The 72,089-nt window shown below is 35.9% G+C and overlaps 1 pseudogene; it reads left to right on the forward strand.

Moving 5' to 3' along the window:
• Nucleotides 1–24,888: 24,888 nt before the first annotated feature.
• Nucleotides 24,889–26,615, forward strand: LOC150063307 (elongation factor 1-alpha 1 pseudogene; annotated as a pseudogene).
• Nucleotides 26,616–72,089: the final 45,474 nt, after the last annotated feature.

Genomic DNA, 72,089 nt, shown 5'->3' on the forward strand with positions numbered 1-72,089 from the left:
CTTTTACAGTAGATCTGACTGATAATAAAACATACTATTTTAATTCTAGGTCTAATCTGAAAATTAAAGAAAATACCAGGATATTTGGAAATCCAGAGCTCTGTGGAATGAGTCCAGTTCCTGATGGAAGTCAACAAGGAGCCCTGCTCTTCACCAGGTACGAATGTGGAGCCACCAGCTTGAAACTGCTGAGCAACCCTACTTAATGATTGACTTACACAGTAGAAGAAATTCACGGTTGTGCCCCGTGTGACTTCCTGACTCATAAATGTGATGAGAAGCAGCTGCTTAGCTACTACATACTAAGGTAGATTTTGCACAGTAAAAGATCACTGGCTAGATCGGGAGGTAGGCAGATAGAAAGATGCGTGGATATTGAATGATATACTTGAATTATATCCTTTCCAGAGCTATATCTTTTAATTAATAAGGTTAAGGATTTATCACAATTTGTTGCATATGCTATATATATATTGCTTTAATCTCCAGGTCAAAGAATATAGAATGGAATATGTGCCTAAATCCTGGCTGCAAATTAACTACAGTAAAGAGACTTGGAAAGTTTCCTTTTAGCTTAAACTAAATTAACTGTGACAGTGTCCACCATGATTTTAGAGAGGCTTTCATCATGGTTCATTGTCTGTCATTTAAGGGTAGAACATCTGACTGCTGAGATTTTTAAAAAATAATCCTGGTGAAGCAGAGAAGAAGCTGCTGGACCATGTTAATTGACCTGTACTAGTGAGTAAGGAGCACAAGAGCTGAGATTTACTTGGGATATGAAAAACTCAAGAGCATTATTATATAGATGAGATAGATTATTATCAGGTAGATGAGCATTATTAGATAATGAGGTCTCAGAGAATATGAGTATTATTAACTGGCTGAAAGTGCTAATCACAATAGCAAATTATCTAACAGAAATGTTTTTGATAATGCAATTTCTGCCCATTCTTTTCCCCTGAGAATTTCTATTATCAAGTATCTCTTTTCTACATATATTTCTCTATGATCTAGAGGGAACGTGTTAGGCCTGGGACTTATTAGTTCTCTGATGATTTAAAAGAGGTTCATGGATGCCTCCCACAGCTTACTTCATGTCTTAGGGCAGTGATTGTTGGTGTTCATGATTTTCCATAAAATTCTGAGAATTATGTTAGGCTAGAAAAATAATTTAACTCATGAATTACACTTGTACTATCGTTTTTTTACTGCTTTAATGAATAGTAAATGGGTCAAAGACACTTGAAAATCATGAAGTCGATACAAAAATGATATCAAACAGATAAGAATAGGAGATGTCTATAGGAACTTGAGTTTGTAGTCTCCAAGACCAAACATATTCACAGATTATTTGACATAGGAAAGGGAAGGGGGGGAAGCAAGATGACTGGGAGGGGATGCAGGGAGGAAAATATGAGAAGGTGTATCAGTGTGTGAGAAGTAATGCATCTACTACCTGGTGAATGTAACTTGTAACCTCTCTATACATTACCTGGACAATTAAAACAACAACAACAACAACAAAAATGGTGCTTTCATAGAAGCACCATTATAAGATTAGAAAGGCCTCTGCAGTTTTCGATAAAAAATACCTGAATTTACTTCTCTGCTGTGATGTAAGCACCCAGTGTCATCAGGAAGCTGCTATAGTTATTCAGATGTCATTTTTTATGTTGACAGATGTTTTGACCTCCTTCAGAGTGAAATATCATGTTTACATGGCTGATGTACTTTTTTTTTTTGCCAGGCCTGGGCTTGAGCTCAGGGCCTGAGCATTGTCCTTGGACTTTCTCAAGGCTAGTGCTCTACCACTTGAGCCTCAGTGCCACTTCTGGCTTCTTTTCTATGTATGTGGTACTGAGGAATTGAACCGGGTCTTCATGCACGCTAGGTGAGCACTCTACCACTAGGCCAAACTCCCAGCCCATGGCTGATGTACTTTTTAAACTTCATTAGGCACTGTGAAACCATGTTCTAACAGGTTCAGCAGGTAAGAGTCTCACGGACTTTATTGCCCAGGCTGGCTTTGAACCTTGATCCTCAGATCTCAGCCTCCTGAGTAACTAGGATTATAAGCATGAGCCAGCATGACCAGCAAGTATGACTCTGTTTGTTTGCCAGGAGTACTTGGGCTATTTGTGGTATTTTTTTGCTTTCAAATAAATTTTAGAATGGGCTTTTCTTTTTTCAGCAAAGAATAGCAATGATACGTATATGGGAACCGCATTGAATTTGTAGATTTCTTTTAGTAGTACAGGTCTGTTTTTGTTAATTTTACTCCTTAAATGTGGAAAATTTTCCATCTTCTATCATCTTCCCCAGCTTTTTTTTTTTTTTTTTGCCAGTCCTGGGCTTGAGCTCAGAGCCTGAGCACTGTCCTTGGACTTTCTCAAGGCTAGAGCTCTACCACTTGAGCCTCAGCACCACTTCCAGCTTTTTTTTTCTATATGTGGTACCGAGGAATCAAACCCGGGTCTTCATGCATGCTAGGCAAGCACTTTAATCACTAGGCCAAATTTCCGGCCCCTTCCCCAGCTTTTTATCTTACATGTTTTTTAGTGTTTGTTATAGATGTCTTTTAGCTTCTCAGTGAAGGTCATCCCTAGCCAACAAAGAAACTTTTGTGAACACAGTGATTCTTGAAAGGTTGTGCCAAATTGAGATTTCATAGGCATTACTTTCTAAGATCTTTTTTGATGTTCTTTCTTTGATTATCAGGTGATCATGCAAAAGTTACTGTGGTTATGTCCGTGATCTCAGACACTCATGAGGCAGAAATATGGAGGATCACAATTCAAAAACAGCTTGTGTAAAAAAGTTAGCCAGGTATGGTGGCTCATGCCTGTAAATCCTGGAACTAGGAACCCAGATAACATGGAGATGTGGCTATCTCTCACTAGCACATATTTTGATGTGATAGTAAATGTTATACTTAAGTTTAATTTTCATTATTGATGCATAAAAATACAATCTTTGGATACAATTGCTTTGAAGATTTGACCTCCTGAAAAGCATGCCTTCTCCTTCCTTATAATTCATTTCATTTGTGATTCTGTTATTTGTGAACTTAGTGGGTTTTTTTAATTTTTATGATTTCTTTTCACTTTTGTACTTACATAGACCCTTCATCACTAAGATGAGTAGAAATTGTGGGAAATAAGGTTCTTGTGTTATTTCTGGAGTTGTAGGCAGTATTTAAATATTGATAATAATGCCAAGAGTTTGGCCTTGTAGTAGAGTGGTTGCCTAGCATACACTAAAATCAGAATTCATCAGTACTACATACATAGAAAAAGATGGATATATTTTGTTCAAGGCTCATACTTTGCCAATTGAGCCACAGCTCTACTTCCAGCTTTTATTTTCTAGTAGTTTATTGGAGATAAGAGTCTCATGGATGTTCCTGGATGGGCTGGCTTTGAACAATGATCCTCAAATCTCAGTCTCCTGAATAACTAGGATTACAGGTGTGATCCAGTGGCACTTGGCTTAAAATATTATTTGTAACATCTTCATATTTTTCTTCTGCTCTTTCTTTAATTCCATTATTATAGGCTTTGCTAAATACCAGATATTCAACTTGATCTTCTTTTGTTAAACTACTAAATATCCTTAAGAAGCTACAAGTTTGGCTTATACATATACAACTTTCTGATTTCTTAGGATTCTTGAAAACTGTATTGTTGCCATCTCCTCATACCAAAAAAGCAGCATATGGCTGATGGAAAATCTAGATTCTCTGGTGATAGGTCTCACAAGCCACTTCATTACAAGATGGTGGGGGGGGGGGTCACTAGAGGAGGTTTTCTCAAGATCACAGTGAGCATGTGAGCAGATTCCTAGCTGCTCTCACATTTTGCAGCAGGTATTTTGTATGCTAACCCAAATGTAGTAGTAGATGCTCTTCAGTTATCCATTTATCCAAATACTAAATAAGCACTTAGCATTTTTGGCATTTATTGCATGCCAGGTAGTATTTTCAGTGCAAAGAACAGAAATAAAACAAGCAAATAGAAAAAAAAACCACCTGTATTTGTAAGTTTCTGTTTACAAGGTTTTAAAGATCATCCAGTACAACTATAATAAATTATAAAATAAACAATATAAGATGCCAAAGGAGACCTGTGATTTGAGGAAGAGATAATTAGCTGTAGAATTCCTGAAGTTATTTACATAAGATGGAGTTTTGAGAAAGACTTGAAGGAAATAAGACATTGAACCAAGTGACTAAGGAAGAGAAATAAAGGGAAAGAAATCTGTGAAAGTCAAGGCTCCATGTGCAGACACACACCCTTCCCTGTGTCTTTGTACTACATCCTCTGCTCTTTTCCTGAAGACTGAGGCTCTGCCATCATTCCTGGCCTGATTGCTCTGTTGCACTCTAGAAAAGCTACACACACACACACACACACACACACACACACACACACACACACACACACATATGCACATATTAGCTGACTCAGCATCACAGAATTCCTCTCCTCTGAAATGAGCATTGGTGAAGCTGTATGATAATAAGTACTAGGATATCTAGGCTCGCTTGACACTTTACAATATTTAAAAATGAGGCACAGAAAAACCCAATTAGTCTGTCACTGAGAGAGATTGTTGTATATCACTGTGTGGTAGGGGAGTCTTGAAAAATAGTAAAATTGAAGCAAAATGATTAGTATTTGATTTGTTGCTGAAAACACCTAGACAGAATTGTTCTTGCTTCCTCTTCTTCTTTTACAATAATTTAAAACAGCCAAATGGAATATCTTATCTAAATGCAAAAATGCATTATTTATGATTGTCTTTCATCTATATAAGGGTTTCAAAATTTAGCTTTCTGCAGTATTCTTGTACTATAAAGAACATTAGAAAGTAAGATAAACTTGAAGACAGTATCAGTTGTAAAAGAAATATATATATGTGTTGGGGTTTTTAGTCCTCAGTCCCTCCCGATCCGCAGGAGGGGTAGGGAGAACATGCCCGGACCAGGACCAGCCGAGGAGAGGGCTGACTGACCACCTGCACCCGGCCCTCCCTTGCCAGAGGACAATCAGATGTGTCAGGAAGACCCGTCAAGGCAGGAACTGGTTTATTGAGGAAGTCCATTCAGCTAATATAGAGTGCAGGAGCCTATCAGCACAAAGGTTGGGCAGGGCCAGGGAGGTACTCTCATTGAGGAAGTAGGATGCATGTGCTGTCCGAGAGGGAAATTGATCCCAAAGGTGGCCTTACAAGCCACAGCCATGCCTTCAAACCAAATGGCAGTCGCCATCTCAGCCAGGTTCGGTCCCAAGACCAGGGTATGAGCACTGGGCCACGAGTTTAGGCCTCCTTTTACAGCATAGGTTTCCATTTCCCTGGTATGACATGCCCTTCATATATATATACATATGGCATTGAATTTTAAATAATTTATATAGAGTTTTATTTATATGTAAATAAACACAATGCACAAAAACATCACTGTGTAAAGCATCAGGGTGTATAATTATTGTCTGTCAGTTAAAAATGAAAATGAAAAAATTATTAAAAGGTACTTTCTTCTACATTTTCTTCTCAGCACTTGAGTAATACTACAATCTAGTACTTGTAGGTTCACTTTTCTTTTTTGTAACAAATAATTTTTATATCTTTTAAATCTGTATTCTGGAGCAGGAACTGTTCATCTTCTACTTAAAAGTTTAACCAGTACAAGAGAGAGGACTCAATATTTGCATACCCAATGATATGGACATGGTATTAGAAATATAAACATAACTACATAGACTTAAAAACCTATGACTCTATGGACAAAATGCTTTATTTCCTAAATTAATATGTATCTATGATATACAAACCCTTAGCCTAAGTTTGATGTTCTAAAAACTAAGTGCCAGTGATTGTATATAGAGATTCCCTTCTTGATCACTCATTTTTTTAAACATGTCATTTGAAATATGATGTAAAAATCAATGTTAATAAATTCTTCAATAAAAAAGTTTAACCAGTAGTTTTCAATTCCCATATCTCTACACATTAAAAATAATTTTCTGTTTTGAATTATGAATATAAATATGAAACAAAAATATGTATATATTCATGACTGATCTGTATAGTATACATGTACTTTCTTCATCTTTGGTTCTCAGTTATGATGATAAACTTTTAAGAAGGCCCTGAGTTTAATCCCCAGTGATATTGAAAAGTCTATGTTCCTTTCTGCAATCATTTAGAATGAAGTTTTTCCCCCCTTGGATTTTAAACAGGTACCTGATATAAGTTTTCTTAAATTCCAGATATAGTCCTAGTGAAGACTTGAATTTAGCCAGGACATCTAGTATTTATCCTACTTTTTCCCATTACTTACCATGACATTGACAAAACTAGTATAACTGCATCGTAGCTGAAGTAGCAATAAGGCCTATCTTTATTTAAGAAGAATTTCTTGGGAAAACAAACACTGGGGAGAAGGTGGAACATGAGAGAAATTAACTTGGCATCTTGAATTGTCAACAGTAAACACAGCCTAACCCTTATCCAGATACTGTAACTCCTCACAGAAAAGGCCCATTTAGTTTTAGTTCATGTCACACAACATATCATGTCTAGCTTTCAACATGAAGCTAGACAGCATGACAAAAGTAAAGAAAAAAAACTCAGTCTGAAAAGGTTAGGCAAATCATCAGAACCAAACTCAGATGCCAGTCAGGAAAGTTAAAATAATCATGGTATACATTTGGCTATAAGGGAGTGTGGGGTGAGTGGGGAGAAACATGTAAGAATAGACGAGGAATTTAAGCATAGAAATATACAATCTACGAATCAAAATAGATGCTAGGAATAGCACTAAAATGTAATTTAAATATATTTTATGTGTCCAAGGGTAGATTCATATAACCAAAGAAAGAATAACTTAGTTATGATTATTTTTCAGCTGTATATCAAATATTACATACTCAAAAACACATTTTCTGACTCATCAGTGCTTTCATAGCTCATTGATTACACCTTCAACAGCAACATTCTAAATATACTTTTCAGATTCCAATCTTCTCTAATAACCTGTGACCAACTATTATCAGTTCATAGGAACCAATGGCAAGTCAAAATAATGCTAAAAATGATGGAGAATTGTCAGTAAATTGGATGTTTTGTTTGAATATTTTCCCCCAATTCTGTCTGTACTCTAATAGCCCAAAGCTGGAATACTTACTTTTACATCATTATTTAATAATTAGATTCATAATTAGGGAAACATCTAAAACTACTCAAGTAGTATGAGATGAGAGATATAAGTTAAAAGAATATATCTCATTACATGATTCAGTGAGGGAATACACATCTAGTTATTTCCTCTTAAGAAATCAGTTCTCCTACATGTTATTTGTTATAAAAAAAGTCACTTAAAATAATGAACATTTATTTTCTTCTGGTTGTGGTCTCAGCAAACTTTTAGAAACAAAATTCCAATAATCACCATGTTTCTGCACATCTTCTTTTTAAAGATTTTATTAACATTGATTTTTACATCATACTTCAAATATCATGCTTAACAAACAAGTATTCAAGAAGGGAATCTCTATACATAATCACTGGCACATAGATTTTTAGAACATGATTTAAATTAAGCTGAGGGTTTGTATGTCATAGATACATATTAATCTATGTAATAAAACATTATATCCATAGAATATATAGCCCATCATAGATTTTTATGTCTATGTAGTTATGTTTATATCTCCAAGACCATGTCTATAACCTTGGGTATCCAAATATTGAGTCATCGCTCTTGTACTGTTTGAGTCTAATATCCGCATATTAAGGATACCGTGCTCTTTCTGCATACTTTCTAAACAGAAACATTATCACCATGTGGGACTCTATGTTCATGGATATTCATTCACTGAACCACAGAAAGTATAATATATACCTTCCTGCGAAAAATGCATATTTTCTTACTTCCCCACTGTATGTACAAGGGGTATCCACTCCCCTTTTCATATTGCCATGAGAGAAGTGGGACTAGGACCTCAGGGAAGTGATGGGAATCTGGTTGCTGCTTTGACCAGAAGAAACACATTGTTCTTTGTCTCTGACAGGATCCACAAGTCTTCCTTCAGTAGTCATTATCTTCAGTGTAGGATAAAATACAATGCCTTCCACAGTGCTTCACAAATATGACAATGCAATGCTTTAAGTAGGAGAATATGGGTTGATTTTTAACCATGATTTAATCAGGACATGAATGGGTTCTTCTGAAGATATGAGTGTTGATTTCACTCAGGAAAAAAGTTAAGTCTACAATAACTGCAGAAGAGTCCTAGCTGGAAATTCTGTGAATTCTTTAATACAAAATCATTAATTTGGATAAGAATGACCTTTCCTTTCCCACAATTCAGAACCTAAGGATAAAGTGAAACAGCACACTTTGATGCATTTCTGGGATTCCTTTCTAGAATCTTAAGCCAAGGAATGAAACATTATTTATATTCCTAACATCATATTGTAGTAGATTAATGACTGAGATTGAATGAAAGAACCCAAACACCTTGGCAGAATACCTACATGCAGAAAAAACATGAAAATAAACTTGAAAGTAAAAAGAAGGCTGGAAGACTGAAATTGAAATCAAGAAGAGAGAGAGAGGAAAAGGAGTGAGGATGGGAAGAAGACAGAGAGAAAGGATTTGAAAGAAAAATGTCAAGCACATAGAACATAGTACATAGTTTAAAACTATTCCACTTTCCCTTATTTAACTGATTGTTTCATGCTCAAATTTATATTGTAACTTTGTAAAGAAGATGAAGCTTTCATTTATAATTTACCTTTCTTGTTGGTTTTATTGATCTAATTTGGAAAGTTACCATTCCAGCAAATTTGACTGTGAAATTATAATGAATATACTTAAGAACACTGACACAATTTAAAATGCTAATTCTTAGTTCAGTGGAACAACAAATATCTCTTTTCCAGAGTCCAGAGAAAAAATAAGACAGCTTTAAAAAAACTAATGGAAGCAAATAGGGCTAGAGGTATGCTATGGCTCAAGTGGAATAGCACTGGCCTGGTAAGTTCAAGGCCCTGAATAAGTTCCATTATCTTTAAAAGAAAATAGATGCAAACATTTCTTGACAAATCAAACATCCTTTCAGGATGAAAACAATTGAACAGATGATAGAATATGCCTTATGTTAGCATATGTTAGAATATACCTTAGTAAAATAAGGGCTATTCATGGCAAGTCCACAGCTGATAGCATGTTAAATGGAGGAAAGCTGAAAGCTTTTCCTCTGAAATTAGGAATGAAACAGTAATGCTTGCTTTGTATTGCCACTTGTATTTCACATTGTACTGGAAGTCTTTGCCTAATAAAGGGGGCAAGAGAAAGAAGTAGGCATTCAAATCTGTAAAGCAACAACAACAACAACAAAACAAACAATGTTGTGGGAATGCTTGCTGTTCATATACAAAATAATAATCTTGGATCTTTATTTTACATATTGGTAAAAATCAACTCCAAATTAATTACTGACTTAACTCTAAAATCTGAAGTTGTTAGAAAACTTAGAAGTTAGGACTGAGCAATGAAGTTTTGTAGTTGACATCAAGAACTTAGATTTACAAGAATGATATAAAGAAGGAAGGAAGGAAAGAGAGGAAGAGAGAAAGGGAGAGGGAGAGGGAGAGGGAGAGGGAGAGGGAGAGAGAGAGAGGGAGAGAGAGAGAGAGAGAGAGAGAGAGAGAGAGAGAGAGAGAGAGAGAGAGAGAGAGAATAAGTAGAATTACATAAAATGAGAATATTTGTGCATAGCAAAATAAGTGAATGCAAAAGGTAATTTACTGAACAGAACAAAATATCTGCAAATTACATAGCTGATAATTCCTCAAAATTTGTAAGAAATTCATGCAAATCAATTCAATTAAAAATTGGCAAAATATCAGTCAGTTCACAATGTTTTTTACAAATTTTTCAAATAACCAAAAAACCTAGTATAAAAATACTCAACTTCGGGAGGGAAGTGTGGCCTAGTGGTAGAGTACTCATATAGCATGCATGAAGCCCTGAATTCGATTCCTTGTACCACATACACAGAAAGTGGAAGTGGTGTGTGGCTGAAGTGGTAGACTACTAGCCTTGAGTGCTCAGGACAGTACTCAGACACTGAGTTCAAACCCCAGGACTGGCACCACTGGAGAAATTCAAGGCAAAATCCAAAAGGTCATCACTTCATTCCTGTCAAATTGCTAGATTTCAGTGACTCTTGCATGCAACAAGTTTTAGCTACTTAGGAGGCGGAGATCTAAGCATCTTGATTTGGAGCCAGACCAGGTAGAATAGTCTGTGAAATTCTCATCTCAAATTATCTACCAGAAAGCTGGAAGCAGAGCTATGGCTCAAGTGGTGGAGCATAAACCTTGAGCAAAAATCAGGAACACTGCTCAGGCCCTGAGTTCAAGCCCCAGGACCAATGCATGCATGCATGTTGATTAAAAGACAATGAAAGTTCTTGAGGATAGGGGCAGAGAGATCTTTTGTACACTACTGAGCAGAATGTAAATTAACACAACCAGCATGTTAAACAATGCACAGTTTCCTCAAAAACTTAGAAGTACATCTACTATATAGTGATAGATAGTTTACAAAAATATTTAAAAGTACATCTACCATGTTACTCAGCAGTTCAGTGTATAAGCACATATGCAAAGGCAATTAAATAGCAATTGTGAAGAAATTTTTCCATTCACATACTCATTGTGGCATTATTTACTACAGGATAAAGGATAAAAAATAGGCTCAGTGTCGGAGAACTGATATAGGAAATGCAGTGAGTTTTTCTCAACAATAAAATGAGGAAATCTTAACATGTACAAAACATGATTGAGGGACATTTTGCAAAATGAAAATCTCCAGGCACAAAAAGACAAAATTTCTGGTATCACTTATATGAGTACTATAGCCTTAAAAATGTCAACCTAAGAGATCGGCGGAAGATGGTGGCAGTTCAGTGTGAGTCTTTCTGAGCTCTCGCCAAGATACCAGTTCTGGCATTGTAGGGGAAAGTTCATACCCAAAGATCCATCCTAGGTAAGCTTTACCACCTCAGAGATCTCAGTCAGAGAGGAGAAAGGCAGAAAACCACTGCAAAAAGACAGCCGCCATGGAAACAAAGCCTCCCTCCTGAACCTGAGCAGAAAGCGCTTCTCGGCAATGCAGACCTGCCAACTCCAGACAGAGCCACACAGGGCCTGTGCGAGCCCAGAGCTGTCATCCTGCCGTGGCGCAGACCTGCCAGCTTCAAGGAATCAGAGAATCCAGCAATTTGTGAGTAACTCTGTGGAGGAGTTTCCACTTCTGCTTGCAGAACAGCATTGGGAAGGAGTCCCCTCCCCCACCAGCCCAGAGTAGCACCATCTTGACTGCTGGCAAAGACCCGGCCAAACCAACTGGAGCCTGAGAAGTGGTGCTGGCAGCACCATCATTCAAAAGGGCAAAGAATTTCCCAGAGGCAGCTTAGGCGGACTTCCAACCCTGGCACTAGCAGAAGTTCCTCCCCCTGGGCAGGGATGCACTCTTGGTAAAGCCAAATCACAAGAGAAAAAGACTTTTTGAAGGGTTTGGACCCCGAATTTATTGGGGACACAATATTCTTATTCCGTCCCCACTGCTCACCCCCCAAAAAAACCTGAAGAGTACCCTTTCTTCCTCCCTTTCTTTCTTTCTTTCTTTCTTTCTTTCTTTCTTTCTTTCTTTCTTTCTTTCTTTCTTTCTTTCTTTTTCTCTTTTTCCCTTTTATTCTACCTTTTTCATTTGGATTTTTCTGTGTTCTTATTTTTTTTGTTTGCCGTTTTACCTCCACTTTTTCTTAGTATTATGATTCTTTCCTTTTTCTTTTCTCCCCAGCTTTCCTTCTGTTATTGTGGTCATTTCTAGAATGTTACAGCACTGGGTACAGACTGGATACAAATGATATTTATATTGATACAGGCACCTTCTTTTTAATCTATTGGTTCTTAAGCCTAATATTTCTTGTCTAAGAATTCACAATTGTGTGGGATCTCCCCCACCTTTTTTCTTGTTTTTTTTTTGTTTATTTTTACTTTTTAAAATTTTTATCATTGAGCTCTCCTATATATACCTTCCTCTTTTCCCTATATATGCTTCTTATTACTCTTCTTATTTTCATAAATCTTATTTATTTTCTCTAAATTTTGTACTCAACTATTTTACCTTTCTACCCCCTTAGGTCAGTTATCCTTATGCTATACCTTTTTCTTCATTACTATATTAATCCTACACTCCTACTCTTTTCTTACCTCCCCTCTTGTGTTTCATACTATTTTTCTAACTCTGGTCCTCTGTTCATCCTTCAACTTTTATAATGCATGGATCTACAATGGATGGTTGTTGAGCAATGCTGTATATCTAGGTATTCAATTATACTGTAGGTCCAGAGGGACTTAAATACAATAGAGACTGGATTGAGGGGTTTATTTTTTTGGTCATAAAATGGTGATCGGTGGTGGTATTAGATGTGTCTGTAAGTGCACAAAAAGAAAGAGAGAGTGATAATACCAATCTAAAATTGTGAACATCTATTGTCTGGCCAGCTAAAGAGCTCTAGGTTGTTTATATGTTAAAAATTATAATCTTGTGCAGTATTAGTCTTTCTCCCATTTTTAAATGGGCAGAACAGAAACTCAATAAAAATGGCAAATCAAGGAATAGCATTTCCCACCCAATATAAACAGGCAATGGAACAGTCAATGGCAAAACTAAAGGAGAGTCCTCTAAATGCTACACAAGTGCATTTGATAAACATGAATAATGACAAGTTTGAAAACATACAGAAAGATGTATGTGAGGAAGCTATATCTAAACGAGATGAAACCATAAACAAGGTGATACATGAACAAGAAGAAGCCATAAAGGAGGTCACAACAAAGGATGTACGAAGGAAAATGGACGAATTCATAGAATCCACAAACAAAAAGCTGACTGAATTCCAACAAATGTTCAATGAGAATAAGCTGCTGAGCTAACCACTCAAATGGAAATCAAGGAGCAATTAGAAGGGTGGGAGATAAAGGACAAAGTAGGAAATATTGACAATGCAGAAGAAAGAATCTACAAGATTGAAGATAACCTAGTTGTTATAGAGAAAGAACAGAAAATGAGTCAAACCAAATCTAGGAAATATGAGGGAATGCTTCAGGAGGTCCAAGATACAATTAGGAAGCCTGATTTAAGGCTAATTGGTATGGAGGAAGGCCTGGAGAAAGAGGTCAATGGTATTGGAAATATACTACAGGGAATCATCTCAGAGAACTTCCCAAATATCCAGAAGGGCAGACCCATCCAGATACAAGAAGCTCTTATAACCCCAAACAGACCTGACCAGAAAAGGACAGCCTGCTGCCACATTACAATCCATACAGGATCAATAGAGACCAAACACAGGATACTAAAACCAGTCAGGGAGAAGAGAACAATCACTTACAAGGGAAACCAATCACAATAACCACAGTTTTCTGAGCAGAGACTATGCAAGCAAGAAGAGGTTGGAAGGATATATGCCATGCCCTTAAGACAAATAACTACCAACCAAGAATACTGTATCCAGCTAAGATCTCATTCATAACTGAGGGAACAATAAAAACTTTCCATTCCAAGGAAAAGTTGCAACATTACATAGCAACCAGACCAGTATTACAGAAAATTCTCAAAGATGTTCTACAAATTGAAAACCATCACAAACCGGATGCTGACAAGCCACAGGCCCTAATGAAGGCTTTTAAGAATGGCAAGAACTAGTAAATATTTTTCAATCTTAACCCTCAATATCAATGGACTTAACTCTCCAATGAAATGGCATAGACTCTCCAGTTGGATCAAAAAACAAGATCCATCATTCTGCTGTCTTCAAGAGACACATCTTGCCCCTCAAAACAAACACTTTTTGAAACTGAGAGGTTGGAATAAAGTTTATCAAAGTAATGGCCCCCATAAACAGGCTGAAGTTGCCATCCTCATATCAGATAAAATAGACTTCAAACTAAAATTAGCGAGAAAACACAAAGAAGGTTATTACATACTAATAAAGGGATCTCTCCTCTAGGAGGACATAACCATCCTAAATATCCACACACTTAATATCAGAGCACCAAACTTCATCAAGCAAACTTTACTTTCACTATAACCACACATAGATCAAAACACAGTGATTGTTGGTGACATTAATACACCACTCTCACCTATAGACAGATCAAGCAGAAAAAAACTCAACAGAGAAAACTCAGAATTGAACAGCTCTATAGACCAAGAAGATCTAACAGACATCAGCAGATTATTTCACCCAGCAATGTCATAAAATATGTTTTTTTCAGCAGCACATGGAACATTTTCCAAAATAGACCACATTTTAGGGCATAAAACAAACCTGTGCAGATTCAGAAACACTGAAATCATTCCCTGCACTCTCTCAGACCACAGGACATCAAATAGGAACTGAACACCAATCTCCACCAATGAAAACCCTGTAACTCATGGAGATTGAACAACACATTGTTGCATCACCAATGGGTCTTCGAGGAGATCAGAATAGAAATTCAACAGTTTATGAAATTTAACAAAAGGAGCCCACAAAATACCAGCTTCTTTGGGACACAGCCAAGGCAGTACTCAGAGGAAATTTTATAGCTCTTAGTGGCTACATTAACAAATTGGAAAAAAAAAATCACAAACCAACAATTTAATGTCACACCTTAAGATCTTGGAAAAAGAGCAACAAACCAGCCCTAATCTCAGTAGAAGGAAGCAAATTATTAAAATTAAAGCAGAATTAAATGGAGTCCAAAAAAATGATAGAAAGAATCAACAAAACAAGGAGTTGGTTCTCTGAAAAAATTAAAAAAATTGACAGACCCTTAGCAAATCTTACCAAAAGAAAGAAGGGAACACACCCAAAGAAATAAAATCACAGATGAGGATGGTAAGTAATATCAAGACAGAAATTACCAAGATCCAGAGCATCATGAGAGAATACTTTTCAAACCTTTATGCCAAAAAATTTGAGAATCTAGAAGAAATGGATGAATTTCTAGCCAATATTAACAAATCTACACTGAACCAAGAAGATCTAATCCAATAAACAGACCTTTTCAAGCACTGAAATAGAAATGGCAATTAGAGACCTTCCATCCATGAAAAGCCCAGGGCCAGATGGACTCATAGCTGAATTCTATAAGGTCTTCAAAGCAGAGCTCACACCAATACCCCTCAAGCTATTCAACGAAATTGAAAACGAAGGCTTTTTGCCAAACTCATTCTACAAAGCCACTATAACCCTCATCCCAAAACCAGACAGAGATTCATCAAAGAAAGAGAACCATAGATCCATTTCTCTGATGAATATTGATGTAAGATTCTCAAAAAACTTTCTTAATAAGGACTAAGAAATACAACAAATCCAGAGAAAGTCTGGATAAGTGGGACTGCATTAAACTGCAGATCTTCTGTATGGCAAAGGTAATAGCAAGCAAATTAACTAGAAAGACTACAGAGTGGGAGAAGATCTTCACTAAACATAAAATGGACAAATGCCTCACATCTAAAATATATCAACAGCTCAAAAAATTGAATCACTCCAAAACTAATCTCCAAAGAAACAACCATCCTGTTAAAAGATGGGCCAAAGACTTAAAGAGAGTCTTCTTTGAAGAAGAAAGAAGAATGGCCTATAGACATATGAAGAAATGCTCCACATCTCTGGCCATAAAAGAAATGCAAATCTGAACAATCTAAACAATCTAAACTCTGAGATTCCACCTCACTCCAGTTAGAATGGCCAGGATCAAGAAATCTAATAACAATAGATGCTGGAGGGGATGTGGCCAGGAGGGATCACTACTACACTGTTGGTGGGAGTGCAAACTCATTCAACCACTATGGAAAGCAGTATGGCAGTTCCTCAAAAGACTAAACATAGAGCTCCCCTATGACCCAGCAATTCCACTACTTGGCATTTACCCAATCTTCCAGAAACAAGGACATACTAAATCCACTAGAACCAGTATGTTCATTGCAGCACTATTTACCATAGCAAAGACATGGAACCAACCCAGATGCCCCTCAGTTGATGACTGGATCAACAAGATGTGGTATTTATACACAATGGAATTCTATGCTGCTGTCAGAAAGAATGATATCACCCCATTTGTTAAGAAATGGAAAGACTTAGAAAAGATCATATTAAGTGAAGTAAGCCAGACTCAAAGAAACATAAGTTCAATGGTTTCCGTCATTTGTCATAATCAGCAGAAACTTTGGATTTTCCTAGCAGAGAACAAAACCTAGAAACATAAGGCCATATAGAATGACACTAAATGAAAGGACCTCTAGGATTTAGAAACAAAAGCCATATAATGAGTGATTGTTGTCCTTAATGTACTATGTTATCTCTCATTTCTTTTGCTGTCCCTTAGTTATCTCATATTGTTACAGTATTTCACCTGGTTTTCTGATATATTGTACATATGCATATTTGGTTATCTGAAGTTGGATAGGGAAGGGAGGAAAACAACATGAGGGGAGGGGGTGGGGGGAGGAAATGGGGACCAAGACTTGAGAAAGTGTATCAATGTATGTGAAGTAATGCACTTTCTATCTGGTAAATATAATGTAACCCTTCTATTAATTACAATTAAAAATATATGATAAAATATCAACCTAGAAGTAATGAAGTTAACATAATGATTGCTAGTGATTGTTGAGGGAAAGAAAAGGTAGCCTCCTGGTCAAAGGGTACAGATTTTCAGTTATTAGATCAGTGACTCCTGGGAGCATAATGAGCAGCAACAAGACTTCAGCTAATAACAATGTTTGGCTCCTTAATAATTGTTGAGAATTGTTCTCAAGTTCATAATCCAAGTAACTTTGAGAGAGGATTGACAATTTGCTTGACTGTGGTATCACTTTATGGTGTGTATGTATAGCAAAGCATCACAGTTTCAAACTTACATAGTTTTTTTTTATTTGTTAATCATACTGTGGATTTATTAAGCAGCTGGGAGATCAGAAACAATGGTAGAACTGACACATCCATCCCTTCTGGTGAATTATTTAGTAAGAACATTTTAAGAAAAGATTTTAGAGCATACTTTTTAATGAAATTTTATCTGTAATGGGAGTTACAATAGGTATGTTTCAGTGTTCTTGGTTGGATAGCTTTAATGTATTTAAAATGTAAATTGAGTTGGTTGTGGATGCCAGTATACTGATACACTAATGAAGATTAGCAAATAGCTCCAAAGGAATTGAACAACTGGAAACAAGAATGATTGAAGCAGTCATGGTATTAGAAGATAAACTGAGAAAATCATCTTCCAACATTCTTAAATACGGTGTGAAAGTCTAAAAGAGATCTGCTTCTGTTAAAATAGTAGATTTGCTGTGGATTGGAGGGATAATCAAACTGTGTTATTTTAGGAGATAGAACGGTAATTCTGTAACTATTTACTAATTTTACTACTTACCTCCACTGTTAAGGATTTTGAGAGCTTTCCTTTATTGCTCATCATTGTACTGCTGTAAGATAGATATCCATATCGCATCAATCAGAAGACTCAAGGCAAACCAGGTGTTCGTGTTTTAGGATAAATTCATGCTAAATTCTGCCATTTCCTATAACAAGAGAAAATACTCCTTGTCATTCAATCTCCTACTTTCAAATGTGAGAAAGGTGAAGGTCAGTGTCTCCATAAGAGATATCTATTGCTTCCTCCCCAACTTAACCATATAAACTGCAAAGTTTTGTGTCTTAAAGCCCCTAGGTTCCTGTGGCAATAGATTCAGGGGTTCTATTTCTTTGACTGCAATCATCAGAAGGCACTTTTGTGACCAACAAGGTCCCAAGCATTCCTCCTTTCTTCATGTCTCTTCCTCCTTCACATCAGCAGTGATAGATTGAATCCTACTCTTGTTTTGAAACTCTCTTTTTCTTCTGCTATCAGAGGTCTCCTACTTTAAAATGTTCATGTGTTTCTTATAACCTAATGACTTGGGATCGTAATTAAATTTACAAAATCTTTTACAGCACTATTTAGATTAATGCTTGATTGAATTACCAGAGGAGAAAAATATTATAGGTAGACAAACCTCAGGCATTGTCCTTACTACAATCTCTATAACAATTTTTGAAATCTGTACTATAGGTTTTATATTGACTGATAATTTATGTCTACTTTCATGGTGTATCCTGTCACACCATCTTTGAAGAGTCTAAAAGTTATTGGTAGGTCTTGTCAGTCATTATAGGAGCTTTTCGAGCTTTTCTTTAGTAAATTAACTATCAGTTTTATCCACTGCAATTGATGTATTACCTCATCATACTATAATACTGAATCTTAGCCTTTCTCTAGAGAAAGCCTGTTTCAGTCTGGAAGTCTGAAGTTAGAGATGGCATAAGTTCAGCATAGTTTCTTTTGCTAGCTCCTCTATAATTATCTATTGCCAACTGGGTAGTTGCTGATTCTGAGCCCTCTCCCATCAACATTAGGGATAGGAAGAATTAAGAGGAAAAAATGGGTATGTTTACATGGTGTGGTATTAATGTCATGATGACCTGAGCATTATTCAAAGTTGCCATTTCCTCTTGTGGTGGAGTTTTGGAGAATGCTCAGAGATTCATCTGGTTAATTCTGCTCTCTTATTTTGTCTCTGCACTCATGAGAAAAAACAAAGGTCCAAACCTAGAGACTTGACTTTGAGTTCACAATGGCTGTTCTGCTGTGGACCCTTCTATTGACAGGCATCACTTAGTATGTCTGTGTGCTCCACTAGATAATGTGTTCACATTTAAACTTTATTCTTTGGACCTGTCAACTTTCCTTCCATTTTCATTCAGAGAGCATCATTTCTCATGTGTATTTGACAGAAAGGAAACAGGAGCTATGAGAATGGAATTTCTATAGCTACAGAACCACTTATGTAGTGCCTCCCCTGGCCATCACTGAAGAGGACTTGTCCACAATTCTCCAAGTTGTTCAAGGACACATTGGCTCTCCAGAGGTCAAGGCTCACACTTCCTCAGAGTTTTCTGCCATTTCTCTCCTTCCTACACTACCAGCATTGTGTGTGTGTGTGTGTGTGTGTGTGTGTGTGTGTGTGTGTGTGTGTGTGTGTGTGGTGAGGGATGATCATGAGGCTTTAACTCGGGACCTGGGCGTTGTCTCTGAGCACTCTGAGTTCTCTGAGCTACCCATGAGCCACAGCCCCCCTTCCCATTTTCTAGTGGTTAATTGGAGATAAGAGTCTCACATTCTTTTTTTTTTTACATTGGTCAGGAATTTTTATTTTATTTTATTTTTTCATATATTTTTAATTGTAATTAATAGAAGAGTTACATGATATTTGCCAGATAGATGGTTAGATGGTGCATTAAATCCCATACATTGATACCCTTTCACGTGTCTTGGTCCCCATTCCCCCCCATCTTGTTTTCCCCCCTTCCCTATCCAATTTCAAATAACCAAATACAAATATATCCGATATATCAGGTAACAAAGTGAGATACTGTAACAATATGAGATAACCAAGGGACAGCAAAAGACATGAGAGATAACATAGTACATTAAGGACAACAATCATTCATTGTATGGCTTTTGTTTCTATATCCTAGAGATCCTTTCATTCAGCGTCCTACTATATGGCCTTATGTATCAAGGTTTTGCTCTATTGCAAATCTCTGCTAGGAGAGCCCAAGGTTTCTACTGATTATGACAAATGAGGGAAACCATTGAGCCTAAGTTCCTTTAAGTCTGGCTTACTTCACTTAATATGATCTTTTCTAAGTCTTTCCATTTCCCACCAAATGGGGCAATGTCATCTTGTTGATCCACTCATCAACTGAGGGACATCTATGTTGGTTCCATATGTTTCCTATGGTAAATAGTGCTGCAATGAACATCGTTGTGCTGGTGGATTTAGTATGTCCGTGTTTCTGGATGACTGGGTAAATGCCAAGTAGTGGAATTGCTGGGTCATAGGGGAGCTCCATGTTTAGTGAAGCGGCTTGCTTTGAATTGCAATTCTCAGATCTCAGGCTCCTGAGTAGCTAGGAGTACAGGCCTGAGCCACCTGGCCTGGCTACTAACAGCATTTTATTCTTTATTCAGAATGGCTTTTATTAGCATACATATGTATTTTTTCTGTTATCATAACAAATGAAGATTTCTCTTTTGTTGCCATGTATATTATTATGTTCCAAGAGGGACAAAATTGATAGAATATATACATAGGGTGAGGTTTATTTGGGAACTTCTGCATATGATCAGGGATACCCAGAATCCTTATACACCATGTTTAGCTGGAGCGCTATGCAATCTGGTTCTATCTGATCTGAATCTAAAGACCTGAGAACCAGGGGGCCTGGTGATATAATTCTCAATCTAAAGACAAAATCTGGAGAATCTGGGGACTATGGGTAGAAATTCTGCAGTGCCAGGGCTCATAAAATTGGAGTTTTAATGTAGGTGGGGGTAGCATTGTCCAGAAGAAGTAGTAAATGTACCTTCCCTCTACCTTTTGCTTCGTTGGTTGGATCCTCAACAGACTGATTGTTTATCTACTAGTGAGGACAAGGTCATTTTTTCTAAATCTAGTAACTCAAATGATAATTTTTCTTACAATTAGTTGTACAGGCATATTCAGAAAGAGTGTTTCACCATCTATCCTTCAATCCAGTCAAGTACACTGATAATTACCAGTCACACTTGCATTTTGGCTACCTGATTATCTTGCTTAACAATCACATACTCTTCTAAGGATTATAGAGAGTTTCTGCAAATCAGCATCCTCTCACACTGTGCATTGATTCCCTCAGTAAGCTACATGTTTCCCACCATCATCTTAGGTCCAGTATCGAAGTCACTTCTCTCCATTTCTGTAACTATCTCTTTTGTTCAGTGTCTCATCATCTCTGACTGGAATTGATGAAGCCCTTTTATCCTGGATCCACAGTTGGCCAACCACAGTGTACCCTCAGCAAAAGTTAGTCCCATGAATGCAGGTTTATAGCATACCACTTCAATTAAAGCCTCTAATGTAGGTTTATATCATATCTCCGTACTTACTGCCTTGACAATTAAAGCTCACGGTGGTACATCTCATACCTCTCTCCCCTTCATTTCTTTTGTGCTGACTGACAGACATCAGAACTTTTTATAGTCTTGAACACCTTGAAGCCATTTCTACCTCATGGTCTTGACTTTATCCTCCCCTGGAGCTTCCATATACGACCCTTCATGAACTCCTTTAGATCTTCTCAAGGTGACCTTGCTTGAAAGCTTGCTTAAATCATAAACAGAGATATCCTCCCAAACCTGTTTGTACCACTTCTGCTTTCTTTTCCTTATGGCATTAATTATGTTCTAATTTGTATCCATTATTCTTGCCCTCTGGTTTTCATCTATCTATTTTATGAATACCTGTTAGATATTGCAGCAAAATGTTTTTGCTCTGCTTCAGGATTCAAGTTTTTCAAAGAATTTAAAAATATTTAAATATACATACATCAAATATGCATTAAATATATTAAATATACATTACATTTACCATTTTAGATGTGATTGTATATGTTCTAACTGGTATTATTGCTTTTAAATGTAAGGAGTTGTTCTCAAATTCTCTCAACTTATTCATGTGAAATTCTCTTTGTTTTATTTTATAATTTTCTTGTGTAATTTTAGTGAATATCATTTTGACAATTGTTTTTTCCTTTAAAGATTTGTTTGACTAGCTTAGACCTTGAGTCATTCCTTGTGAAAGGGTCATGTTTGTTCTCCTTCATTTTATGCTTTTGTTTTCATGCTGTATCAATTTTCATCCTTTTCTTCTTTCTTTCTCCCCTTCCCCCTTCCTTCCTTCTCTCTCTTCTTCACCTTCATTCCTTCTTTCACCATTTTCTTTTCTCGTGTCCTGTTTCTTGACATGGTATCACTATGTATCTCAAGCTGGCCTTTGAATTTATGACACTTTGGCTTCAGCCTTGTGAATTCTGAGATTACAAGCAAGTAAATCAGGCCTGGTTTTTCTTTTTACATAATTTTAAATATGCATTTATTATTAATTTTCTTAGATTTGTGAATGTACATTGTTAATCAAGTATAGAAAATGGTTCATAAATTTCTGCTTATGGCAGAAAAAAACATAAAAATTTCTGGCATTTGGGGTGGTTCAAAAAGTGAGAGAAACTGCAATTTCCTAGTAAAGAAAGGATTTGTGAAGCTCTTCTTTCTGCCATCCAAAAATGGATGATTAAAGCATTGAAATAAGTGTGTTGGGTTCTTTGTAATTTATATACCCTTTCAGTAGGTGATTTCTGTAAAGGTAGGTTAATTAGCTTGGTTTTTTTATAATTCCCCTTTTCTCTCTCATTTTTATAGTGTATTCTTACTTGGAGAAGGAGCTTATCTGCTGTAATCAGTCCACTGTCTTTGTGGTTGGCTCTGGAGGCTTTGGTGGTAAACAGACATTAGAAAAAGTCAAGGTAAGCATTGGCTTTTAAAATACCTACATTTGTACATCTTTAAAATGATTTAATACTATGTATGCAACATATAAGAAATAATAATATTAAGGATAATAATATTAAAATCTATTTAAACATTTATCTTTTTTGTGTGTGTGTGCCAGTCCTGGGCCTTGAACTCAGGATCTGGGCACTCTGTCCTTGGACACATTTTGCTCAAGGCTAATGCTCTGTCACTTGAGCCATCACACCACTTCCAGCTTTTTCTGTGTATGTAGTACTGAGGAATTGAACCCAAGGCTTTGTGCATGCTAGGCAAGCACTCTACCACTAAGCAACACTCCTGGCCCCCAACATTGATCATTTCAAAGTGTGGATATTGTGTTGCTCTTCTACTTGTTCATTATTATTGTAAATGGCTTTTATCTGTTGTTATTATACATTAAAAACCAGAAATCCTCAAAAAAAAGAAAATGGTTCATAAAATTTTAAGAAAAAATTGATATCCATAGTCTATTTAAAAGGACTAGGAATTATATTTATAATTCTATATTTATAATGCTTTATCTGAATGAGTTTTCAAATAGGAAGGAGGTTAAGATATTTAAAATCTTTTGTTTGAGGCAAATATAGAGATAGTATGAATCAACTTAAGTGTGAAATTGTGGGAATTATTTACATGAAATATTAAGTAAAAGCATCAATAAGTCAATATAAACTTCCAGGAACATGGATCTGAAACATATATTATTAGCAGATTTTGCATACAGTTATGAGAAGGAAGTCCATAGAGAACCACATGTAATAAATATGGAGACATTTTTTAATACTGAAAGAGCTGGTGAATTTTAAAATAAATGATGTTATCAAGTTAAATTGATTAACATGATATAAATTACTCAGACAGAATTTATATACAAGTATACCATATATACAATTATTTGTTTATTTGAAATAGGGAAGGGAAGGTGGAAAACTAGATGACTGGGAGGGATTGAGGGGAGGGAAAGGAGGAATAAAAACATGAGAAGGGATATCAAGGTTGGAGAAGCCATGTACTCACTACCTGAGAAATGTAATTCCTCTATACATTATCCCCCAAATAAAATACAATAAAAATATTTAGAAAAATAATATATTACTCAGACAGCCATTGTGATCTTCTGAAGATCTCAAGACTGGCTTTCCAAGCTTGGATATTTTACTATGTAACTTATAATGCTATTTTTTTTAAAAGGAAGTTTAGGCTTTAAATGAGAGTTTGTGAAGAAAACCTATAATGAAATAGAAATGTAAGATTATTTATCCTTATTAATATTTTACTAATAGAATTAACAGATATTCTGTAATTTTTTAAGTTTTGATTTTTTTAAAACAAAGCACTTGTTAAATCCATTAGAAAGACTTGATATGTAGATTTAAAGTTTATTTAGAGGATGACTTGAAGTTAATTTTAGCTTATTAGACGAAGTAAACCATTGGTTTCTTCATGAGATATTTAATGAAAGAAGAAAAACTAAAGTCCTGGATAGTCTAAAGTAGAATGAGGTTACTACTAATATCTTAGTGCTTATCCTGTGCTTCAGGCAAATAAATTTAATTAAACAAACTGAGCACTTTCATAAGGAGAGCTGCATTATCTATGCCTTCAGAGTGAGCCTTTGAATCTGTAGGAAATATGTAAATAGTGGCAGCATATCCAACCAGACAAGAACATAGATTTAATATTATGATCAAAATACCTTTTTCACACATATAGATATTTAACTGGAATCACCAGTAAATTTACAAGATAAAACCAGTTGCTTTATTGGGTGCTAGTGGCACACACCTGTAATCCTAGCTATATAGGAGACTCAGATCTGGGCAGTGAAGCCCAAGAGTCTCATGTCCAATTAACTACCAAAAAGCTGAAAATGAAACTGTGGCTTAGTGGTGGAGCACCAACCTTGAAGAGGAAAGTCAAATAAGAGTGCATGGCTTGAATTCAAACTTCAGTACCAGCACAAAAACAAACAGTTGTTTCCCTTTTCTTTGGTTTCAATCACTAAAAATTGAAAATCTGGTCATTTCAGATAGAAATCCTCACTGCTGCCTGAAAGAGAAGTTTAAAATGTTAACTTTCTTTGTATAGTTACAAAGTGTCATATAGTTCTTCATACATTTCCAAAAAATGTCTTTCAGCTATCCTCAAAGGATGCCTTTTTAAAATTTCTGCTTTTCAATGAAGAGAGATTTACAATGAAGTGAGAAAAATAAGCAAGTTGCAGTATTTGGCTTTCTTGATTTTAGTCTATTATTCTCACACTTTTAAATTATATTCCATTTGGACCACAACAGTGATTTGGCCTTAGTGAAAAAAAAAAAAAACCTCCAGCTTTTTCGCAACGGGTTTGGCGTCAGGACGCAGGTGCTGTGAAAAACACCACTAATTCGAAGCCAAAATGGGAAAGGAAAAGACCCATATCAACATTGTCGTCATTGGACACGTCGATTCTGGCAAGTTCACCACCACCGGACACCTCATCTACAAATGTGGTGGCATAGACAAGAGAACCATTGAGAAGTTCGAGAGGGAGGCTGCTGAGATGGGAAAGGGCTCCTTCAAGTATGCCTGGGTCTTGGATAAACTGAAGGCTGAACGTGAGCGTGGTATCACCATTGACATCTCCCTGTGGAAATTTGAGACCAGCAAGTATTACCTGACCATCATTGACGCCCCAGGACACAGAGACCTCATCAAGAACATGATCACAGGCACATCCCAGGCTGATTGTGCTGTCCTAATTGTTGCTGCTGGCGTTGGTGAATTTGAAGCTGGTATCTCCAAGAATGGGCAGACCCGTGAGCATGCCCTTCTGGCTTACACACTCGGTGTGAAACAGCTCATTGTTGGTGTTAACAAAATGGATTCCACTGAGCCACCCTACAGCCAGAAGAGATACGAGGAAATCGTTAAGGAAGTCAGCACCTACATTAAGAAAATTGGCTACAACCCTGACGCAGTAGCATTTGTGCCAATTTCTGGTTGGAATGGTGACAACATGCTGGAGCCAAGTGCTAATATGCCTTGGTTCAAGGGATGGAAAGTCACCCGTAAAGATGGCAGTGCCAGTGGAACCACCTTGCTCGAGGCTTTGGATTGCATTCTGCCACCAACTCGTCCCACTGACAAGCCTTTGCGCCTGCCTCTTCAGTCTACAAAATTGGAGGTATTGGCACTGTTCCTGTGGGCCAAGTGGAGACCGGTGTTCTCAAGCCTGGCGTGGTGGTCACCTTTGCTCCTGTCAATGTCACAACTGAAGTGAAGTCTGTTGAGATGCATCACGAGGCTTTGAGTGACGCTCTTCCTGGGGACAATGTGGGATTCAGCATCAAGAATGTGTCAGTCAAAGATGTTCGCCGTGGCAATGTTGCTGGTGATAGCAAGAATGACCCGCCCATGGAAGCAGCTGGCTTCACTGCTCATCATCCTGAACCATCCAGGCCAGATCAGTGCTGGCTATGCCCCTCTGCTGGATTGCCACACTGCTCACATCGCTCGCAAGTTTGCTGAGCTGAAGGAGAAGTTTGACCGCCGTTCTGGTAAGAAGCTGGAAGACGGCCCTAAATTCCTCAAGTCTGGTGATGCTGCCATCGTAGACATGGTTCCAGGCAAGCCCATGTGTGTGGAGAGCTTCTCTGACTGTCCTCCTCTGGGTCATTTTGCTGTTCGTGATATGAGACAGACTTGCTGTGGGTGTTATCAAAGCTGTGGACAAGAAGGCTGCTGGAGCTGGCAAGGTCACCAAGTCTGCCCAGAAAGCTCAGAAGGCTAAATGAATATTACCCCTAACACCTGCCACTTCAGTCTTAGCCAGTGGTGGAAGAACGGTCTCAGAACTGTTCATCTCAATTGGCCATTTAAGTTTAATAGTAAGAAACTGGTTAATGATAACAATGCATCGTAAAACCTTCAGAAGGAAAGGAAAATGTTTTGTGGATCATTTTTTTGTGTGGCAGTTTTAAGTTATTAGTTTTTAAAAATCAGTACTTTTTAATGGAAACAACATGACCAAAAATCTGTCACAGAATTTTGAGACCCATTAAAACAAAGTTTAATGAAAAAAACCCTCCATATTAGAAGCCTTATTCTATGAATAGACAATCTAGCCAAGGTAGGTATTAAGTAAACATTAATTTAACAGTTTAGAACTAGCATAAATGGAAGGACATAAATGTAAGTTCTCTTGCACAAAGGGAAAACCAAATCTTCTAAACAGAACTTATCCCAGCAAGTTACAATGTCAAGGATTTGGTGAAATTTTTCTTGATTAATTAGCAAACTTTCCACAAAGCTCCATTAATTTTCTCCAGTTAGAACTCTCAGGGCTAAAAGTGAGCTATTTTTATATCTCACTAGTTAGTAATTTTTTTCTATGAAGGGAGAGTTATTAAATATTTTGTGGGACAAATGGTCTGTCAAAACTACTCAAATCTTCAAAAACAGACATAGACAATACATAAATGAAAGTACATGGCTGTTTTCCAGTATAATTTTATTTATAAAACAGGCACTGGCTGTAGGTTCATAGACAGATGACCATTGATCTAGAACAGTGACAACTTTTGATGTATTTCATAGACCTTCATTCTGAGTATATACTGTCCATTTGCTAAGCTTTGTTGCAAATATTTTCCTCTATTTCATTTACAGAGGCCTCAGCTTTTTAGGGTAAGAATTTTACTCCATTTATTTTAAACAAACAGGCATATTGGTATAGTGAGTTGTATCCAGTAAATGTTAGGTTACAAAACCCATTAGAAATAGTATTGTGAGTGGGAACAATTTTAAAAGCATGTTAGTGAGTTCTGGGTTCAAGAGATCTTTAGAGTATAATAAGTTTATTATAAATTCAGCTTTGAGAATACTGCATGATTTATAAAATACATTTGAGGGTCACAAGGTATGTTAGTGTAGCAAAAACAATGATATTTACCTGCCAAAAATTTTTCCCGGGCTTGAGATAATTTGAAGAAAAAGCTTTTAAATGAATACCTATTTTCATCTTAAATAGCATGCCTCTTTATTTCCTTTATTGCTTTTCAGTGATAGTCATAAATGTCAATGCTTGGCACTATGATAACACTGAATATACCAGCTGAAAAGCTGTAAAAGATATTCAGTGAAATGTCTCTTTCATATGTAGAAATTGAACTGTGAATTTGGCTCATACTGGTTATCCTAGCTATTCTGGAGGCTGAGATCTGAGGATACTGATTTGAAGCCAACCCAGGCAGGAAAAAAAAATGGAGACTCTTATCTCCAATTAACTACCAAAAGCTAGAAGTGGGGATATGGCTCAAATGGTAGAGCACTAGCCTTAAAAAAGGTTAAAGATAGTACCCAGGCCCTGAGTTCACAACTATTCACAACAACAACATTGAATAAAATAAACTTAAAGAATAGAATTTGACTTTTGTAGATCCATTTTAGGTTCTTGGCCAATTTGTGTAATGAAGCAGATTTTGTGTAAGGTGTCTACTGTCCCCACTCCCTTGACCTGATGAAAATGATGCTTTTGTTATAATCAGTGTATTTTTACAGGGGCACATGATTCTCACTCAAAGACCACAGTTTATATTAGAAATTTTTTTAACTATACTACTCTTTGAACTCAGAACTACGGGCTTAGTAGTCCATTTTATGCTCTACCACTTGAGTCATGCCTCAAGACATGCTTTTTGCTGGCTATTTTGGAGTCTCACAATAATTTCAAACTGTGACACTCTGGATATCAGCCTTTTGAGTAGCTAGAATTACAGACATGAATCACAGGGTCCCAGTTTGAGTTTTTCTCTTGGTGTGGTTTTTGGAAAATATATAGAGATAGATCCAATAATACAATGACATCCCAAAGAATTTCATTGTCATAAGTTCTTCTGCCATCTGTTTAATCACCCATCTCTCCTTCTCATCCTTAGCTAACTATGATATGTTCTGTCTGTATAATTTTGTCTTTTCTACAATATCATGCATTTGAATTACACAGTATTTAGTGGCCTCTTTCACTTACATGCATCTAAGTTTTGTATGATTATTTTTTATGGCTTAGTAGCTCACTTAGTTTTAATTGTGAATAATAATAGTATTCCATGGTGTGTATGTGGCATAGTTTACCCTTTGACCTATGGAAGGACATCTCGATTGCTTCCATGTTTGAATATAATATGAACCAAACAACTATAAATATTCATGTACAGGGTTTTGTGTAAATATACACTTTCAGATTTTTTTTGGTAAGTATCAGGGAACACAATTGCTGTATCATGTAGCAAGAGAAATTTGTGAGAAATTGCTAGAGACTAGAGAATTGGTTTCTCTAGGAATTGTCTTGCTTCCTCTAGATTCTTCCTTAATTATCAGTGAGTTAGATACTTAGATCTACAATGGGGATGAAATGAGGCTGGTGAATAACAGCTGTGTTTAGGGTGTATGCATCTTGGTCTTTAAGTTGATAGATAGAACACATACTGGTGTTACATTGACCCTTTGTGACCTAACTACTGAGAGATTATGGTTACTTATCTTAGAACAGATGCTTAGAGCTTACTTGATGAAATTACTAGAAAATTGTTCCCAAAAGAAAAAAATTGAATTAAAGAATTAATAAGTAATAATAAAAATGAGACAGAAGCAAGGGGCGATGGTTCACACCTATAATCCTAGCTACTCTGAAGGCTGAGATCTGAGGATCGCAGTTCAAAGCCAGCCTGGGCACTAAAGTCTGTGAGATTCTTATCTCCAATTAAACATTAGAAAACAAGAAGTGGCACTGTATCTCAAGGGGTAGGGCAAAAGCCTTGAGGTGAAGAGCTCAGGGACTGGGCTCAGGTCCAGAGAGTTCAAGCCCCATGACCCACCCAACAAGGAAAAAAAGCTGTGGCTTGTGCCTGTAATCCTAGCTGAGATCTGAGGATCAAGGTTCAAAGCCAGCCAGGGCACAAAAGTATCTGAGATGCTTATCTCTAACCTCTAGAAAATGGGAAGTGAGGCTTGGCTCCAGGGTAGGGTGGTAGACTTGAGTTGGAAGAGCTCAGGGACACTGCCCAGGCTCAGGTGTAGGGCAGTAGCCTTGAGCTGAAGAACTTAGGGACAGCGCCAGGCCAAGTTCAAGCCCCATGACCCACACACAAAAAAAAGTTGTCAAATATGTACTGTGAATCATGACAGATATTTAAAATCATGTAAGTACAAGGTTTGATTTGATATGGAAGATATACCAATTATGAAAATAAAGTAAGTCTTATGAAGACAATGTTAGACATATATCTCACAGCAGATTTATCTTTTTTTTTTTTTTCCAGTTGTGTGGCTTCAACTCTAGGCCTGGGAGCTCTCCTGAGCTCTTCAGCTCAAGGCCCGGGTAAGGTTTAGCTTCTTATCTAGACTATGTGAACTTGTTAGTTGTCAAACTTAACTTTCATACTTAATTTTTGTTTGATTTTAATTTAATAGTGAATCTTCCTGTTTAGTTGGGATATGTATTTTTCGGTGATGTAGAAAAATTGAAATGTAATGGAAACATCTTTGGAAAAAGAAAGACTAGATAGGAAATGTGGCTTCTTTAGGGAAAGATAAAAATTCTAATTGGAAAGAACTATATTTTTGCATCTCTTGTGCCAAGAGGTTGCTAAAAATTCTTAGCAATAAATGAACAAACACTAATGTTCATACTTTTTGGATGTGATGAGACAAGAATTAAAAAATGTCAGCAGTTCAGTGTCTGCCAAGAAATTAACACCAATTCCATCACTCTCAGGAGACTTAAGCATACTTACAAGGTTTGCCAATAACAATGGGTCTTTCCATTTCTTCTTTGGTTCATTGACTATTTTGATGATCTAAACTTATTACTATGTTTCTGAGAACATGTACAGTAGGTAGACATACCAAAGCCTGTCATAAACCTTTTGAATTCCTTATCCTCCCCTGAACCTTATCTACAGGGCTCAACGTAATTAAATGGCTTTCTCTGAAGCAGATCAGAATGAGCCGCTTGTGAGACATGTAGAGGCAAACACACAGTATGGCTGCTGACAACACTGTAGGTTCTGAGACTGGATCCCTCCCTGTCTTTTACTTCTGTGTGCCACTTCTCCTAGTCTCCCTGCACTGTCAAATCTGAATGCTGAGGTTCCAGATGCTGGAACCATTTCACCCACTCCTATCAGGGAGATGAGGAAACTGGGAGCACTTTTGCCAAAGATGAGGTTAGAGGATTGTGAGAATCCAACTCCTTAGCCCCAGGTTGGGAAAAACTCTGAGGCTGAATGTTGTCCATTGTAAGTGTCTTCATTTTCATGCTCTGCTCACCAATTTGCCTGGCAGTACTTCCTTAATAATTCACTTAGCACACAAACATCCTCTGAGGGTTTGCCTAATACTAACAATATAATTTAATTGTCTAAATCAGGAGAAAAGAGTATTTGGCAGTAAATGAGGATGCTCTTCTTTATTATGCTGATACATAAGCTATCCACAGCAATGATCCAGGACAAATGGGGCTTCCTGGCTATCTTTGGGCTCCTACAAGGGCAGCTCTTGGGAAACACTTTATTCAAAGTCCTTGTAAGTTGTAAAACACCACGGTGTTACTCTGATGAACCCTACTTAGCATTCTGATGATTCTAATGTGTCTCTAAAATAACGGTCCATTAGCTCTGTCTTTTCTATCAGTGTGTTGCTTAAAAGTTCTTGCCTTGGCCTGGTGTCTTAACAATGGTTAAGGCAATGAGGAACTGTTTTGGGTTAAAGAAGGAATTTTGAAATGTAAGATCTTTGTCTTAAACTGGTTTCTTTTCAATATAGAATTAAGACACACGTCAGATGGTTCAAGAAAGAGCAGAGGGCTGTGGATATATTTTGAGATGACTTCTGGGCCGTTAATCTTATTTCATAGTCACTTTATGCCAATGAATTTTAGACTATTCAAAGTAGCCAATCACCGGCAGATATGTGAACCTGAGCACAACCAGCAAAGGGGCAGAACATGATGTGTTAGGAATGAGTAAGGGAGCAGCCTGCCTACTCGCTATGGTTGCTGTCAGATATTTTTGCTGGTATTGCATCCTTCTGCAGAAGTAAATTAGACAATTCTTTAATTTCATTTCTATTGTGACTCCGGTGGTTCTCAGAGAGCATATTTATAACAGCTCATGAATAACTAATGTGCTTCTTTTCAGACTATCTCTCCAATAGTTTCGGTCTCCTCTCTTCTGCCATATTAGGTTATAGTGCAAAGACTGACTTGACTTTGAAAGATCCTTAAATCAGTATTTTCTTTTTGTTCTTAACATCTTCAAGAAGTTATACAAAGCAGTTACCATTCCACAGAGCAGTTTATCAATACAACACCTCTTGATCAATGCCACCTCTTTCATCATCCTCCCCCTTCTTCACAAACCTACCTTCCTAATTTTATAGGATATATATTGGATTTATGACTTCCTTCTCCCCATCTTTCTTTCCTCATCCTTCTATCCTCTTTCTTTGATCTCACACCTCCTTTCAAGTACATTTCCTGGTGATTATTTTGTTGGACTGTGAGTTAGCCTTTCCGCAGAATTTAAGTTCTTCCTGCAATCTACCATTACTCAGTCAAGGCACTTATCTATACTGGCATACTACCTAAAGTGACCTTTAGAAACTTAACATTCCTGATTCACCTTCGAGTTTTGTCCCAGAGCTCAAATCACAGATATAAATAGAGTTATAATATTAGACCAGAATTCCAACATTTTCCAAGAGAATCTAGGCAAATTGGCTTTTGTAAGGGGCCATTATTTACACATTTTTTAATGTATTCTCAATAATTTTGAATATATTTTTAACTTGTCAGCTGAACTTAAAGAACACATAATTACTGATGAGATTCAATCAAGAATGTGATGTTTTTGTCAGATTGGAGGAGAAGTTCTGTGGAGTCACTGAAACCATGAAGGGAAATTTTTGAAACAAATGCAATAAGTATTATCTGCTTATGAAATCAAACAAATATAGTGATATTTGGTAATTTTAAAGTTATTTATGTAATGAGTTACTAATATGCTATCCTTCTGGAGAAGAGAAACTTTTTTGGTTTTAAGTTCTAAGAATGTAATTTGTGAGGTCTCTCTGTGACTGATGAGAAAACAAATCCTTTCATTGAAAAGAATATCATCTTCTGGGCAATTTGATTTTTTTAGATTAAAGTTTATTCTCAAACTTTGTCTGTTTTATAATTCTCAAGATATATTTGACACATTTTAAAAATAGAACTTTTATAGCATCTTTTTGTAGAGCTAAATGATCCTAAACCTGCTTTGTATCTGATTATAATGAAACAAAATGTAACTGAATTCATCGTAGATGTAAAGATACTTAACCTAATCAATATAAGTCATGTAAAGAAATTAAAATGGATTAAGATATGCCTTCTGTCATTACTAGGTTAAAAATCACCTCCATATCACATGGTATCCTTAATATGTGGCTATTAGATCCAAACAGTACAAGAGGGAGGACTCAATATTTGCATACCCAATGCTATGGACATGGTATCGGAAATATAAACAAACTACATAGACATAAAAATCTATTACTCTATAGACAATGTTTTTTTAACTTTTTTATTGTAATTAATAGAAGGGTTACATTATATTCGCCAGATAGAAGGTGCATTTCTTCACAAACATCGATACCCCTTCTCATGTTTTGGTCTCCATTCCCTCCCCCCACCCCTGCCCCTCATCTTGTTTTCCCCCCTTCCCTACCCTATTTCAAATAACCAAATACGCATATATTCAGTATATCAGATAACAAGGTAAAATACTGTAACAATGTGAGTTAACCAAGGGACAGCAAAAGAGATGAGAGATAACATAGTACATTAAGAACAACAATCACACATTATATCGCTCTTGTTTCTATATCCTGAAGATCCTTTCATTTAGCCTCATCCTATATGGCCTTATGTACCTAGGTTTTGCCCTATTGTAAACCTCTGCTAGGAGAGGTTTATACTAATTGTGACAAATGAGGGAAACCAATGAGCCTATGTTCCTTTGACACTGGCTTACTTCACTTAATATGATTTCTTTCTTTTTTCTTTCTCCCTTTTTCTTCCTTCCTTCCTTCCTTCCTTCCTTCCTTCCTTCCTTCCTTCCTTCCTTCCTTCCTTCCTTCCTTCCTTCCTGTGTTGGCACTGGAGCTTGAACTGATGGCCCAGGTCTTAGCTGCTGCTTCCACTTCTGATTCCTCTCCTCCTCCTCCTCCTCCTCCCCCTCCTCCCCCTCCCTCTTCTTCTTCTTCTTCTTCTTATTATTATTATTAATAATAATAATAATTATTATTATTATTATTATTCTGGCTGGCATTCAAGCACTTAAACCACAGCTTCACTTCTAATATTTTGTGGTTAATTTAAAATAAGAGTCTCATGGACTTCTTTGACTGGGTTGGCTTTGAATGCAATCCTAAGATCTCAGCCTTCTGCGTTGCTAGGATTACAAGTATGAGTCACTGGTGGCTGGCCAACAAACTTCTTCATGGAGCTTCCACGCCACCCTGTTCCTAATGTTTTATTACGTAGATTAATATGTGTCTATGACATACAAACCCTCAGCCTAATTTAATTATGTTCTAAAATCTAAGTGCCAGTGATTGTATATAGAGATTCCCTTCTTGAATATTTATTTGCTAAATACGTCATTTAAACTATGATGTAAAAAATCAATGTTAATAAATTCTTTAATGAAAAAATCACCTCCATATCAAATAGAATACTACTTCTTCTAATTGTAATCATTATGGGGAATTAAAATGGACCTACTTAAATAATATCAAGATTTTTGTTGGTATAGTGATAAGATGCTGTATGATTTCAATGGAATACATTGTAAGTGCAGACTGCTGTAGCATAAACTGAATCTCATAATTGGATCTGAAAATCTCTTTTTTCCGTCCCAAAGTAAATCTCATTTTGATTTAGTACATTAGGGAAAATGTTTTTTAAAAAATTCAATGAATTAAATGTCTCACTGAAACTGACATAATTAAAACTTAGGAGATAAAGAATATAAAATAATATAAATCAAATTTGTGAAAAGGTTTACTCTTGTCTAAGAGCCAATTGGGCATAGAATATTGGAAATTCTTATAATTAAAATGTGCTGTTATAATTTGGCATGATAAAGCTATTACTGAACTATAAAAATAAATAACAACAATGTAAGTATATATTTTTGAATTACTCATTATGCTTTAAATTTTTTTTCTTCAGACGTCACAGAATTAATGTTGAGATATCACTGTATGATCTTGTTGCCAAAGAAATTGTATAGCTATGTAAAAACAAAATGGAGGTTTCCCTCATTTGTCATAATCAGTAGAAACCTTGGGCTCTCCTAACAGAGATTTACAATAGAACAAAACCTAGATACATAAGGGCATATAGAATGATGCTAAATGAAAAGACCCCCAGGATATGGAAACCAAAGCCATATAATCAGTGATTGTTTTCCTTAATGTACCATGTTATCTCTCATCTCTTTTGCTGTCCCTTGGTTATCTCATATTGTTACAGTATTTTACCTTGTTATCTGATATATTGTATGTATGCTTATTTGGTTATTTGAAATCAGATAGGGAAAGGGGAAAACAAGATGAGGGGTGGGGATGGGGGGAGGGAAGTGAGGACCAAGACTTGAGAAAGGGTATCAATGTTTGTGAAATAATGTACCTTTTATCTGGTGAATATAATGTAATCCTTCTATTAATTATAATAAAAATATATTTTAAAAAGCAAAATGGAATATCTTACTTTTTGAGAATTACTATCATGTCAAATTGGTCAGAATCTCATTATCTTAACCACTGGGATTGGTTCATAGAATTATTCATGTAGAGACCATGTTTTTTTAAGTTGTTTGTGTGCAATGGCAAATCTAATAGTCCATAAAACATATGGCCAATACATAAACACATGACGCATTTTAAACTATTAAATTTTGTGTCACAGGACCAGAATTGAGAAAAGATGAACAGCAGAAATGAAAATATTATTAATTTACCTATTTTACTAGATCATCATGTAATACATAAAAATAAAACTTTTTTCCATATGTAGGAAAAGTATGAGGAATATGGTGGCAAAATTAAGAGAAAGCATATAAATTTGCTAATTTATTTGGAATCAGTCCTTATTTTAAAACAGCTATGCTAATAATTAGAACTTCATCTTTGGTCATCACGAAGACTCTTTTGGCAAATCCTCTACTACCCTATTGTTTCCAACATAGATCAGCCATGTGGCCAGTTTCTTAAGAAGCAAATTTGCAGGCCTAAAACTATATAACAAATTAAGAAGATGAAGCTTTTAAATAATCGTGTCAGCCATTTTGGCCCTCAATCAGTTGGCTTTACTTCCTGGTAATTTGCTTTGCTATCATTCTGTTAATATGGAAAGAGTTAATCTGCTAATAATAAGTTTATTTCTATTACTTAGTATGCCTAACATTTTAACAAGTGATGACATTACATGAAAGGTGAGATTTTAGTAGTATCATCAAGAAGGCATATCTCAAACTCACTTGTACAGTTCATTTAGTCATTAAAAAAGTTTGTGTTTGTATCAGATTGGTGGGTTCTCACTAATATCAGATATGAACTTTGAAAACATCCTGCTTTATTTTATTTTAGTTTTTTTTAACATTTAAGCATCATAGGTGGAAATTCTGCTTTAGATTTAAAATATTGCAAATCTCCAAAATATTTATATTCAACTTGCTGAAAAAGGACAGTAATGCAACTTTCACCTGGCTTATTTTGGATCTGGTTATTTTTAAATTGAATACAATTTAGTAACACAAAGTATCCTATTAATACTTATTTGGCATTACAATTTTTTGCCATTGTTACTTTCTGTGTCTGGAACATTTTATGTCATGATTTACCATATTTACCATAGCAAAGATATGGAACCAACCCAGATGTCTCTCAGTTGATGAGTGGATCAACAAGATGGGGTATTTGTACACAATGGAATTCTATGTGTCTGTCAGAAAGAATGACATCGCCCCATTTGTTAGGAAATGAAAGACTTAGAAAAAAAATCATATTAAGTGAACTAAGCCAGACTCAAAGGGGTATAGGCTTAATGGTTTCCCTCATTTGTCATAACAAGTAGAAACCTTGGGCTCTCCTAGCAGAGATTTGCAATAGAGCAAAACCTAGATACATAAGGCCATATAGTATGACGCTAAATGAAAGGACCTCTAGGATATAGAAACAAAAGCCATATAATGAATTATTGTTGTCCTTAATGTACTATGTTATCACATATTGTTACAGTATCTCACTTTGTTATCTGATACATTGGATATATTTGTATTTGATTATTTGAAATTGGATAGGGAAGGGGGGAAAACAAGATGAGGGGTGGGGGTGAGGGGAGGGAAATGGGGACCAAGACATGAGAAAGGGTATCAATGCATGTGAATTAATGCACCTCCTAACTGGCAAATATAATGTAACCCTTCTATTAATTACAATAAAAATATATGAAAAAACTGGTCATTACAGTAACAGCATTTTAATGGGCATCATAAAACACACCTGTGATATTTTTATGCTTTACCATAGATTTGAAACAATTCCCAGTAGATTGGAATGACTGCACGTTGGCGGGGCAATAAGTGCTTTGAGAAATTATCAATTGCCTTAATGAAAGAGCAGAGTTCAGTGCACATTGATGTAAGGAGTACCAATAGCCAAAAGTGGGATGTGACATTGGTAAAAAGGGAAGATTAGCTAAAACTTTCAAGAACTTAAATGACAAGATTATGAGTTCTTCCTTATTTCTTTGTTTAGAGAACATGAGCTGGTATTTCAAGAGATAAATTATTATTACTCAGAAAGCATTTATAGCATGGACATTTATAACTCAGTTAGCTCTTTGGAGTTCATTGTTCATGGCACTTCCTTGCCATTCTTTCAAATTTACAAGCCTCCTTATCTTAGGTAGTCAGTCTGTTCCAATATAAAGACCATGCCAATTATGAATTTTTTCCCTACAAATATTACCTGAGGGCTATTTTCTATTATTTATAATAATTAAAGATAAGAGTCTCACGAACTTTCCTGCCTAGCCTGGCTTTGAACTTTTATACTCAGGTCTCAGCCTCCTGGTAGCTAGGATTACAGACATGAGCCATCAGCTCCAAGCTGATTTTATTTATTAATTGTTTTTAATCTGTGGCTTTATTAATTTTTCAAAATTCATGGATTCATATGAAGTAGTAGTTTAATTAATGTGTGTGATAAATTAATTAAAGTGTTAAGGGACTATAATATGTTATTGATATTTGTAGCAACATACTGATAGAAGTTTTATGAGCATGAACTTAAACTTCTAAAACGTTCTCAGAAGATCTGTAAAATTTTATATCCTTTGGGTGCAACCAACAAAATACACTTTGCACAAATTAGTCTGATCAATTAGAGAATATACTGCAATCTCTTGAGCCAAAAAATACATAGAGTGAATTGATTGTGAATTTAACAAAATGTATCTATTTAGTTCCATAAAGAAAACTGAAAACAATAATTATGAATTGCATATTTTAATAAGATTTTTAACCACACATAATAATAGTGGATATGAATTGTAATGTCTTTTGTGTGTGTTTGTTGTCAGGCTTAAACTTAAAGCTTGTTTTTTTGGCTAAAGGCTGGTTAATTGGACATAAGAGTATCACGTAATTTTCTGCCCAAGGTGGTATCAGACCATAGTCCTCAAATCTTAAGCCTCCTGAATAGCTAGGATTATAGATGTGAGCCATTGGTGCCTGGCCTGGTGTTTATTTTGAACCAGGCTTTTCCTGCAAAACCTGGAGAGGGCTGAAAGAATGCAGGGAACAGAGGCTTTATTTAGCTTATTGACTCTAGTCTGACTTACTCTGATCCATAAGCCATGCTTTGGTAGCTTCTTACTGTTTTCTAGATGCTGTTGTAAGTGCTGCACAGTCCTCAGAAATCCAAGAGGTAAATATGTTCTTTTGTTCCTCTAACAGCATATGAAATGGATCACATAACTAGAAAATAGGGAAGTTTAATTATGGAGGTTTGGAGGTTCTCTGTGTGGATTAAGTACAATTACTTCATATTGCTTTCAAAATATGAGCTTCTCAGTTCTTGAAATATGGGTTTCCCCTTTTGGAAAACTGCAAATTTAAAACCAGTATTCTGGGGCTATTGATTTCAATAGTCATTCATAGCAATCTTTTAAATAAAATATTTATTTTCATATATCACATTGAAGTGATAGAAAAAATTAATCTCCATGTATTTTAAAACTTATTTAAAGCTCACTCAATTTTTTTACTTCCTCTCCTTCTGGAACAAGCTAAACATTTATTTTTGCTTTTGCCTCCAAATATAGGCCTTAAATTCCTGTGAGCATGATGCTAATAAGAAACTAATCTTGTATACCCGGAGAATAACATGTTCACACAGCAGGTACAACAGAATTTTGAAAGATATTCTGTTAATCAGAGCTGAGGAAAAATGAACTTGCATATAGTTTAAGATTTCATTCATTTATCTTATTGTGATATTTTAGTTATCTGTTAGATTAAGATGCCAGATGTGATAAAATTCTAATGCCAAGTGACTTGTTTACTTAATCATTCTTGACCATGTTACCATTTATCACAAAAGCCTTATACTCTTCCTAATACTCATTCCTAATAGTCATCCTATATCTTTAATTTCCATGTAAATCTTTACAGAAAGAAAAAAATAACTGTAAGGAATGGTGAACACACCATGGATCAAAATGATCATTTATATGAAAAAAAGGTTAAGTAAGTTGTTAACTTCTCTTTCTGATGCATTGATGTAAGAAAAAAACAACAAATAACACTAGATATTTATTAAAAAGTAATAAATGGATCAGAATATATGTGTCCTGTTTTCTTTTCTTTTCTTACGTATTTCTTTCTTTTACCTAGTTTTATCCCAACCTTCTTCAGCAGATATTTATTGAGCAACAACTATGTGCCAGGCATTTTACTATTTACTTGAAAAAAAACAAACTAATATTCCTGAATTTACATTTGTGAACTCGCATTGGCAATGCTCTCAGCTGGGCATCAGGCAGAAGGAATCCTGAATGATAACAGACTTCAACAAGGAAGAGAAGCATACTGAGAATTAAAAAAAAAGCACAAATCTTGCAATTAGTATGTTTTTTAATTGTGTTTTTTTAAATTTTTCATTTTTTTATTGTCGGGGTAATGTATAGAGGGGTTCCAGTTACATTTGCCAGATAGTAGGTGTATTGCTACCCTTTCTCATTTCCCCACCCTCTCCCAATCATCACAATTAGTTGTTTTATCAGGAGGCCTCTAACCTTTCCATTAGCATTAGTGTGTTGTCATAGATGATAGATATGAAAGTTGAATGCAATATGAAATTCAATTGATCCAGGTCTGAAAAAAATATTTTAATTCAGAGAACTCATCTACAATATAAAGCTCACCAAAATAAGGAGTGACATCTCTAATAGACTAAAAGACATCTTTTCTCCCATTTCTCCAGTGACTCATGTCTACAATCCCAACTACTCAAAGAAATAGTGACAGAGACCAGTAAGATAATAGTTTCAAGACCAGCCAGAGAAAAATAGTTGTGTCCCATCTCAATCAATAAACCTGGCATGGTGTCCTTCTTCTGTGATCTCAGATAGTCAAGAAGCCGTAGGTAGGAGAATTGTAGTATGAGGCCTGCTTCAGACAAAAAGATGAGGCCCTATCTGAAAAGTAAGCAAAACAAAAATGGATGAGCTATCAATCAAGTGATAGAGGACCTGCCACAAAGAACTGTGACCCTAAGTTCCAACCATAGTACTGCCAAAAAAAATCCATGAGAGCAATAGTTGTCTCTCTGATATAAATTTATGTTATGTGCAATTGTTTCATTTGTGCTAAGTAGAAACACTTTTGCTTCCAAATAGTTTTAAGACAGGAGTGAAGGGAAAACCAAATCTATTTTGTGTCAGTGCTAGGGCTTGAACGCAGAGATCTGAATAGTGTCCTTTAACTGTTTTGCTCAAGGCTAGCATGCTAAGACTTGAGACACAGATCCACTTCAAGATTTTTGCTAGTTAATTGGAGAGAAGAGTTTCATATACTTTCCTGACTGGACTGGTTTTGAACTTTGATCCTCAGATCTCACCTTCCTGGGTTAGTTAGGATTGCAGGCATGAGCCACCAGTGTTTGGTTTGGGTCAACTATTCTTCAGAGAGACTATGGGTTAGCACCTGAGCTAAATGATCCACAGTCTCTGAGTTGTTGTTTACTTGACCCCATATCTACTGTTAAGGGATCTCAATTCCTGTTGCTAAATGCAAAAACCATTTACTTGGAAATCAACCTGAGCTTCTTACGTAACAGTTAATTAGATTTTATGGTGTGGATTTGGCAAAGACTAATAATGCAGTGACACCATCAATCATTTTCTGTCATGTAAATGAACTATTAGTTATTAACATAATGTAATGATTGGAACTTTCTTGTACTGTCCTGAAAATGAAACAAAACACATTAGTAAACTCCATCAATACTGGGGGGTTTCCCCCACACAGATAACAAAGCAATTAGTGCAATACTATTTATTAACTCACCAGCCAATGCTTTTAAGTGACTATCTAATGTTAATGTTAGAAAGCAGAAACAAGCAAAATAAGGAACATTCAAAATGTCTTGTGAGGGGTTGGTTTCTTAGAGAAAAACATTTGAGCTTTCCAAAGAAGGTATTTTACTTTAGGTAACTGATATTTCTCTGGCAGCAAACATTTCTATGTGTTTTAATAACTTTCCATGTTCTTCCTTTAAAGATATACTTAAAAGAAGAGAAGTTTTAGATAATGTTATTGAGGGCAGAACTGAATGTATAGATGGCTCTTTGTTTTCTCCATTTCAATGTGATTTTTATTTCCTTAATATTAAGCAAAATGAAATGAAATAAATTAGATCTGCTGGAATATGTGCTTTGAAGATTTGAAAGGCTTGGTAGCTTGAAACCCATAGGGAAAATAAGATGATTATAGTTGTACTAATCTTTTTTTCAAGCTTAATACTATTGTATTCATTTGAAATACTAATTTTTTCTTCTATGGTACTTAATATTCAAGTTAACATTTATTAATTTCCTACTATATGCAAGATATTCTTGTGGAATTTGGTGTGTACAAGTTCAAAAGAGAAGAAAGAGAATTTGCTCTCAAGGTAAGCTTAATGTTTGCAAATGATAAATTCTGATAATGATTTAAGGCAAGATGATGACAGCTTTACTAGAAGTGGAAATGGGAGACAGAGTAAGAAAGGAAAAAGCGATTAAGATAAGTGTTTTTGTTTTCTTCCTGACTCTTAAAAGAAAACCAGAACTTTAAAAGTATTTAATTAGGTAAGTATATTTTATATTATAGGTTGAAGGAAGAGCATAAGTAAAGGAGTACTACTGGGATAAAGAATATTAGTATGGGGCCGTGAGTTTGGACTAGTGGTAGAGTGCTTGCCTAGCATGCATGAAGACCTGGGTTCAATTCCGTGCTACCACATACATAGAAAAAGCAGAAGTGATGCTGTGGCTCAAGTGGTAGAACCCTAGCCTTGAGAAAGCCCAAGTTTCAAGCTCAAGCCTTGAAGTGGTAGAACCCTAGCCTTGAGGAAGCCCAAGTTTCATGCTCAGACCCTGAGTTCAAGGAGTATAAAAAAGTTAAAAAGATAAGAAAAGAAAAAGAATATTAGTGTGCTGTTGTTACAGGTAAAGAGGGAGGAATAGTAGAAGTCAGAATATGCATACTATTCAATGTGCATGTGGTATACCCATATCTCAGAAAACAGAGTTTGGGACAAAACTTACAGGCTTGATTTTTTGTTTGTTTTATTGTTGGGGTGATGTACAGAGGGGTTACAGTTATATTCATCAGGTAGGGGGTACATTACTTCTTGAACATTGTTACCTCTTTCCATGTTTTTCTCCCATTTTCCTTTGCCCACCCCCTCCCACTCATCTTGTTTTTCCTTTACCTTCCCCCTTTCAAATATATATATATATATATATATGTATGTATACTGGTACCAAAGTCAGATATAATAACAACATGAGATAAACCTTAAGGGGAAAGAAGAGAAAAAAATAGCATCATATAAAAGTTCAGGACAAATGGAAATATAAACATAACTATATATAGACATAAAAACCTATGACTCTATAGACGTAATGTTTTATTTCTTAAATTAATATGTTTCTATGACATACAAATTTTGATTAAGTTCTAAATACTAAGTCCCAGTGATTGTAAATAGAGATTCCCTCCTTGAACACTTGTTTGTTAAACTTGTCATTTAAAATATGATGTAAAAATCAACATTAATAAATTCTTTAAAAAAGTTTAGGGCAGCAATCCTTCTACTAATTATAATGAAAAAAGACAAAAAAGTATAGGACAGAGCAAGGGAGGCCGGCAGGATAGAAATCAAAATACAATTTGTTCAATTACTGAACATATTTCCTCTGTGTAACTACTGGCAGGGACTATACTCATGTGTGTTGATCATACAGTGGAAGTATCTTCTGTGCTATAAAAGGAAACCATAATTAATACCCAGAATCTATCTCAGCCTTCTATTCTGAATTTCTTTCACTTGCCCACTTGGCTGGTTTGAAGTTGTTTTCCTGAGGTCATAGTACATACTATTTGCCCCAAGCTACCTAAACTCTCTTTTTGCCTTTGTGAATCCATATTGATGTGTTTGGTTTTTACTTTTTCTTCATCATCTCCTTTAAACCTCCTGGCTCAAGGTTGCAACTTGTTTCCCCTGGTGGAGTTATTCTTCTACATGGGTAGGCTAAAGAAGACTTGCCGCCTCAGTTTGGATCTCTTGGAATGTTCACTCCCTTAACAGAATGGTATATAATGAGAAAGCTCCAACAACCAAGGAGAAGCCCTTTGGAGGAAATACCCTACTGAGCTCTGAGCATAGACAATGGAAATAACTTTCCTACATCCAACAGTCAGCAATAAATTGGAAGCACAGCAACTGAGCTATTTTATAGGTACATTCTCTAGCTCTTGTGGGAATATTCTATAGTAAGTGTATTTGGCACCACAGCACAGGAAATGGGAGAATATTTCTTGAAGCCATTTGGTTCACTGGGAAGTTTTCAAGGCTTCCATGCCAGCTGATCATGCTAAATGGACATTTAAAGCATACATGGATATAATGTCTCAGCTGTACACCCCTGACCACAGATCCCAAATAATCAGCCAGCTTACTACAGCTAAAAATACCTGCACAGCAGTGTTACTCCTAGCAGTGTTACTATAGCCTTGGTGCTATAGTAAAGATGGGTGAATGGTTAACAAAATGTGGCAAATATGCACCAAGGAGTATTTTTCAGCCATAACGAAGAATGCAATTACATTGTTCACCCCCCAAAAAAGGATGATTGAGAGATCATCATGTAAAATGAAACAAGCCAACTTCACAAAGACAAGATTCACACATCTTGTGTCCTATGTGCAATCTGGGGCAGGGAGGGAAGGATTGTGAGGTATTATGAGACTATTAGAGATGTGGAAAAGGAAAAGTTGGAGGTGAGAAAGATACAAAGAAGACCACAGAGGGAGGGTTTATGATCAAGTACACTACAGGAATGAATGGGAATTCAGTGAAGTTCCTTTCTGTGTCAATTAATATATTAAAACAACATAACCAAGAAGAAAAGAGAAAGAAAAAGCAGATATTTAGGTCAAAGTAGTCAGATTTCTACTCCATAGGTCTAAGTGTGTCACTCTTCTACTGTGAGAACATTTATTTTATTAGGGAACTCATTTGCTTTTGCAGTACTGAATCCCTTAAAGGCAAATAAATCTATATGCAGTGTCCTCTGAATTTGCAAGAGGACAGCTTCTTTAAAGTTACCATTCAATTCTCTAGCTTTATAACATGACATGCATGGGCAAACCGATATCTTGAACCCATCATTTATTTTTATAAGACTTCACATGTTCTTTTGTATAGTCATCAAATACCAACCCCCTTATAATTACCATTGCACCATACTGATTTGAGCAGCATGGCTTGGTTTTTCTACCATGGTTACTTTCTGCATATGAGCCAAATTAATCACAAATGAAAGCTTTCATAATTGAGATTTTTACCAAATTTCAGGCATTGTTCACTTATCACTAGCAACAGAGTTCCTTTTGCTTTCAGACAGGTAGACAAAGAGATTTCAAATTATCAGCTTGATTGTTTACTTTTGAGAATGCCTTCTGGCATCAACTGCCTTGGCCTAAATTACCTAGAAAGCAGAAGCTAAAATGAATCTTTCATACAGGAATTAAAAAAAAAGAGGGGGGGAGGCAGGAGTTTGGCCTAGTGGTAGAGTGTTTGCCTAGCATGCACGAAGACCTGAGTTCAATTCCTCGGCACCACATAGAAAAAAAGCTGGAAGTGGTGCTGTGGCTTAAGGGTAGAGCTCTAGCTCCAGCTCTACCTCTGAGGACAGTGCTCTCAGGTCCTGAGCTCAAGCACAGGACTGCAAAAAAAAATTTTTTTAATGAGAAAGGCAGAAAAAAACAGGGGAAAAAATCAAATAAAATTAACTCACTATTGAGTTTTCATACCTTCAAAGGTACAAATTTCTGGTGATTGGGTATTTACATAATAGCTGAATTTTGGGATGACACATTCCAGAAAGGAAGTGTTAAAAAAAATCTAAGGAAAGAGATAAATCAAGTTATCTGCCAGCTTTTTTTTGCTCCTCCTTAGTTAGAATTTGCTCCATGGAGTACCAGTGCCAGTCTTGTTCTTTTGTATTGTATTACACATATTCTCCGAGGATACCAGGAAGTTTGGGCCTCATGGAACTAATTGAGTCTGGCCTGAGTTGGAGCTACTAGGAGCTTCTGAGAACTATTGAGAGCTGCTTTTGCTAAAATGGGTCCAAAGCATGTGATAGAGCATTTTAGCCTTATTTCTGGAGACAATATGAGTTAAATAGAGGAGATATAAGATGTGATGACAGAAGCAGCATGTGTGGGATGAAACATTACATATGAATACGCACATTGGTACATAGATCTATAAACTAACTGGGGAAGGTAACTGTTGGACAAATATTTGCATATCACCAAGTATGGTTCATTAGAACCTAGTTTTTATCTGCTTTTACTGTTCAAGTTTTCCTGGATATTACAGGTCACAAATAAGACAAGAACTAAGCTGTAAGGCTCTTTGGCACATCAGTAATATGTTAAAAAAAACAATTTACTATTTCTCCTTACCTATTTTTAGCTTGGGTTTCTTATGTGTAACTTATGTCTGTTTAGCACATTTGAAGGAACACGTTTCAAATATAGTTCATCTCCCTCTTAGGAAGAAAGGAGGAAGTGTTATGGATTTTTTTTTAATTTTTCAATGTGAAGTCAGGAAACTATGAAAACAATAAGATATTCTGATATCATCAGAATCTATCTATGAACACAAAAACATTTGCTTTCAGCTGCCAAGAAAACAGGCTCGGATTATTTATTGAGAGTATTTTGAGGGAATTTAAGGAACTGAAGCAAGATAGATAAGGAGACAGGAATTAATAAATATGCAAAGGGATTCAGACATTAAAAATAGAACTGGGAAAGAAAAAAGAGCACCAAAAACCTTTCTTTTTAGATATTAAGTGACAAAGATAGGAGTCATATAGGAGCAGTGTACCTCTGACTTTTTTGAGATGTTAAAAAAAATCTGTGGAGTCTTTGCAATAGGTAGAGACAGAAAATTGGAAGACTTGCCAGCAAACTGAAGCCTTTAAAGCAACTATTGTTCTTGCATCATGGATGGGCTTAAATCACATCTTATGGTTTAATACAGAATTCATCCATCTCACCTCGGTCCCCCCAAAAACCATCAGCTAGGGATTAAGGGGTATTTCTCAGCTCAGAAACTACAAAGGCCACAAATAAGACCTGCCTTTTCCAGTCATTTATTTTTATTTCTCATGTATGGAGCAGGGCTAGAGCTTAATGTTAGAGCTCTACCACATGAGCCACAATACCACTTCCAGGTTTTTTCTATGTATGTGGTACTGAGAAATGGAACCCCGGTCTTTGTGCATGCTAGGCAAGCACTCCATCACTAAGCCAAATTCCTGGCCCCTAGAGTAGAAATATTTTACTTCTATTCCCCATGAGGGAAGTAAAAATACTTCTCCATCTATCTTTTCCCTGTTTCTATTATGTTGAATATAATATAATAATATAATTTATAACATAATATATTAAAATATAGATCATATATAAAATAATATAAAATATCATGATGTAATAAAAATATAGTAACCACCTTGTGAGACTCTCCTCTTTGTGAGATACTTTCAAATGCTTTTCCTGAATGGATCTCAAGGACTTCAGATTCTAGCTGAAATTTAGGAAACCTCTTGACCTTCACTCAGTGACAGACCCTTAAAGTTTAGAGGAAAAGACTGTTGTTTCAGGAGTATAAGGGCCACTTGTATGTAACTTATATACATATATATATATGTATGTATGTATGTATGTATGTATGTATGTATGTATGTATACACAAAACGATTAGAATGTGATTTCATTTGACCTATACTCCACAATTTTCCTGATTTCTCCTCCCTTCCAACTCCCAAGTTCCTATAGCATGGCTTCTTTTCTATTCACTTCTCAGACTCTTTTTGAAGGGTACCTGATACTCTTCTTTTCAGTGGGGGGTTAAGTTATATTTTACCATTCAATGTCTATTACCACTTACTTGCTCAATTTAGAGGATATAATGTATTTGGTGTTCTCCAAGATCTCTTTAGTTTTCTTACCCCACGTTCCCTCACAATTATTTGCTTTCTTGAGTAGAATATTTCACGATCTTCCCACCACTGAGATTGGCTGGTAGCCTTCTTATATTTATTTCCTGAGCAATTTTATCTGTTTTTGCAAATCTGTAGAAACAGAATTCTACCAAGTCCTTCTTTCCATTCTAGTTAGACTATGTGGTCTATACTACCATCAAATCCAGTTGTGACGTCAATCAATTGCATGTTGAACTCATAAGCTTTGCTCCACAGCAGCCCTTCTCCCAATCTGTTCTATTTCAGTTCAGAGAATCAACACTGACTTAAGTTCTAAAGTCTGAATCCTGCTTATTTCAGTTTTTTTTAAACTAGGGAGTCTATTGTTGTGCATCCACCTCAGCTTTTTTCACCCCTTAATTCTCATTTGTCATTTTGAATTTAGTCTGCTTTACATTTTTCCAAGGAATGGTTTTCTTTCCAATTTTACCCAGTCTGTTCTCCACAATTGTAACAAAGTAATTTTTCAAATATAAAATAAGTAACTCAACTTAAATTGAATTCGATGTATGAAATAAAATGCCAATTGACTTTTGCTAAATTGAAAGCTAGTAGTTCCAAATCTACTTACAAAATATTCCTTATTTTAGTTGTGATATCCATATTACTGTCAAATTGATTCTTATATACAATTGAGCCTCTTATTTGGGCAAATCTTTCCAACTCATTGATATTGTCACATATTTCAAGGTAGTATGGATTTATATTACACTGAGAAGTTTTAGAAAACCAGCTTGTTCAAATGAATCATTTTTGTCTGCATTATCTTCTAATAGCCTCCTGTCAACTTTCTTCCAAATCATTTTATTAGTGTTGCCCCTAAATTGCCTCTAAATTGCATTGCATCTGTAGTGCAATGTGTTATTGCTTTTGAGTAACATGACTGCCAAGCTATTTGTTATCTTACATCATCATATCCTTAAGCATTGATTTCTAGTTTCACTAATAAATTTCATACGAGAACATAGAAAAATGGATTTGGTGGCTTTTGCCTCTGTCCTTTTCAAGGTAGTAGTGTAGCAAGGCTATTATCTTGTAATAATCCTAAAACGACACAATTCCTCTCCTTTTAATTTTTTTTGTGCAATTCCTGGGCCTTAAATTTAGGGCCTGAGCACTATCCTTGGACTTTTCTCAAAGCTAGCACTCTACCACTTGAGCAACAACACCACTTTCAGCTTTTTCTATGTATGTGATACGGAGGAATCGAACCTGGGTCTTTGTGTGTGCTAGGCAGCAGTCTACCACTAGGCCAAATTCCCGGCCCTGAATTCCTCTCCTTTAGAACACGAAATGTAGTTTTCTCATATCAACTTTCTTTGAATACTAGAGAGTAAGTTCTAGTTTGGGGATAGATATCTAAAAAGTCATTAGACTCACAGTTGGTGATCACTGGTTGAGATATTATATTCACAATTTAATTTGTTAAAAGATGGAGGCATTTCTCATATTTCCCATATTTTCTGCTGTTTTTAATATGCCATCAGCTTCTGTGATGGATTCAAGCAACCCAAATTCACAAAAGGCTAATGGGTAAACTAAAATGTTGTTATTGTTTTAAAACAGTATAGACCAACTTCTAGTTATGAGTTGCCAAACAATGTTATAATTCCTGTAGGAATTATGAGTGTACTATTCACTGTGGACTCTTGATTATTGAGAAAATATCCATCCAGGCAGGAAAGAAGTATTGCACAGTCTTACCTTTCAGACCTTTACTGTGAACCTTGTTGTTTTTCTCCCCAGTCATGGGGCTTGAACTTGGGGCCAAGGTGCTGTCTCTGAGCTTTTTCACTCAAAGCTCATCATCTTGAGTCACAGCTCTACTTCTGTTTTTCATGTAGTTATTTGAACATAAGAGTCTCACAGACTTTTCCTGACTGGGCTGGCTTTGAACTGCAATCCTCAGATCTCAGCTTCATGAGTAGCTAAGATTACAGGCATGAGCCACCAGCATCTGACTTAGATGGTCAAACTTTTTAAAATGCATTTTTAGCCCTTTCAATTGGTCATTTTGTTTCATGGACATGTAACCTAACTTCCAAGCACCTCAATTTTATCACCTATGCTATAGATAAACATATACAGGATCTCTATGGAGCTGTTGTGATGATAAAATGACAGATGTAAAGAATTTAGCATAATTCTTGCAACATATTTAGTGTTAAAAGAGTATATATCACTTAGATAACAAGATAGATGTTTGACAGTATTAAATTAATTTAATCTGACTTAAAACAAATTATATTAATACAAATTATATTTCCCAACACTCTATTATTAAAATATGAGACATAATACTTGACAATTTTATCCAACGGTTATTTTTTTTGTCTATCCACATGATTCATTGAAAGTCCAGACTTCATTGTGGTGGTGAAAGGTAATAATAAATGACTTTAAGAATCAGGAGACAGAAAAAAAATTAGGAGACAGCTCTGGTGTGGTCTGTGCACCGAGGAGGCAGAGGTGGGAGAAGCCAGTATTCTGAGTTGGGAGAATTGAGGGAGGGCTGAGGAAAAGGTCCCACTGAGTGTCAGGACTGAGGGAAACTCCAGTGGCTTAATGAAGATACTAACATCAGGGATGCTTAGGTCTGGATGTTTCCCAAAGCTCATGTATTGAAGGCTTGGACCCCACTTGGGGATACATATTGGACAATGACAGAATCTTTAGGAGAGAAGTAAGTCACCAGGGGGTATGCCTATGAGTAGGATTCTGGGGTCCTGATGCCTCTCTCTCTGTCTCTGTCTCTCTCTGTCTCTCTGTCTCTCTCTGTCTCTCTCTCTCTCTCTGTCTCTCTCTCTGATCCTCACACCAACATTCATCAGAATCATGTTGTTAAAAAAGTGAGTACATTTCATCCTGAACATTGTTACCCCCTGACGGTTTTCTCCCCTCCTCCTGCAGTCCCCCCTCCCCTGCAAGTTGTCAAGTTCATTTTCAACACTTTGTCTTATGAGCATCACTGTTACATTGGTTCACCCTTTGACTTTCCTCCTTTAAGGTATTTCCTCAGGTATTTTATCAGACAGGAAATGAACTAACAATATATAAATAATTTGTATTTGTAAATGGGAATGGTCTGTAGATATTAGTGATGATGAATCATCTTGAAGGAACTTATTTCTCATATTTTTGGTAATTAAAACTTGAAGCAATGGATTTTACAGAAATTTCTGCTCCTGAATTCCACCAGATATTCTTCTGACAATCCTATTCATATGTAGGATTTTGAAATTATTTCATATATTAGAAACATCTTGCTGAACAATTAAGAGATTTACTTCATGAGCAAGTTAGGTAACTCCTGATCAGAGTAGCATTTCCCTTCTGTGAAGCTTCCCTATCCAATGCATAGTCATCTCGAAGCTGCCCTTTCAAATTCCAATCTTCAGAGATCCCTTTAAAAGTTTCCAGTGTCCTGTCTTTTATTTGGTAATGTTTTATGAAAATACTATTTTCAAATTTACTTTTTCATTAGCATTTCCATTATCATCCTCTTGCAATTCTCAATGTATGTAATCTCAATAATTACATGACAAATGAAACATTCAAGCAGCACCTATTTGAGGTGATTGCATTTCAATTTTCTTTTCAATTTATCATTCAGATACACAAATACATTGCCACTAACAGCCTGGGTGGAGGAGGATAACATGTATTCATGTGACAATTGTAATTAAAACTGTGGGTTGACTCTCAGTTATTTTAAATGACAGGCAAAACATGGTTTTCTAGATAAAGATAACATGAATCTGAAAGATCTTTTAAAGCAGAGGTGTCATTCATGGGGAAGTTATTGCCAGTAAGTAACCTAAAGAGAGAACAAGGTTTTCTCTCCATGAATACTGATACAACAAGGTTAAAAAACCATAGGATAAAATTCTTTATCTCCCATTGTGTTAGTCCATTGAAAATTAGTGATCTCTATTCCTGGGTGAGAAAAAACATATTTTTCCACTCAATATCCATTGTGGTCAAGATAATTTTATGTCAACTTCTACGGCTGATATAAACATCAATATAACATCAAGATAAGTATTACTGAAATAATCATACAAGTATGTTTTGTTGGATGGAAGAGAAATCAGGATGATTTCACATATTTAAAGTAAGTGAAGATAGTGTGAAGCATAGAAGTTAAAACCTTTCATATCAATATTCAGGTGTTAGGGGACAAAAGGTTTTTTGTGTCTCCCTTTCTTCTTATGTTGGTTTGGTGCTCCTAATTTTGTCCATGGCCTCTCTCTCTCTCTGTCTCTCTGTCTCTCTCTCTCTGTGTCTCTGTCTCTCTCTGTGTCTCTGTCTCTGTCTCTGTCTCTCTCTGTCTCTGTCTCTCTGTCTCTCTCTGTCTCTCTGTCTCTGTCTCTGTCTCTCTGTCTCTGTCTCTCTGTCTCTGTCTCTCTCTCTCTCTGTCTCTCTCTGTCTGTCTGTCTGTCTCTCTCTCTCTCTGTCTCTCTCTCTCTCTCTCTCTCTCTCTCTCTCTCTCTCTCTCTCTCTCTCTCTCTCTCTCTCTCTCTCTCTCTCTCCTTCCCTCCCTCTCCTTCCCTCCCTCTTTCTTGCTCTCTGCTTGCCTACTATTATACTTTTGGCTCACTATGGTTATGCCATAGCAGTCTCAGCTTGCTGACTATCTGAGCTAACACATTATCTTCCCGTATTTGGGTAAGTCATTGACTTTCATAAATGGAAGTGACCAGGAGATAGACACTGAACAGCAAGTTTTGAATCAAATATATACAGGTATTACATCAGATACGCCTGGAAATATTTGGTCAAGAAGTAGGGCAGTATTCTAAACAAGGTCTTCTTTTTCTCTCTAAAAATTAAATCCTTACCCTTAAAATGTGTAGCGTGTATCCGAATTACTTTTATTAGTGATCAGATATGAAACATTGGTGCCATATATGATACATTATCAACCTCAAGGCAGGTTTGTCATGTACTACACTGCAGCACACTTTGCAGATGTGTGTATTGTTTCTTTTTTCATTGCTGTTCCCTTCTCTCCTCAAGTCGGAGATAGTTTCTTCACTACTGTAGAAACAAATCCAAAGAATTTTTTCATGTTCATGATATTCTGTAAACACAATGGCACTTACATTTGCTCTTTTTTTCTTTTCCTCTTATGATGAACAGGTAATAAACTTCTCCTTAAAACTCCAGTCTACTTCCATTTACCTCTTTCTCCACACCCACCTCTGATGATGACATCCTCATTATATATTCATGTGTATTTTTGTCATATTTCCATTCCTAGTACCCTCCCTTTCCCTAAAGCCACAAAATCTCTGCTCTCATGATCTTATTATTAATAGTCATCTTCTGAACATTTTCCAACAATGCTAAAAGTTCAGTTCTTTGCCATTCATTTTCATCTACCATTCTGACCTAGTTTTTTTCTTGGTTTTTGCTTCAATAGCCATGTCATCTGCTTTGCTTCATACAGACTTTCAGTATTAACTTTGCTTGGCATTTAACAATTATTTGACATCATTAATATTTCTAATACTTTTAACACAGTCTATCTTATTTTGATCTCTGTTTCTTCTTTCACCTTCATGCAATACTGTCTTGGATTTTCATTGCACTTCATCTGCATTAATAGAAAAGTAAAGTTAACCGTTTGCAAATGTTTAAGTAGTACTTAATTGCTGAAATCCAGAATTCTTTTATGAATCTTTGCCACATATGTATAACTGTTTTATATGAGATCCCTCCTTTTTAACTTCAGGAGAAATCTCTCAAATACAACATTCCCCAAATAAAGATGACCCACCTCTCTGTAGTGAAATGGATGGAACTAGAACAAAGCCAAGATCAGAGATACAATGGTACATATTCTCCCTGCCATGTGCAAAAAGGCACTGGGATATGACAAAATACATGGAATTCTAGATATCTACCTAGGATAGTCTTAGGAAAGAATGACAAAGGTACAATATCCAAGTGTCTTCTCCTATGTATATAAAATGATATACGTACTCAAACGAGCTCCAAGGATATGGATACAAAAGCACTTTTTCTTAATTTCCTTTTTCTTTTTTTGTTGACTCTATATTCTCTACCTTATATGCAGTGTATTCACATCCACAGCTGTGGTGGGGGAGGGCACACAACCAGAGAGAAATTGGATAAAGGGCAGCAGTGGAGCCCACTGGCTGCATCAGACATTGATGAATGCGAGCTATGCAATCCATGGGTGAAAATGGGAAAGAGGGAATTGGAGAGAATGAGGGAACATATGACCCTATTCAAGTAGAAATGTACTTATTTCTCAATGTATGTAAAAATAACCTCACTGTATATATATACATACATATATATGTGTATTTGTATCACCTCTAAAATAACAATAATATTACAAAAAAGATTATTCACCTCAAATCCTGTAGTTATAAGATAATTATCACCTCAATTAAGAGTGTAATTCTTATAGTTTTTCATACTCTGGGAGTCGCTATCAGAATCTTGCTATTATTTAGTCTTGAATTATTAACACAAAGTCTCTATTTTGCTATCATCACTTATTTGCATCTCTCCAATAGTTTATGATTCTTTCAAAGTCAATTTCTGTAAAGCAACAAAATAATCTTGTATTTAGTTGTTTAAGCATTTTTTTATGAAAGGCATGGCTGCACATAGTTGAAAAGGTCAAAGTCTTCTACAAAGCATATAAGAAATTAGGGAAAAAATAAGCCCAGCAACATGAGTAATTTCCCACTTGAGTTTCAATTTCTATTTCACAGAAGCAATCAGTTTGAAAGTTATCAGCTATCTTGTAGCATTTAGTTCTATCTCTCTAGATAACATTCTTTAGCATTCTGATGCTAATACAACCCAGTTTTTCTCAATTTTATTATCTGGCTTCAGTTTCAGAAATTATCTTTTGATCTCAAACTAGAACATGAAGTCCCAACTGACCTTCACTAACTCTTCCAAGTGCAACACACAGAATCACACTTTTCTCATATTTCCCCAATGATTCTTGTACAATTTTTTAGGAAACAATTTTTACTTCTAAACTATTTTAAATTGGCAAATATATTTTTATCTGAGCCAAATCATATATTAATTTATTGTCTTGAGAAATATTTCAATTTAGGTGGAAGGTAATCTGTCGGGGTTTTTAGTCTTCGGTCCCTCCCGACCCACAGGAGGGATAGAGAGAAAGGAGAGGGCCGACTCACCACCTGCACCCAGCCATCCCTCGCTGGACAATCAGACATGTCAGGGAGACCCGTCAAGGCAGGAACTCGTTTATTGAAGAAGTCCATTCAGCTAATATAGGATGCAGGAGCCAATCAATACAAAGGTGGGAAGGGCCGGGGGAGGTACTCTCATTGAGGACCATTCAGCTAACATAGGAAACTCTCATTGAGGAGGTAGGATGCATGTGCTGTTGGAGAAGAAGTGGCCTTACAAACCACAGCCACGCCTTCCAACTGGGCGGCAGGCACCATCTCAGCCAGGTGCGGTCCCAAGACATTTCCCTGATGTGATGTGCCCCACAGTAATCCATGTCTTATTTCAACTAATTGTTTCATACATGGTTATTAATTGGCCAATCCTAAAATGATTTCTTTCATCTGCTTAAACACATTGTGAACTTTATCATCTACAAAGTTTTTCTTATGAACTTCTCCAGTGTTAACTGGCTTTTAGCTATACTTCTGCAGAGTTTCTCTACTGTGATCTTAGACTTTCATCCTGTAAATTGACAGTACTTCATTAATGAGGCGGGATTTTTGTCCCCTGGATCTCTTCCCTTCATTGTATTTTATAATTATTAGTTCTGTACAACACTTTCAAACCTTCTGAGTCTCCTGTGTGTATCATGAGAAATCTCAACAAACCACAAGTTTGAAGCATATATGTATATATAATGTATATATTTACCTAGCTAATCCATCTCTATTTTTAATATTTTATTTTTGATTTGGAAATAGTTTTGTAGATCTGTAAGTTAGATACCCAAATCCCTTTACCAAAGGTTGTCCAGCCAAACTCCTGACCTCTATTTTCAAATCACATATCTCTAATAGAAACTCTTCTACTGTTAGCATCATTTGCACACTTGATGGATTGAGAACAAATTTTAAATCATCAAAGGCTGACATTTTTTAGTGAACATTGCTAACTTTCAACGCCACCCCTACATTGTCAGTTGTTACACAAATTCACTATCTCTCAGTACCAGAATCAGTATTCTATTACCATCACTGAAATAAGATATTGTTGTAAGCTGAGTGAGTAGTTCAGATTATAGGAATTTACTCTCTCACATTTCTTGAGCTAGTGGCTTGAACTAAGGTTTCAGAATGTCCACCATCCCTCTAGAGGTTCTGGAGCAAGATCTATTTTTTGCCTCTTTCAGTTTCTTTCTTTTTTTGTCATTATTTCTTGATTCGTGTCTACATCAAGTCTCCTTGTGTTTTACTCTGATAAGAACTCTTACTGAATATAGGCACCAACCAGAGAATTAAGAATGAACTTGTCACCTCTATGTCCTTAACTAAATTACATTTGTAAAGAACTATATTCTATGTAAGGTAGCATTTATAGGTTAACATGAATGTCCAGAGATTTTGATGTATCTTCTTACAAATCACCATTAAATCCATTAAGGTAACTACATGTACCTTTCTCCACATTAACTTATCCCAACATTCTCAAAATTCTCCATGATCAGAATGTCATCCCTACTCTTTAATGTTCAAATCCATTAAAAAGTACCGTTAGCTCAAATACCCCAAATCTGATAGCCTAAATAAGTTAGCTCACATAGTACTGTCTTTATTCAAAATGTGTCATGAGGAATAATTCCCCTCCATCTGTGAAATGTTGAAATTTATAATCAATCCTCTGCTTTTCAAATACAATCGCGGGACAGATAAGGTACACATTCCCACTGCATAAAAGGAAATCTGAAAAAAATTTCATTGGCTGATGATGTCAACCTGTCTTTGTCACCATGATTCTCCAGTACAGCTCAAAGTTCTGTCCTCACGAATAGTTTTTTTTTTCCTTGAAAGCCATTCCAGTTTGTCACGAGTATTTCCATCAGCAACATTTTTTTCTGTGGGCTTTTGGGAACCCAACAGCCCTCTCTCATTTCTTTCTATGTTTCTTTAGTCACCCCTGATAGGCTGAAAAAAACATAACATATGGTACAGGCAGAGAATATATTTGCATTGTTTAAACTACCTATGTCATGGTAATTTGTTATAGAAAGCACCAGAAAAGTATGGAGTATTGTTCATCATTTGCTATCTATATCCTTCAAATACTCTCTGGATAAGAAATTGTTTTCTAAACTTATTCCTTATTTTGCTTCTACCCAGCTCTCAGTCGTATTTGAAAGTAATATCATGAATACTGACAAAAGTGTGTTATATCCAGGAAAATTATTATCTCAGAATTTCACCATCTTGTTTCAAGGCTTTTGTATTATTATTTGTTTATTATTAACAATAATTTATTTGTTGTACTACCAGAGATTGAATTCAAGACCTACCATATGTGAGGCTAATGTTTTATGAGTTGAGTCATAGTATACTCTAGGCTTCTATTTCTATTTTGATTTTAACAGAGCCTTGTTAACTGCCAAGAGTGGCTTGAAACTGAAGATCCTACTGCCTTACCTCCTGAGTAGTTGGGATTATGGAAAAGCATCACTCTTCCGGAATCCAGCAGGATTCTTTCACTGGAATATCCTCAATCTCAAACTCTATAAACTTTTTCTCTCTGACTCCACAGTTTTGTCAGTCGATTAGATAAGAAGTGTAAATCTTGGAATTACATTTTAAAAAAGCATCAGTTGATCAGTGCTCACGGAAAAGAAAGGAATAAAAACGATGTAACCTTGATAGTGTATAAAATGTCATTCGCTCTTCCAGTTTCTAGCATGGCCCTCTACCTCTTGTTTTCAGCTCATAGACTAATTTAATTTATTTGGAGAATACATATATTGCTTCTGCTGAGAATGAAGTATGAGACTAGCCAGTGGCCCTGCTGTGAAAAGTAGGAAAGAGGATCTATAGTAGAGATGAAGGGGATGGGTGGGGGTAAGAGAAGCAAATTTAAAACAATGTATTCTTGTTTACATCTCATGCTTATTCTTTTCCAAGAAATATGTGATATTTTAAAATCTGCTAAGAGCTACACACAACCTGGGAGAAAACATGAAGAGAGGACAATGTTTTTAAAAATGTATTCATAACTTATATAATTGTAAACTCTTCCTCTGTACATCACCTCTATAATGACAGTAACATTAAAAAATAACTGATATGCATATTATAATGACACATCCATTGGAGTGTAACACAAAATTCTCTCTATGTGGCTCTTGCTGCTTACTTCTTTATTTTTTTATCCCTATGGCTTAATCACAATTTAAAGACACCTTTTTAAAAATTGATTTATCAGGCTATATTTCCTCCTCATGAGTAAATTTATGGGTAAATTCCATTTCTGTATTTGGAATATTTTCCACCTCCTTCCTTCATAACTAGGTTAACTGTTACTTATCTGGTTTAACCACCATTCTATCTTTTTTTTCTAGGAGGCCACTTGAGTTACATATCAACTTCCAGCTTTATGCTCAGTAATTGGAGATAGCAGTCTTAAGGATTTGTCTGTGTGGCCTTGAACCATGATTTTCAAATGACAGCTGCCTAAGTAGCTAGGATTACAGGTGGGAGCCATTATTTGATACCAACCTTGCTTCCCAAATGTAAGAAAAATATTCTTGTTTTTGTTTACTTGAGAGCACTCTATGAATTATTTATTTATTTATTTTCTGATAGTAATTACATCTAGGTGTGATTACTTGTTTAAGTGACTGACTCCCTTGTTGATCTTTAAAGCCAGGAGGAAAACAGATGTATTATTTTAATTGGAAGTGTATTCTGTATCATCAATTAGGATCTATTCCAGCTACAGGTATGTAATTAGCACTGAATAAATTCTTACATGTATGTAGGTTCATATACCAGAAAGCCCTTTTCAAGCTGCACATTTAAAAGGCAAAGTGTAAAGTATAAAAAAATAGCATTGCTTAGGAGTAACACTTGATTTAAAAATGCAAAAAAATTCTTCCACTAGTTTCTGGAAAATGTCAGCAAACTAAAGGCTCTTCCATACTCTTTTTCTTGTAATACCATAATTGTCTTTAGAAAATGTGTTACCTTTATTAATTCTATAATTAATTTTGTTATTACATTCTAAAACTGTTTTCATGAAGTCTTAAACATTTGTATTGTAAGGGTTGTTTAATATACACATGTATATTATAAATACTCTGCCTTGAATCGTGAATGTCACTGTGAAATAATAGTTTCTTTCCTTCTTTCTTTCTTCTCTGTCTTACATTTATTAGCTATAAGGAATATATCTTTTCTCGGTGAAAATTTTAACATAGAATGAGTTACCAAGGGGACACTGAAATTTACTTTTCAGCTGCCTTAAATATTAGCATAGATTTATCTGTCAGATCTTGATTGACTAAGCTAGACTGTGGATTAAATGAACTCTCAAGGTCTCTTTCAGGCATGCACATTCTAAAATACAAGAACAGCCCAACTAGCACAGGGATATAATTTATAATATGGAATAACCCTACTTACCAGAAGCAATAGGATTGAAATTGCTCTAAAAACAGGACTCAATTTACTGGGCTTAAGGTACATAAAAGGTGATATAACCAAATCAAATCTATTTACACAATGTCTTTGAAGGCAGAGTATTTATTTTAGGCTTCTAAGCTTCATCAATATATAGTATATGCTACAATATGTGACATAGAGTAAATTATTTTCATATTAAGTAGCAATTAATTAAGAGAAGAGTGGCAATGTGTTCTTGTTTAGCAGTTAAGAAAGACAGAAAAACATTCAGTATGACTATATTACTTTTGGCTAAGTGTTTTGTCCTAAGATTTAGGACAGTCTAATCTGAAGAAATAATAGGTGAAAACCTATTACACGTAAGAAAAGTTATAAATCCTGTTTATTTGGAGGTTTAGTTTGGATCTTACTGGAGGAAGCCATCACTCCAGGTACATTGCTTTCTTTTTTTTTTTTTTTGAAGCTTGACTTAATAAGTAGTTCATTCTTATGAAATGCTGAAATTGCTCAACCTAAGCTAAAGAAAAAAAAAGCACAGTCCACATTTGACATATTAAAAAACTAAACAACACACCAACAACAAATAGCCAGTACTTGCTAGAGGAGGTGACAAGGAGAGCTACCTATTTAAAGGTGCTTGGTAGTTGAAAGTGGGTGTATAGCCAGAATCATCATGAAACTGTACTAAAGAACAGCTTCACTAGATCCCTGGATCTATGTGGGTAGAGGTTGGAGTTGACAGTAGAGTTGAAAAGACAATTCTGGGAAGCATTATCTGTTTCTGCTCCTATTCTGTCTGCTCCGGCATGGAAAAATCCTTACATATTTTACCAATATTAACTTACCCCTCCTCTCATGAGACTAAGGAACTGCCAGTTCTGTATTTCTCAGGGATATTTTTATACTGTTGTAAGGTTCTCTATAGCAGTTGGTTGAGATTGAAGAACTATGTTTAACCACAAAGGAAAAAGTAATCACAAAAGAAATGTCTATCCTTTTCCCTTCCTGATGGAAATAGATGCTCTCCTGGCTTGCTAGAGGCTTTTCCTAAACCTTGACAAAGCAAGATGGATGGATGGATTTTTCCCCCATACTCAACTGATGCATCCAGAACACTTCACAAGTATTTATTTAAAAAGTAGAATAGTGAAATAATATTTCCTGAAACATTGGTGTATGGTAACAAATAGCTAAAAATTATCTACTCTTGATTAGTTTTATATAAAAATTCTACGTGATTATTTACTAAGAAGACATTTTCAGTTTTTATGTCACCTCTGTTCTTTGCACTTCATTGAACTGGCTGACTGGAAGGAGTTCTGAGGAAGAGTGAACTCATTTAGCATTAATCTAAGAGAAATTTAATTAGAAGTATGATACACTGGCTGCAAAATAAATCATATAATAAATTCCTGAGCTCATTGTGAAGGATGTTGAGTTATGGGCTAATTTGAATAATCCAGCTCAGTGGGGAATTGCCTCATTGCTATTTTTTTGTGAAATGAATGCAAGTCGGTAGTTGCTGATATGTTTTTGCTGGAATTTGTAGTCAGTTCTAAAGAACAGGAAACAAAGAGTTGCTGAGCACTGAGAAGGCAAGATTTTTGGACTGGTTTTCTCTTTGAGTGCTCCCTATTCTTATAACCCCGATAGGATTACTAAGAATTGGCTCCAAGTAGCTCAGTGCTGGGATCCTGTGTCTTTCATTCACACAGAAATGTGGTGTTTCACAGAGACCATTTCTATAGCTGGAATTCAGTGAAGGATGCAGGGAGATAGGGATGAGACCTAGGATGTGAGTCGGATGCTAGTCTGACAAATAAGAAAATGGCTAACCTCTATCTGAAATATTTTATAAATGTGTATTTGGTTATTTGAAGTCGGATAGGGAAGGGAGGAAAACAAGATGAAGAGCAGGGGTGGGGGAGGGAAATGGGGACCAAGACATGAGAAAGGGTGTCAATGTATGTGAAGTAATACACCTTCTATCTGGTGAATATAATGTAACCCTTCTATTAATTACAATAAAAGTATATGAAACAAATTAAAAGAAAAGAAAATGGCCAACCTCTCCATCCAGAGCGCAAAGTTTAGATGTCTCACAAGACATTTGTTCTCAATCTAGCTAGAGTGTAAGATCCACTAATAAATGAATTAGCACTCAGATCAAAGGTCAACATACTTCTATAGGGGTGACAAAATATGGAAATTGTGAAATCATAACATTTTCTAATGTTACGCACTGGAACAAATGAAATTGATCAGATAAACAAGAAAATATGCCCCATGACCAGAAGAAAAAGTAGCCAGTAGAAACAAACAGTGATACAATCAGAAGGTAAACATTTCAAACAGCTCTCATAAATATGTTCCAAATAAAACATCACAAACAGGAAGCCAACTAAAAGAATCTAATTAGAAATGACATCATAATGATGGCAAATAATTTGTTGCGTACTTATGTCACCCGAAATAAAATTCACACATTTTGATGTAATTTGAGACATAAATATGAACTAGCTAAAAAACAAAATTGATTTTAAGAATTACTGGCTTCATTATGAATCACACACAGGTAATCAGAAAAAGATTGCCAGAGCCTCACATTCATTTAGATGTTGAATTTTGTGAAAGGCTTTTTCTGTCTTGAGATGTTGTTGTTGTTACTGTTGGCTGTGGGACTTGAACTCTGGGCCTGGGTGTTGTCCCTGAACCCTTTAGCTCAAGGGTACCACCCTACCCCTTGAGCCACAGTGCCCCTTCCTGATCATCTAATGTTTGTGCTTTATCCTGTTTATGTGATGCATTACATTGACTTATAAGTATACAACCATACTAACATCCTCAGAATGAAGTCAAGTTGATCCTGGTGTATAATTTCATTAAAGTGTTATTGAATTCAGTTGGCAAAAACTGCATGGAGAAATTTTACATTTATGTCAATGAAGAGATTCGTATATAATGTTTCTTTGTTGTCCTTTTGTCTAATTTTGGAGTGAGGGTAATCAGTTCATAGATGAGGTTCCTAAAGTCTCCCCTTTCATTTTTTTTTTTAGTTTTTTATTTATTTATTTTTTTATTTTTGCCAGTCCTGGGCTTGAGCTCAGGGCTTGAGCACTGTCCTTGTACTTTTCTCAAGGCTACTGCTCTACCACTTGAGCCACAGCACCACTTCCAGCTGTTAATTTTTTTTCTATGTATGTGGTACCGAGGAATCGAACCCCGGTCTTCATGCATGCTAGGCAAGCACTCTACCACTCGGCCAAACTCCCGGCCCCAAGCCTCCCCTTTCTATTCATGGAAGATGTCCAGAAGTTTTGGATTAAGTTCTTGGGGCCTGACCTCCATCTCTGAGGCCTATTCATCATTCTGGCTTTAAAGGGCTTTGGCCAGGCATTCCTCGCATTCCTTGCATACCTCTCTTAAGGCATTTTTGTGTATGTGAGCTTTCCTGTGCTGGTCCCGCCCAGTACCTAAAACTTTGCCCTGGACCCATAGTGATAGCACGGCCCTCTTCCTATTGGCTAGCTTCCCAGTTCCCACCTTCTCTTTCCCCAACAGTATATAACTAAGTGCCTAAGGCAATAAACCAGAGATCTGCTGAGCTTTCATGGCTGACACAGCTCCTGACTCAGTGTGGTTTCTTCCCTGGTAATTGGGGGAGGGCTGGGTCATCGATACTTACCATCTTGCTTGGCTCTGGGGTACTTCAGGCTGGCCCTGGGTGTCCCTCTCCATACCCGTGTTGCTCCAGAGTAGCAACAAGTTCTTAAAAATCTTGGGGCTGGGAGTTTGGCCTAGTGGTAGAATGCTTGATTAGAATGCACAAAGACTGGGGTTCAATTCCTCAGTACTGCTTACATAGAAAAAAGCCAGAAGTGGTGCTGTGGCTCAAGTGGTAGAGCTCTAGCCTTGAGAAAGCCCAAGGACAGTGCTCAGACCCTGAGCCTAAGCCTGGGACTGAAAACAACAACAACAAAAAAAGATGTGAAATAATTCAGGAGTGAATCCATTTGGTCCTGGGCTTTTCCTGGGAGACTATTATTTCTTCAGTAGCTTGTTACAGATCTATTTAAATGTTGTATATTCTATTGGTTCAGTTTTGATGAGTTAACTGTATCTAGAATTTTATCTTTTTTTCTAAACGTTCCAACTTATGTGAGTACAGTGTTTGAAAGTATTCTCTTGTAATTCTTTGAATATCATTGATATTTATGGTGAGAATTAACCTTTTTCTCTCTTACTTTATTAGTTTGGGTCTTTCACCTCCTTCTTTAGGTAATGTAGTTCAGATATCATTTATTTTCTTCAAAGAAACAAGTATTGGTTTCAATAATTCTTTGTATAGTGCTTTTAGCCTTCATTTCAGTGATGTCGTCCCTAAACTTGCCTTTTTCTTTTTGTCTTCAAATATTGAGGTTGGCTGGTTGTTGTTTTCTATGAGATTCCCCTGCATCAGCAGGTCATTCTTCAGAGATCTCGCTATTCTTTTCATGCAGGCACTCAGAGTTATTAATTTTCCTCTTACTACTACCTCTCCTATGTCCTCAAAGTCTTGGTGTATTGTATGTTCATTTTTATTAGATTCCTTGTATTTGATTATCTTGACATAAAGTACTAGTTTACATTATTGTTTGCTGGTGTAAATCTTAGGATAAGACCTGTTTTGCAAATAGTTCCATTGACTGTTAAGAAGAATGAGTAAATTATAAAAATGTCAAATGAAATATGCTGTGGAAGTCTGTTAAATGTCTTTTTTCTATTGTGTTATTGAATTCTAAGACTTCATTTTGAAATTTTTGTTTAAATGAATTTTTTCATTGATGGGAATGGGAAACCGTAATGCCATGCTATTTTTATTACCCTTTTTATTATCATCTTACTATGTATTTATTACTTTTTAATTATTAATTAATTTATTTTTGGTCCTGAGACGACTCAGGACTGGGAATGTCCCTGAGCATCTCTGGGTTCAAGGCTTCTGCTCCACGTCTTGAGCCACAGAGCAACTTTCAGCTTTTCCTGACTACATTATTGGAGATAAGAGTCTCACAGACATTTCTCCCTGGCTGGCTTTGAACTGTGACCATCAGGTCTCAGTCTTGTGAGTAGATAGGATGACAGACATGAGCCCCCAGTACTTGGTTACTATCTTCTTTCAGTACTTGTACAAAAGAATTGCCATTTAACAAAGCAGTTTACGAACATATCTTCATCAATGTCACCCCTTTCAACATTCTTTTTTTTGGGGGGGGGGATGCGGACTTTTATTTGCAGAATCTGCAACAGTTAGTTAAACAATGTTGAGATGGTACAAAATAAGCCTCCTTTGGATAGGCACCAAGCAGAAATCCTACAAAATAGATGGGAACAAAATACAATGGTATCTTGATGTCTGTGGACAGAGGTTTCATCCCATATCCCCGATTCCCACATCATTTTCCAAATAATGCAAATCAACTAGCCATTTCCAGTATTACTGATTCCTTCCCCAATCCCAGAGCAGGAAAAGGGGAGAAGGGGAAAAGGCTATACCTCAGTGAGCACCAATGGCTGGCACCTGAGGGTGGGGATGAACCATCTAAGAGAAGTCTCAGTTCCTTCAGTGAGATATGTTCCTTGGCAAACTTCCCATCAAATTGGATATGGGGTAGCTAACTGGTGATGATTCAGCTCTCTGTCCCTCCAATTAAAACACCCTTTCAACATTCTTAACCATTCCTCTCCTCCCCATTCCTTCCCTTATTCTTTTTAATTTTGTAGGATGTATACTGAATTCTTCACTGCATTCTCTCTCTCTTCTTGCTATTTGTCTATCTCTTTCCCCTTGATCTCACCCAACTTTTTCTAAGAACCTGTTTTCTGGTGTTCATTTTGTTGAACTTTGTCTTTGCTTTTCTAAGGAATTACACTACTTGAGTTCTCCCTTGAATCTACCATATTTCAGTCAATCCATTTGCATGTACTTGCATCCCACACAACATATTCATTTATAAATTTATAAGTTTAATTTAGCTTCCACTTATAAGGTAAAAATCTGGTATTATTGTACAAGGAGTTTATTAGTGCCTATATAGCTAGAGTGTTCATTTAATAAACTTAAGTGTGTCAAAATTTAGTGAATATATTTTAACAACTGTTATTTTCTTTAGGTTGAATGTGTCCTTTATTAATATGAAGTGACCCTCATTGTCTAAATTATTTAAGTGTCTCCCATAGTGCTGCATGAATTGCTGTATTTCTTGTTACCATGGAAGTTTTTTTTTCTTTTCCTGCCTTTATTATAGTGTCAGTTTGCTAAATATACTAATGGTGATTGACCATTCTTTTCCTGGGCTGGATTGTATCCTTCTATATCCTGTTTGTGCTTAGATTTGTGTTGAGAAATATTCTGTTATTCTGATGGGCTTTTCTTTATAGCTGACTTGTTGCTTCTCCATTATGACTTCCAGTATTCTTTCCATATCCTGTATATTTAGTGTTTAAACTACAATATGTGAGGGGTATCTCTTCTATAATCTTGCCTCTTTGTGTTCTGTAAGCTTCCTGGACATGGGTGATCTTCTCTTACTCAAGACTTTGGACATTTCTTCTATTATTTTATTAAGCTATATTTTCTGAATTAGCATATACTTGAAATATGAATGGGTTTGCCTCTAATATTTCCATATATGCACTCAGTGCATAAACACATTTACCCTGCCACTATATTCTTATTCTTTCCCTCCTAATTTTGAAAAGTTTGCTGGGTTTAATTATGCTAATGTCATATGTTTTCTTTAGTAGGATTACATATGTGTAGACCTATAAAAATACCATAGATCTATACATATACACATAGGTCTGTACATATATCTATATACATTAGGATATAAACACATGTATAAAATGATATATATGTATGCATATGATACATGTACATGCATGTGGCATATGCATATGTTCATATATCCACACATATCTATGTATATATCTATGTATATGCATGTATATACATATATGTATATATAGTATCTATGTATCTATTTGTTCATCCTTTTTAGTTTCCCTGACTTTCCCTACCTCCTTTTTCCCAGTCACTTTTTCATTCCTTTCCCACCCTTTTTTTTTCTTTAACTTATTATACCATTGAGCACTGAGTAAATGGAAAGAGAAAATTTTCTTACTTTGTTTCTAATCTTAGCTGTACATCAAATACTTACTCACCATTGATCCTGGTAGCTGATATTTTGTACATTTTAAAAATCAAATTAAAGACGCATATTTCTACAATTAGTTGAAAACAGGATTTTTTCTATGAAAATTGTTAGAGCTGTATAGTTTTCTTTCTTTAATCTGATGATGTTGTAGATTGCTCTGATACTTTTCAAACATTAACCAAGCCCCATCTATGTAGAACAAATATCATACAGTTGTTTACAATGTATTGTCAGATTTGACTTGCTAATATTTTATGGAATATATATATATATATATATTTACACACATGAAAATTATTGCCTTACACTTTGGGGAATGAAGTAATGCTAACGGAATATGAACGTAAAAGAGGGACCATCTAGGAAATCAGTGGGCAGTGGAGGAGGTAAGAATGTTGAAGGTTGAGGAGGATTTAGGAAGCCTTATATATTACACCTATATGTTTATAGATATAAATATGGAATAGTGAATTCTACCAAAATAGAAAAGGAGGGGAGGGGATTAATAGGAATATAGAATGTGCAATATTACATATAACATGAAGTATCACAGTTAAATCCATTATATTATAAGTGTATGTAAACTCAAAATAGACAGACAAAATAGTCCGGAAACAAGGACATACTAAATCCACTAGTACAATGATGTTCATTGCAGCACTATTTACCATAGCAAAGATATGGAACCAATCCAGACGCCCCTCAGTAGATGATTGGATCAGCAAGATGTGGTGTTTATACACAATGGAATTCTATGCTGTTGTCAGAAAGAATGACATCGCCCCATCTGTAAGGAAATGCAAAGACTTGGAAAAAATCCTATTAAGTGAAGTAAGCCAGACCCAAAGGAACAATGGTTTCCCTCATTTGTAATAATTAGTACAAACCTAGTCTCTTCTAGCAGAGGATTACAATAGCTCAAAGCCTAGATACATAAGGCCATATAGGATGAGACTAAATGAAAGCATCTCCATGATATGGAAACAAGAGGATTATACTATGTGATTGTTGTTCTTAATGTAATTCTCTTAATGTATTTCTCTTCTCTTTTGTTGCTCTTTGGTTAATCTCATATTGTTACAGTATCTGACTGTGTTACCTGGTATATTATATATATGTGTATTTGTTTATTTGAAATATGAAAGGGAAGGGGGAAAAACAAGATGATTGGGAAGCGGTCAGGGCAGAAAATGGGGACAAAAACCAGAGAAGGGGTATCAGTGTGTAATAAGTAATATGTCCTCTATCTGGAAAATATAACTGTAACCCCTCTATACACTACAATAAATAAATAAATTGAAAAGAAAAAAATCCCTGCTCTCCACAGCTTAGAATTTTCTACTGAAATCCCAGCAAATTCTTCATAAAGTTACTTGTTTTCTGTCTTGGGATAACAGACCAGGGGTGGAATTGCTGGGATTCCTGCTAAGGATGTTTTCTTCTACCTCTCATTGTCACATGGACAGCATGGTTCTTTCAAAAGCCATTTAAACCCAATGTAATTAGACTTTTTCTCTAAATAGTTGATTTATGTAAATATATTAGTTACACATCATTAACAGATTAGTGCATACTTGCCTAATCTTTTTAGTGCCAGGAGCTGGTGACTCACTTCTGAAATTCTAGCTCTTCAAAAGGCTGAGATCTGAGGATCCTGGTTTGAAGATGGTAGAAGCAGAAAAGTTAAGAAGATTCCATTGCATATTAACTTTCAAAAAACTGGCCTGGAAGCATGGCTCACGTTGTAGAGCACCAGTTATCAGCAAAAAAGCTGAGCTTTAGCTTGAGGTCCTGAATTTAAGCTCCATAACTAGGACAAACTACAGCAGCAATAACAAAATATTGTTTTTTCTTGAAAATATAATTTTCAAGACATATATTTAAAGAAGTAAATCTCTAATTTCAATACAAGCCAACTATTCCAAAGTTGATTAGTTACTGAGAAAGTATCTTTTTATACATTAAGCATCCAATAAAATTTGAGAAGATAAAATTTAGAAGAGAGGTAGCAGGATCAATGTCTATTATGCCCCTTTTACTTACTTCAGTCAATTAAAACTCAAAAGAACTCGTGAGAGTTACTGCTTGAGTTCAAATTAGCTTACAAGGTAGTAGAAATAAAATACTTAATAATTTGTTAATTATTTACAACTAGACAAATATCTTGGATAGAGTAGTAAACTCACCTAAGTGACTTAAAGTAACTAACTTTCAATTGAATAACTGATATTTTTCTCCTGAGCTATACTGTAGAAAGTTTTAGCTCAATAGATGGATGCTTAATTTGGGTACTCTTAAAGTTATTTCTTTCTTCAAAAAATTTGGCTTTTATTAATCATATGGGGAAAGGGGTCATTTTCCCCTCTCTGTACATGTTTATACTGTATTCCAATCAATGTCTCCAGCCTCCATCACAATCCCTGCCTCCCTAAAAATAGCATCTCCAATAGAGTCCCTTGTTCCCTTTTCATCATTGCAAATAATCTATTTTGACAGCATTCAATCTCCTTTATCCTCCTCTCCAGCATAACCTCCTCCCCACCCACCCATAGTGTCTATTTCAGTCCCTCACATTTTGGTATCATCAGCTTTTGTTGAGATTCTCTATGCTGTTCTCATACAAGTAATGTATTACAAAGTTATTCACCCTCTTTCTTTTTCCATCCTCCTGAGTAGTCCCTTAGCTTGATCCATGTTCTATGTGGAAATTATTTCCTTTATGCAACTTTTTCATTTCAGTATACTCTAATAAATAGACTATGGTGCACCCTTATACTCATTTTAATTAAAGTTTTTTTCCTTACAATTTTCCAATAAATAATCTGGTATGACTACAACCAGATTTGTTATATTGTGTAAAAATAAGGATCAAATGGTTTAAAATTTAGTTCTACCCTTTGACTGCTTTATTTTAATTTCAATATATCATTTAATTTATTCTGTGTAACTCTCCCTTCAATTCAAAATTCAGCAAAGCATGCACAGTAATTAAGAAAAGGAAACCCCACCATATTTGGCTTTCTTCTATAGTAATTAATAGCACATGAGAAAAAGACTTGTTCTTTTGTGGTTTAATAATTTGTGTGTGCGCTCCAGTACTGAGCTTGAAATCAGGGAGTGCTGTCCTTTTGAATGTCCTTTTAAACTCAAGGTTGGCCCTCTAACACAGGTATTCTTGTGGACATTTTGGTGGTTAATTGGAGATGAGTATCATGGGCTTTTCTTGCTGAGCTATCACGAACTACAATGCTCAGACCTCTGCTTTCTGAGTAGCTAGCATACAAGTGTGAGCCATCAGAACCCATATATATCTATATATATTTTAAATTTTTATTACCTTTAAGTAATTATACAAATTGGTTTCCATATAACAAAGCAGTTATAAATACATCTTTATCATTGTCACCCATTTCAATATTCTAACCCCCCTTGGAGCCACCCCTTTTCCTTTCTTGGTTTTGTGGTATAATACAATAAAGTCTTGACTGCATTTCCTCCACCATCCCCCCACAACTTCTCCATTCATCCACTTTACCCTATTTCCTTGATCCCACCTTCTCTCTTGGATGTACCCATTTTTTTGGTATTGATTTTGTTGGACTTTGGCCTAGTCTTTCTAAAGTAAAATGATCAATAGATATGTGAAGAAATGCTTAACATCTCTGACCGTAAAGGAGATGTAAACCAAAACAGGACTCACATTCTACCTTATTCCAGTTAGAATATTCCACTATCAAGAAAACAAACAGCAGTTAATACTGTTAAGGATTCACCAAAAGGGACCTTTAATACTCTGTTGGTGAGAGTGCAAGGTTGTTCAACCATTCTGGAAAATAGTAGAGAAGTTTCTCAAACAATTTAACATAGAACTACTCTATGAGCCACCGATCCCACTTCTGGGCATTTATTCAAGTGAACACAAATAAGCTTACAGTAAGGTCATCAGCATAGCGATGTTTATTGTAGCACTATTCAACATAGCCAAGATATGGAGGAATAATGGATGAAGAAATGGAAAAATGGAAGAATGGATCAAGAAAATATGGTATATACAATGGAATTTTACTCATCTAGATGCGATTGTACCATTTGTAAGCAAATGGAAAGACTTTGGGAAATTTATATTAAGTGAAGTAAGCCAGAACCAGAGAAGCAAAGGTTGTATGTTTCCTTCATTTGTGAAGTTCCTAGAAACATATAAGGAAACATATCGGGCAGGATGCAAATGGCTACAAATGAATTATAAGAGATTGATGAAGATCTCAAATAATGTATTTTTATATTTTGAATATGTAAAATGGACAAGAACTTTTCTCCTCAAGTTGAAGTCTCACATCTTGTCATCTGTTTAACACACAGCTGGTATATAATTAAGTATGGTGCTCTAAGTATTTTGCAACCACTTCTATTGATAAATCTAAATTGACCATTCAAAGACATGCTCTAATTTTCTCTAAAAATTATCTTTCATGATGCAAATATCCAAAAGTTTACCTCTGGGAATTCATCTTTTGCCTGTGATAATTTTTGGTTTTGCTCTTGCCATGAAAATCTAAAACAGCTGTTGATCATTCTGCTCTATTAGAGTATTTTTGCAAATTAAAATATGTAAAGTTGATTTCCTAATTTGCACTATTTTGAGAGTGGTTTTTATTTAGAGTTGTTACATGTACAGAGGCCCCTGTTGGGAAACAAGGCTAATCTTCTAATAGGTAGATCATATATTTGGCACATGATTAGAGGAATTCTGGGAAATCTCACCTTTGTCAGTATTTCAATTTGCTAATGCCTGTAATTCAGTTCCTACAATTCAAACTTTAGGGGCTTTGTAGATAAAACTATAAACCAGTACTCCTGGGAAGAAAAGCAGAATACGAAATCATCATTTATCCTTTATAGAAACACGAAAGTTTCCACATGAAAAGCAAAATTTTCACAGTAAAAAGAGGACAAAAAAACTAAAAAGCACTCTAGGATATAGTGGAAAAAATGATCTCGACATCCTATAGAGAAGGAATGGTTTTAGAATATTAAATGTTACCCAATACTTACCTAAAAGATTGGCTTCATGCTAACCTCCAAAGAAGGTTTCTTCCCTAGAAGTAAACAATTGTCTTTGAAGGACTACCTACTAAAAATGAGGAAGTTTCTTTAGAGAGCAGAGTCATTCTAAGATGTCATTCCCTGGTTTAATTAAGCAGGAGAAGGGAAACTCCAACTTACAAGCTGAATGAACCTGTTCTTAAGAAGAGAATAAATATCCTAAGTGGCAGAGTCAAGGGTAGCACCAATTCAACCATAAAGAAACTAACAAACATAATGTGGAATGATACTCTATTTTGTAAGGACATTTAGCCTCCCCCCAAAAGTTGTACAATTGTCTGATTGCTTGTCAAGCTGTAGTGGCAAAATATCATAAACTGGACATCTTACAAAAAAGCCATTTATTTACTGTGTGTGCTCCAGTAGTGGGGCTTGGAGTCAGGATCTGGGCACTGACTCTGCTTTTCTTTCAAGGATGGTACTCTACTACTTGAGTCACACCTCGACTTCTAGTGGTTAATTGGAAATAAGAGCCTAAGAATTGGAAATAAAGCATCTATAAGACTTTTTTTTATCTCATCTGGTTTTAAACTGTGGCCTTCAGATCGCAGACTCCTGGTGGGCTGGGATTACAGGTAAGAACCATTAGCACCCAGGGGCAATTTATTTTTGTTACTTTCCAAATTTGGGAAAAAGTGGCACTGTGGCTCAAGGGATAGTATGGTAGCCTTCAGCTGAAGAGCT

This window comes from Megascapheus bottae, chromosome 5, assembly GCF_031878675.1.
Source record: "Megascapheus bottae isolate mThoBot1 chromosome 5, mThoBot2.hap1, whole genome shotgun sequence".
In the NCBI taxonomy this organism is placed as follows: domain Eukaryota; kingdom Metazoa; phylum Chordata; class Mammalia; order Rodentia; family Geomyidae; genus Megascapheus; species Megascapheus bottae.